General features: G+C 37.6%; 8 protein-coding genes across 8 annotated transcripts; 5 read left to right on the top strand and 3 right to left on the bottom strand.

Annotated features, from left to right (window-relative positions):
• The first annotated feature begins 10778 nt into the window (after positions 1-10778).
• Positions 10779-14077, top strand: LOC137734768 (caffeoylshikimate esterase). Its single transcript, XM_068474053.2, has 8 exons — positions 10779-11059; positions 11163-11198; positions 11289-11415; positions 11538-11684; positions 11877-12007; positions 13215-13352; positions 13456-13554; positions 13652-14077. The coding sequence occupies exons 1-8, from the start codon at positions 11057-11059 to the stop codon at positions 13928-13930; spliced, it is 960 nt and encodes a 319-aa protein (XP_068330154.1). The 5' UTR covers positions 10779-11056; the 3' UTR covers positions 13931-14077.
• A 1828-nt stretch (positions 14078-15905) lies between these two features.
• LOC137734162 (spliceosome-associated protein 130 A) lies at positions 15906-20801 on the bottom strand. Its single transcript, XM_068473472.2, has 3 exons — positions 17651-20801; positions 16652-17143; positions 15906-16542 (listed from the first exon to the last, which is right to left on the bottom strand). Exons 1-3 carry the CDS (start codon positions 20654-20656, stop codon positions 16405-16407), a joined length of 3636 nt encoding a protein of 1211 aa, XP_068329573.1. The 5' UTR covers positions 20657-20801; the 3' UTR covers positions 15906-16404.
• A 1845-nt stretch (positions 20802-22646) lies between these two features.
• On the top strand, positions 22647-23488 carry LOC137734423 (dirigent protein 9-like). The gene has a single exon (XM_068473697.2). It carries the CDS (start codon positions 22671-22673, stop codon positions 23361-23363), a length of 693 nt encoding a protein of 230 aa, XP_068329798.2. The 5' UTR covers positions 22647-22670; the 3' UTR covers positions 23364-23488.
• A 1064-nt stretch (positions 23489-24552) lies between these two features.
• LOC137733317 (dirigent protein 24-like) lies at positions 24553-25904 on the top strand. The gene has a single exon (XM_068472475.2). The coding sequence runs from the start codon at positions 24609-24611 to the stop codon at positions 25776-25778; it is 1170 nt and encodes a 389-aa protein (XP_068328576.1). The 5' UTR covers positions 24553-24608; the 3' UTR covers positions 25779-25904.
• Positions 25905-27046: 1142 nt separating this feature from the next.
• Positions 27047-28353, bottom strand: LOC137733425 (dirigent protein 10-like). The gene has a single exon (XM_088697794.1). The coding sequence runs from the start codon at positions 27942-27944 to the stop codon at positions 27171-27173; it is 774 nt and encodes a 257-aa protein (XP_088553920.1). The 5' UTR covers positions 27945-28353; the 3' UTR covers positions 27047-27170.
• A 260-nt stretch (positions 28354-28613) lies between these two features.
• LOC137735268 (uncharacterized) lies at positions 28614-32432 on the bottom strand. The gene is made up of 4 exons (XM_068474682.2): positions 31944-32432; positions 29874-31274; positions 29515-29701; positions 28614-29392 (listed from the first exon to the last, which is right to left on the bottom strand). Exons 2-4 carry the CDS (start codon positions 31197-31199, stop codon positions 28779-28781), a joined length of 2127 nt encoding a protein of 708 aa, XP_068330783.1. The 5' UTR covers positions 31200-31274; positions 31944-32432; the 3' UTR covers positions 28614-28778.
• A 10766-nt stretch (positions 32433-43198) lies between these two features.
• On the top strand, positions 43199-50758 carry LOC148695924 (uncharacterized). Its single transcript, XM_088696621.1, has one exon. It carries the CDS (start codon positions 43199-43201, stop codon positions 45344-45346), a length of 2148 nt encoding a protein of 715 aa, XP_088552747.1. The 3' UTR covers positions 45347-50758.
• On the top strand, positions 45365-46207 carry LOC148695925 (uncharacterized; the record flags this gene model as incomplete). Its single annotated transcript, XM_088697433.1, has 1 exon — positions 45365-46207. A coding segment is annotated over one exon (843 nt), but the record flags the coding sequence as incomplete, so codon positions are not given.
• Positions 50759-65025: the final 14267 nt, after the last annotated feature.

Genomic DNA, 65025 nt, shown 5'->3' on the forward strand with positions numbered 1-65025 from the left:
CCAATGGTTCTCGGAGATGGCTGGAAAATAGCCTGAAATGTGACTGGTCAGTAGGAAAACTGGAAAACTCGCCGGAAACTGGGAAGATTTAAACGTTCATAACTTCTTCATTACTCAACGAAATCAAGTGATTCAAAAACAAAAATCATACTTATCAACTAGACAAAGAGAATGGTACCTTTACCAATAGCTAATTCGCTATGATATGGCCAGAAAACAGCTCGAAAGTGGCTAACTTGAGACAAAAATAGTCACTTTCGAGTAATTTTCCGGACAAACCACGCCTATTTAGCCATCAAGAAAGGTACCATGCTCTTCGTCTCATTGATAAGTATGATTTTTATTTTTGAATCACTCAATTTCGTTGAGTATTGAAGAAGTTCTGAATGTTTAAAGTTTACCTAGTTTCCGGCAAGTTTTCCAGTTTTCCCGCGGACCAGTCACCTTTTACGCTATTTTTCGGCATCTCCGGCAACCATTGGGCTTTCAAAGAGGTATAATCTTGTTCTACACTTTCCTATCTTCATTTTGATATATTATGGGTCAAATTTGGTTAAGAAACGATTGAGTTACAAAGCTTTGAAAATTGCCCAAACTTTCGGCCAAGAGCTCCAAGACACCTAACGGAGTATTTAACAGAATGACCAAAATAATGGATGGTGGACAATCTCAAGGACCATTTCTATTGATTTTCAATCTCAGGGACCAAAGTGATGTGTTATGCAAATCTCGGGGACCATTTTGGCTAAAAAGCCTTTAGTAAATATTGAAGCCTAAAGAAAATGGGTAACTACGGTTCAGTAATTCTCCTCCTTACATCTAATTGAAAGATCTTTGGTTCGATTCATTGAAAGTTTGATACCCAAGTGAGACTGAAGACCATATCTTTGCGTCAAGAAAAGAGGAATGAGAAGATTACAACTCTGGCTTTGGCTGGAGAAGTAATTATCAATCACCATAATCAATAGAATAAGAAGTATTTGATATAAAATATTTTTTTGATATATTCAACCATAAAATAGGGGGATTAGGTTAGACCAAACAGTGAGTCTGTCACTAACTAGGTATTGAACTCGATAGAAATATAATACGTCTTCGTCATTCATATGAGTCGAACTCAATAACTTTAACTTACAAATAAAGAAAAATATGAATAAATTGTAGTACTACTTGGTAAAAAATATTTGATTTTTAAAATAATAAAACATTGTTATCATTTTAATATAAGCATTCGTGAAAAGGTGTTAATTTCTTCGCAACCATTTCAAAACGAAATTGGGAATGAAGGTAGAGGGAGAATTTCCTTCTTTTTTCCTTATATGTAAAAGAGAGAGAATTGGGACTAAGAACAAAAGGCTTCATCCAGAAACTCATTGACCATCATCAGTCATGGCATCCAACCATTATAAGCCCATCTTGATTACTTAATTGGTTTCAAGAAGGCAAAGTCGAGCGCAGTCCCATTTAATAGCATAAGATTTTGTTGTTGATGTTGTTGTATTGGATTCAAGGAGGCAAAGCCGAAAAGAAAAGAAACTACAAGATAATGATTCTAGACTGAGCCTTGCCCATTTTATCGTCTTGACTAACAAGCAGCACGCTAGTAGGAAAGGGTCATCCTAAACAGCGTAAGTAGCAAATTATGAAGTTTCTTTGTAGCTGGTTCAACATGCTATTATTTATAATTTATATCAATAATAGTGTTCGGGTAGGAAATCTCACTCAGAGGGGTCTCTGGCTCGAGCACACTGCTCCCCAAAGAGTTGGCACCTTGGTTGGTTGTCGTGCTCCTACTTGTTGAGATGCTGCAAGAGGAGGACAAAGTTAGTTCTGAAAGGTACCTTTGTGGGGCCTTAGGTGTAGGTCTTGAGGCTCACAATCAAAACTAACTAAGTGCTTAGGCGTGCCACTACCATCTTAGCATGACAGATGTAGAACAAGTGTGTTTAAGGAGATTACTTGCGCCCCAAGTTATTCTGACTTCTTGTTATCAAATGATTGTCCTAGATGGGTTTAGTCTACATTAAATTCTTTTCTATACCTTGGGATGAAGGACTTTTAGTTGGTTATCTTGTATGCTTAAAGGGTGGAGGTACATATCTGATTAAGTCATCAGTTTAATTCACATTTAGTCTTCTTATGACAGTAAAACCACTAAGTGAATCAGATCTGAGAATTGATGGAACTTTGGTTCATCAAAAGACTGGAAATGACTTGAATATAATTGGGGAATGCATCATAATACCAGATCTATTACCTTAAAGACAAAACAAAGAGAGTCGGGCAAGATTTCACCTTGTCGGGCAATGTTTAAATGTCTTGTGGTCTATTCTCTTTGTAGTTACAGAAGGTTGAGTACTAAAGCAAGATGAGTGGTGAACAAGTTTACATAAGAGAATCGATACTACAACATTTAGAAAACGTAGCAAAGCTTTTACACTAGACAAAAGATGTCTTTCTAAGGGGAGTCTAAGGCTGAAAAGGTACAGAATCTGGACAAAACACAGCTTTCTGGGTATTTGCTTGACTAAGAGGCAAATTGTATGTTTGTTTGTTTGATTGGTTGAGTGTCCTTTTCTCTGGGGCATCTTCCTCCTTTTATAGACGAATTAACCCGACTGTACAATTTCTGCTCTTGCCCGAAAGCAACTGAAGGGTAGTGAGTCATCAACATTTTTACATGTTCTACCATTTAGAAAGTACTTTTGGGTCGAGAGTAGGTAGATTTCCATCGGTTGTCACTTCTCTTTTAAGCACCTAACCTTTGCATTAAATGGGAAGCCGTCATATTGTCTCGAGATGGGTATCTGGGCTTGACTCTAGGCCTCGGGCAAAATCTCCTTTATTGAGCTCTTTTAGGCTTTCTTCCCTTGAAGTCCAAAGTTAAATATTAACCCAAACAAATAGCAGCAAAGTTCATGCAATGTTAACTCTAGAAAGTTGACGTAGTGAGAAAGTCATGCAATTTGAAACCCTATATATGGCCCATCATATATCAATCAAATTATAACTTGGTACTACAACTGTAGTTGGTGCATGGACATCGCTCGTTCGACAACAATATAAACCAAACTCATAACCTCTCCTAAAAAGTTGACGTAGTGAGAAAGTCATGCAATTTGAAACCCTATATATGGCCCATCCTATATCAATTGAATTATAACTTGGTACTGCAACTGTAGCTAGTGCATGGGCATCGATCGTTCAACAACGATATAAACCAAACCCATAACCTCTCCTAGAAACTTGACGTAGTGAGAAAGTCATGTGATGAGCGGATTTTATATTATATATTTAACCCTATTCTTAGTATATTTTGGAAGAATTTTGATACTTTGAATTGTATTTCTAATATAGGACTTTCGACTTCCTCTAGAACAAAACATAATCAAATGGATGAATTTTGGAGTAATTCCAGTTGGAGGACGTTCGCGAGTCACTTGGCTTGATCGTATCAAAATATCAGATTTTTCCACCAAGTAGTTATTTTCTGGCGATAAAATAAAGGAGCAGTGTGCAGTGCTAGAATAGTGACGTTTTGGGCTTGACTTGCGTTTTTGGAGCCCAATATGATCTCAGATGGTTTCGTGGTCTTGTAGAGATGTGTTCAGAATATCCTGATCTTTAAAACAAGCTATCTCGGACCTGATTTGGAGGAGATTTGAGGCTAAAACGTGAATGGACAGTTTCTGTGCAGTTTATCCTAACTTAATTAGGACTTTATGTTTTAATATATTTTATTATTAGTTAGCTTCCTAGTGGAAATAAGAGACTTGGTTCCTAGGGTTTGTGCGGCTGGCTTTGAGGAAGATATTTAAGGTTTTAGTCAACCCTAGTTTGGGACTGTGCTTTCTTTTATGAAATTTTGGAGACAGAGTGATTGCTAGGGTTCATGAAGATTTTCTACTTTAAGGTGTTTTCATTCCTTTTATTCTTAATAATATTTTCTATGATTTCAATTATGACTATGCGTAACTAATTCATTTTGCTAGGGTTAGGCCATGAACCTTAGCATGAATATGTAATTTTATTAATTTGCTTATGAATGGATGCATGCTTGCTTTGAATTATTAATCACTGCGATTAAAACTATCTATATATTTTAATGATTGATCACCATTAGGGTATTTAGACAAGTAATTTGATGCAATTTATGTTGGAACATCACCCTGAAATTGAGGAGGGCTTCTTGTGATTAGTAATTGTAAGTTCACTTAAGGCAAACATCACGCTCTTAAGGGTTGCATGATTTTTCAAAGGGTTTTCACGAAGCTTGATGAGTCTTGCATGTTTATATTTGATCTGAACATCACAGACGGATTGCATGTTAGATATACATTTTCGCTTGAACATCACAAGGAAAATATGCATTAGGAAAACCTAACCTTCAAAGCATGGATATGGAAATTCATAAGTAATTGATAGAATTGCATAGGATTGTGATGATGACGGCTAAACCCTAGTCTTTCCCTAAATTGATTTTAATTAAAAAACGTTTTTCTGTTTGCTGCCTTTATTTTCTAACTTCTAGGTTTCTTTAATTGTTAATTCAATATTTTCAAACTCCAAAATCTGAAATCTTTGATAAAAATCTGTTTTAATAGTTAATGAAGAGTTGATTTAATTACGAATTAGTCAAACAATCTTTGCATGAGCAATTATACTACAATGACTTTGTATTCTTGCAAGTATTTTCAATGATTTTAACCCTATTTGCGCAGGTACAAAAAATCCTATCATCATGCAATTTGAAACCCTATATATGGCCCATCCTATATCAATCGAATTATAACTTGGTACTGCAGTTGTAGCTGGTGCTTAGACATCTCTCATTTGACAACGATATAAACCAAACCCTAACCTCTCTGAAGCATAAGGATAGTGATATCATGGATAATAAAGCATGACACATGACACATGACACATGCATTGACTGATACAATCATGCTTCCCCCCAACTAGTTGCAATATAAGCAATGTATATGAAAGTGATGATATCTGCCAAAAGTCAAGTAGTGGAAAGGAAATCTGATTCATTTCACCAAAGGTACTTTAATTTGATCAAATCTCTACCATCAACATGTTAAAGATCTATCTTGATTGCAAATCTCTTAACGAATCTTTCAAAATGATTAATCACCTTTTAATTAAAGAATTAGGGTAATTACTGTTGTCATTAGATAATATTATCTCATCAATGTCTTTATTTAAAAATTCGTAAATGCGCATAGTTTCTTCGTGATCGTTGTTGAATTTCAGTACTGATGTTGTGGTGTGATTCTCGTGAGCTAAACATTTCCTCATTTATTTGTCACTACCACTAATCAATTACTACAACACTTAACAATATATAAAAACATAAGAAAAAAGTTCACCGAGGAAGCTAGTGTGATAAGCATTTTGGAAAATCTCCTATAGTGAATGGCAAGAGCTAACAATAATATGTAAGAAATTTGACAAAAAAGAACTTATCGCTCCAGCAGTTAAAAACATTTATTTCTTCTCTGTCCCAAATCATAACATTGCCTGCTCTGTGCCTGCATCTCTATATGATCCTTCTTATGAAGGGACTCCTATAAGGGAAAATAGATGGAAAATTTTGAAATAGGTCTAATTTTATAGGTCACTTTTTGAAATAGATCTAATTTTTAGTTATTTTGGACCCATATCAAAAAACTCCAAAATAGATTTATGTTCTGACATAATCATTAAGCTATGGAGATCGAGATCACCTCAGTCCAAATTGCCGACCCTTCAAAATGTTAATCAAATTAATAGATGGCCATTACTACTTGAATTCATTGGAAGATGACGCTAATTATATAATTAAATAGGGTGCCACTATCTGACTATATCATCATCGTCCACCGATCGATTGCAAGATTTGACTAAGTAACAGCTAACAACAACAAGAAGATTTTTCCTTTTCATGTCTCCATTGTAGGGTTTTGGAGTAAAAAGTCAAGAAATCTTTGTACATTCGAGCTAGGGTTTGCAAACAGTTCGATAATATACATAACCAACGAATGAGAACTATAGCTAAGGGCCTCCCCTATGTATAACCAGCGAAAAAGAACAAGTAATATAGCTAGATGCCTCCCCCTGTGCAGGCCCCAAGGCCATCTGCATACTGCATATATGCGACTTTTTTTGGCTTACGTTGATGGAAACAAAGCTTAAATCTATCAGCCAACTACAACTTGTTGGTGTTAATGTGGAAAATATGAAAGGCAATTTTGAAGTATGACTTGAGTCGTTTCTTTAAATTGTTATTTATCTTCACTCAAATGAGTTTGCTAAAAAATTCTTGGTAAATAAATTACAGGATACAATAAAGTTTAAAATTTGTAAATAGCAAAATTCGAAGTATTCTCTTAAAAATAATTAGAAAGAAATTGTATGATTGAGATGTAGATAAAGACAATAAGAAACTGTTCTGTGAACAATTTCTAACTGTTAATAATCTGGCAGACATCATCGGTTATGTATTTTATGTCATGACACCCATTCATATCAATTCGAAGTGTCCCCATTCATATCAATTCGAAGTGTCCAAATGGTCACGTCTGTTTACAAAACCACCGGTGCCTTTAATTTGGCACTGTTTCAATTTGACTGAACCGTTGCCAGTACTACAAAACCTAATATTTAAAAGTGCATGGCTCTTCTTTTTCTTTTTTTTGGCGAAAGTGCGTGGCTCTTAGACAAAGTTACGTCTGCATCATTTCAACTAAAAGACGTGCACTTTGAGTGTTGTACTATTTCAATCAATAGACATAGTAGTTGGGCTAAGAACCAAATCTTACACACCACTATTCCACTATATAATTATACGTTGTATATGTTAACTACATTGCAAAAGATGAAGAATTGGTATAGAGGAAGAAGAAGATGATACAGAGAAACAAACAGGAGAGAATGTATTGATTGTTTTGAGAAAATGTATACAACTGAACTTGAAAAAATGATATCTATACAATTCCTTATATAGTTATATATTCCAATTACAATAATACCCTTCTAACTATATTAACAAACTCAATCGCTAGAATAATGTTATGTGGCATTTCTGTTATATCAGTTATTAGTATATATTTATGAAATCTCCATCACAACTGTGTAATTAGAAACAGCCTATCAAATTTTAGTACTAACATTTTTTCAGAACTTTTCCTTTTACGTTTTTACACTGAAAACATGCATGATAATTTTTTTTTTTAAATGTCAATAATAATATGTCAAATTTCTGCTTCTTTTCTTTATATATTTTCATATAAATTGATCATTTTTTTTTGGGTCATTTATTTGGTGGGAATGGAATAAATGTCCAAATCATGTAGATAAAATGCACCCTCACTACAAACCGCTTTGACATTTTCTTCTCTTCAAGATCTTTTCTAGTATTTTTTTTACTGAAAACATATAAATAATTGGCATAGTACAATTGATAATTGAAAGAGGGTTGAACCCGGAAATTCGAAACTTCTTGTGTAAGAGAATATATGTTGATGACTATTAACCAACTAAATTACAAGCTCTTTAAGATACTATTTTATTGGCAGAGGAAAAAAAAAAAAAACTCTTACTAGAAGGGTTAAAGCCTCAAATTAAGGTGCATGGTTGCATTTGCATATAGATTACATATTTCACGTCGGCCCAAAAATTAAAATAAATAAATGAAACTTAAAATAGGAAATGCTCATGCAACTCATGATCCATGTGTATAGTCAAAACCCCAAAGGCCGCTGTCCACAATATGAATCATACCCCCAAATAATAGATTTTTTTTTTCTTTTTTCCTCAAATATTCTGGAAATTAGTCATCTCCACATGTGGTTCAATATTGTAGTAGATAGAATGTTGAATTTCTATTCATGCATCTCCGTTTTGAAACTCTCTTCAATCCTAAATTATTATAATAATTACGAACCATGATGCTCCCCTTAACAATAATAAATTAGAATAAAAAAAAAAAAACTCTCCATCTCCATGCCAACATTTGTAATAAAAAAAATATAGAATCATAACCACTTGCCCAATGGATTGGAGTTTGGAGACTTATCTGCCCACTCACCTTTCCTTCTTATCTGGTTTTCCTTAATGCACATTTTAAACAAATTCAAATTACTCACTGAATGAGCTTAATTACTACTCTTAATACAGCAAGCCCTACATTTCCAATACGCACTTTATTGACTTCCATTACCCTTGACCAAAGAAATCAAATAAATCTAGAAGACGTGATCAAGATCATATATGTGTGTGTGTGTGTGTAAGAAGGAAAACGTGATCAAGTTAGGTTGCAATGTACAAAACTGATCTCTCCATGTCATCAATTTTGGTTCAAATCAATAGTTGCGTATACAAACACAATAGTGTCCCTCTCGGTTAGTTATAGTGTCCCTTTCAGTTAGTTATTTTTTGGCAGATCACAATTTAATGTCTCTCCACACAATCATAGATGACAGCATATAAATTAAGGAAAAATAATAAAAATGGTTTGAAAATTTTGAATTTTAACGATAAAGAACAAAATAAAAAGTAAAATGAATAGTACCATGATTGACTTTTTAGTATAAAAATGTGATTTTTCGTTAAAATAAACAGTACCGAAAGTTTTTCGTTAAAATTTCTTAAAAATTATCTACCGTATGGAAAATTATCATTCAAAGAGTGCATTGCCCCTTGAGTGAAGATGATAACGGCTTTACAACTTTAGTTTATCATATGACTTTAATATTATATGAAAGACTAACAACCCTAAATAAACTACCCCTCAGTCTGTTGGTATGAACTACAATGGTAGAGTGATCAAATTTGGAAACTAAATTTAGAAATTAAATGATGTGTCACCAATAAGAATAAATACGTTTATCGACGTGTAAGTAATAAACCAATTATCAACTTCCATGTATTTTAGTTTTCAAAACTTTGTCCACAAATTTAATCTCTCTACATTATTCCTAATTTATTAGATGCCCTTAATATTATATTACCAATTGGCTTGAGTTTCAAAGATGCATATCCTAGGTTTAAGCAAAGCAATTAAAAGTCTTTTTCCAATTGGGTTGGAACTTGGATCTATATGCTATATTAAACATCTGTGCCTTTTTAAAAATTTGATTAAAGGACTTTGACAAATAGTCACCTCTATTTTTTAAATTAAAATAATTTTTGAATTTATCATTTTATCTGCATAATGCATTTTTCCTTATTTAGTGGAGTTATTATTAATTAAACTATATTTTCTCTTCTTCCAAATATATTTTTTCGATCATTTTTTTTTTGTTATGCAAACATTTAATATTATTTCTTTTTTCCAAATGGTTTTTTTCTTTTTCAAATAGTTGGTGATCAATATAAAAGCTCCGTGTAATTTTTTCAATTTTTTTGTGAAATTATATATATTTTTTTTTTTGCTGTTTTTTTTTTTAAGTATAGTTGTTGACAAATTATTATTAGGTACAATACATTACGTATATAATATATGTGGGTACGTTTGAATTTACAAAAATCATTAATTGGTACGTTTATTTGTAATTTTGGTACGTTTGATTTGATACATATTGTTAATATTGGTACATTATTTTTATTTTGGTACGTTTTATTTTGTACACATTGTGTATTGGTACTTTTATATTATTCTCAATCCTTTTCTTTTAACGTACTAAAAGAAAAAAATTATTTTGGTATGTTTGATTTTGGGGGATTTAAAAATATTTTAAACTATTTTGGAAAGAAAATATCTTAAATCATAGATAATTATTGCTAAATTGTAGCATTATTGTGAAAATAATTTTGAATCTAACCAATTTTTTTTTTTTTGACAATTATCTATAATGGAGGAGAGTGTAATCAAAAGGCTAGATTATAGGAAATTTGTTACAACACAATGTCCATATAGCACCAAAATTGTGACAAAAAAAAGTTTAATCAAATCACTAAAATACATGGATGTTTGATCTAGAAAATTCAAAACTGAGGCGCCTATATCAAAAGATCCCATATTAAAATAACAGCTTTACAACTGTAGTGTGTATTAAGTTGAATCAATTAATTTAAAATAAAAAATTATTTGGATACATAAACTTGAAACACTTATTGACATACTATTGGATGTGAATTTCAACTATATTAGTGACTAATTTTGTGCATCTAAATAGCAACAAGCATCTGTACCTATATTACTAGTCAGTTTTGCGTCTCTAGATAGCAACAAGCGTTTATAGCTGTATTAGTAGTCAATTTTGTGTGTATAACTAGCAACAAGCGTTTATTAGTTTGCTAATGATATTTCGGTTATGTATTTATGAATAATGCTTGTGTCTCCTCACGGGGTACTTACTTATCCTCCACTTAAATTAATGAACTTTTACCGTTCAAACATCATAATCGAAATCGTTCATTCTTTTTATTTTCATCTAAGATCATATCTGCAAAAAAACATTCAATTTGGAGATCGTTTAGTCATCCATACGTGTGAAACCAATCAACAGTTTTGAAAACAAGTAACATCCTCATGGTGAACCATTTATTTGTTTTATGCATATGAATGATGGCTAAAAGATCTCTAAATTGAATAATTTTTTGCATATATGATCTTTAAATGATGATAAAGAGAATGAACGATTATGATTATGATGTTCAGATGGTAAATGTTCGTCAATCATAAGTAAATGGACAAGTAAGTTTCCATACAAAAACACAAGCATTATCTTTTATTTATTTTTTTGTTTGAGCTATAACAGTCACGACCTACATCCATTATTCTTCTTCTATTTTCCACTTCATAATTTTTATCTCAACCTTATCAAAAGTCCAAATATACGTAGGATTCCAAGTTGACCATATATCACTCCAAAGCAGGCCTATTTATACACATGTATACATTGGTTTCTACTTTTATACAACCTCAAGTCCCTAATACTGTCCACTCTAAATTCTAATTTGTTAAATTCCATCTGATTTTTGCGTATTTTTCTCTCACTGATCATACTATTAGCAGTCTTCCAGAAAAACCTCAGATTCTTCCAATATTTGAAGCACTCTACACATCATGGTTCGTTTCTCTCTCTCTCTCTCTCCCCCTCTCCCTCTCCCATTCTCTCTCATCGTTCATCTCTTTGTGTATTGGTTTTCTTATAATTGTTGGATTTCTGCAGGCCTCTGACATATTGGATGGTGTCAAATATGAAGAGGTCAGACCTAGTTCTCTATTGGGTTTTGATCTTATTTTAGAAAATACTTTTCTGTGTGTTTAGTTCTAATTAATTTTTATATATTTGCAGGAGTACATCTTAAATTCTAGAGGCATGAAGCTTTTCACATGCAGATGGCTCCCGAATAACACCAAACCCAAAGCATTAATTTTCATCTGCCATGGATACGGCATGGAATGCAGCATCACCATGAATAGTCGGTGTCAAACTTTTTTCCCCATCAAATTATAACTCTAAAAATACACAAAAGAAAACATATGTATATTATATATGTACTCCTGAAAATTAACAGGTTTCAAAATTGTCCACTTTGATCAGGCACCGCAATCAGGCTAGCCAAAGCAGGCTTTGCCATATATGGAATAGACTATGACGGTCATGGAAAATCAGCAGGCCTACAAGGTTACGTGAAGAGTTTTGATGATGTGGTGGATGACTGTACCAACCACTTCACAAACATATGTGGTTAGATTTTTTGCAATCTTGTCTCTCTAATTCAGAGTTCTTCTCTGCACATGACCTTTATTTATTTAAATCATAGATTGTTTGCCAATAAAATTAGTACATAACATGTTAACTAACATTATGTACAGAGAATTTCAACTCCTTTTTGTGCCCTTTTTTTGTCATTGGTTTTAATTTGTGATGAAAATTCAGAGAGCAAAGAGAACAAGGGAAAGATGAGGTATCTAATGGGAGAGTCAATGGGAGGAACTGTGGCTCTGCTGGTGCACAGGAAAAAGCCCGAGTTTTGGGATGGTGCGGTTTTGGTTGCGCCCATGTGTAAGGTATTTGCTTCTAATTTGTTTCCGCGTTCTTTATGGACTTCTCTCATTGGAGTTTTTTCAGCACCGGTTTCTGGTAGGTTTATTTCTTTTTATAATCTTTATTTTGTTCCTATGCAAAAATTGAATTTGGACACCAACAAAATGATTACACCTTTTCTTAAATTTTTATTATTTTAAAATTAATTTGTTGACCAAATCTCTGTGGTTTGAAGCCCTTTGAATCAGTCCAGGAAAATAGTGTTTAACCTTACCAATCTAGATAAGCCTTCTTCTTTATCGGGTGCTATTTTAGCATATGACATTTCTGTTCAACATTTTTTTTTTAATTACAAAACACAATTTTAACTGAGCTTACATCCAACTTTCTTAGCATTATTTCTTAGTTAGTGTTTGATATGTATGGTTTTTTAATCCTCGACGGATTTTCTCATTGTAACGTATTCTCTTATTAAAGTAAAATATTTTAGATGAAAACTATTTTGTTTTTTGTTGCAAGAAAGGCAAAGCGAAAAATTAGTAGGAGCCTTTCCGACCTTATTATTCTGAATAATTAAACATATTAGTAGTGTTGTAAAAGTTGTGGGAATGAATGCTTACATATTTTAACCAAAAATGAAAAGTGGGGAAAACTTAAAAATAGTAGCATTGTTGTTGTATGATATTTTTCAAAATGCACTCATTTCATTTTTCATGATTATTCACGGTTATAACTCTATACAAGGAGCATTATGTGTATGATCACAACACACACAAAAGAAAAGAGTGAATACAGTAACACCAATATCCCTTTTCTTCCTCTCTTTTTGTGTTATAGTTACGAAAATAAACAATGTGATATATTGCATCTGTTTCACTCCTATCATTAACAAGTATTATCTCTCTTACTTTTGTCTATTTATAATAAGTAGTAGCACCTCCACCTCATCCCAAATTTTCGAATCCACACACCTTTCCAAACTACTTTTGTTTTTTCCTTTGAAATCATTTAGAAATTAAACCCTTTCCTTGAAATGGAGAAATATGTATTATTCTATTTTATCTCCGTCCATACGGAAAATGTGTGGCGGTCTTTCACTTTCAAAATCTCATTATTTTAAAACTAATAATTAATATAATTTAGTTAGTGGACTTTACATTCAACTCCAAATCATGAAAGTTAAACTGAGACGTTTTCTGGTTTTCTCTTATAAAACCATTTTATTTACAGATTGCAGATGAGCTGAGGCCATCCCCATTAGTGATCACTGCTTTGACAAAGCTCTGCAAGTTCATTCCGACCTGGAAAATAATCCCAACAAATGATATTATTGATGTCGCTTTCAAAATGCCCGAAATAAGAAAACAGGTACTTGTATATTATAATTTTTTATATATAATATATTTTTTCAAATATATATCAACCAAATTAAAAATGCAGGCCATTGCTAATAATTCTAACCTAATCACAGGTTAGAGAAAACCCGTACTGCTATAAAGGCCGGCCTCGTCTCCAAACCGGCTACGAACTTTTGAGGGTCAGTTCGGATCTTGAACAGAGACTCGACGAGGTACAGCACCAAAGTGTAATTTCTTTGGCATTACTGATATACATGACCTTACGTTACGTATAATAATTTGTTTTTTGTTCTTGTCTACTTTGATTAGGTCACGTTGCCGTTCATAGTTCTCCATGGCGAAGACGATAAGGTTACCGATAAATCCGTCAGCAAACAGCTCCATGAGGTAGCCTCCAGCCATGACAAGACGTTGAAGATGTACCCGGATATGTGGCATGGACTGCTCTATGGAGAAACACCTGAAAACATTGAGGTTGTTTTTTCTGATATAATCAGTTGGTTGGATGAGAGGAGTTATTTTGGAAATGCAAGGCTGGAAGGAGAGTTAAAACGTGAAAACGACGATTTACCCCAAGTAAAAAAGTAAATCAACGAGACAGATGCAAGGGAGGAGATGGCTGGATATTATTAGTTAATTGTCTGTTTTTTTTGTAAAATTCAAATACGCTTCAGTTGTAATATTCATTATACAGAAGAAACAAAAGTTATGACAAAAGTAGCTTCAAGCCTTCAACTCCGTACGCATATAAGTTTAATTGCAGAGAACATAAATGGTAACCATTTGGTGAGTTACAAACGTTTACTAAATAGGTGGTACCTTCTTCTTTTTTTTTTTTTTTTTTTTTTTTTTTTGAAGTTTTAACAAAACACTTAATGTACTGTTCATTTTAACGAAAAATAACATTTTTACTCTAAAAAGTCACTCCTGGTACTATTCACTTACAACACATTTATATTAAAACTCAAAGTTTTCAAACCCTTTTCATTAATTTTTTTTTTTTTTTTTTTTTTTTGGACAAAGAACAAGCAAATTCATTGAATGAGAAAGGCTCAGTACAAATACAACAAACTAGCCCAATAAAGTGGAGATAGCCAAAGCCCATTCAACCAAAAAGCAGACATAACAAAAACCCAGAGCCGCAACTAGCAAATGTTGATCGCCACCGATGTCATCACCTTGCCAACGACCACAGAAGTAATCACCCGAAGAAAACCAACTCCGCGTTGAATTCAACTAAGGAATCGCACCACAAAACAACCAGCAACAAAGAAAACCCCCAACCAAAATTCGCCACCAAAACAAGCCCCTGCAAGTGGAACCAAAACCAAAACAAAAGGGAAGGGGATGGGGCTAAAGGGGCATCTAAAACACCCTCTCTTTGGGCAAAACTACAGCTCGCTTGGCCCCGAATTTATGGCATGCCGGTTGGGTGCAGAGACGTGAACTGAGGGCTGAGCTATGCTGACCAAACCAAGTACGTTGCTCTTGGCTTTGAACAGAGGTTGTGGGAGGGATGGCAAGTGGGAAGGAGGAAATGATCAAGATGGAAGATGATGAATGTTTGCGGGGTGGGGGTTGAAGGCTGGGAATTGGGTTTGTCAAGATATAAAAGATGGTAATAAACACTGAAATACAGCGAAGAATGTCGAAATTAGTGAAGAACGCTAGGAAAACTACGAAAGTGCACAGGCATAATTAAAATAAAAGAAAAAGAGAAGAGGGGAAAGGGGTTGCCAGCCAACCCCAACCCAAGGAAGGAGTCGGCAACGCTGAAGACTAGTTGGTGACTTACTCTGTGCAAGAGAGAAAAGGGAGATAGGGGCTAGGTTTTTGTTTTTTAATAGGTGATGCTATTCACTCTTTTTTACATATTATACATCTCTATTAATTTTCGGCATTCAGATCAAATGAATTGAAATAGATCAATTGACAGTAATTAACAGATGATGTATAGAAGGTAAAAATGACTGTAAAATATAAGTATGAGAATCATTTCACTTTTTTTCTGTGTTTACTAACACATCACATAGAATAAAAAAAAGGTGTACATTTTATCTTGAAATTCATAATTAAACACCTAAAAATAAACAATCAAGTCACAATTGATTCGATTCCCCTTGCTCCTTGCTCTTATATCTAAGTTCTTTGATTCTTTCGTTTCCATTTACGGTAAGTAAACACATTTCACTTTCTATTTCTACGTTTTTTTTTAAACCTCAACAGTACCATAAAATTTTAGGGGTGTGTTATCCAGACATTTTTTTTTGCTTCTTACACACCTCTTGTTAATTTATGTTCGTTGATCTTCTTCAATTCATCCGATCTGATAGTCGAAAACTAAAAAGGTGTGGAAAAAGTAAAAAAAGATGTGTGGATATCACACCTCAAATTTTATTGATATGAAAATAAAAAGTAATGAAATTATCTCAACACCCATGATTTAGTAAACCCAAGGGATGACTCTTGAATTCTAATTCCATGCAAGTAAACATGACTTTTCAGCGATGCAAATAGACTAGATGAATTCCAACACCATAAACATATGGAGCAAACAGAAAAAGAAAAAAAAAATACAACCATACATAATTCAGTGCAAGATTTCATAGAGGGTTACAAAGAAAAATACATATCTTGCTAACATTGTTCAACAGAGGATGAACCACAAAAAGGGGGAAACATTAATCTATAATTACTAATTACAACAACAGGTAACGCGGTCTAAAAGGTGCAAAGATGCATGCTGCTTCTTCCGATACACTTCGATTTAGTCTCAAGTCTCAACCATCTGCGTCTCAATTTTATCGAAACAGAAACATTCGCTCACTCCAGCAATGTCAGGAAAAGAAAATCGCAAGCATGCTTGCCCTGTTAGTGTAACTACAGTCATCATCGATCCCAGCAAAATGACACTGCGATAAACTACAGATGAACAAAATTCTAAGTTGTATCGTGTATTCATCCACTTCCAACCTTTTGACCAACACAGTGATGTTATGAGATGAATGCATGCTAAAACCAAATGGTGTGGTAAAACCAGGAAGGAACTTTTGAGCTTGTTCTTAAATGATCTTGTTTCGAATTTCCTCGAGTTTCTTCAGTATCTCTCCAGGAGTTCTATCCAACTCATCCGCAATTTTTCTCTGCAGATCCATGGGCAATGTTGGGAACTGCTCACACAGATCTCCATCAATCACATCCTGAAAAATTAGTAACAGAAATTTTAAGCTTTGTAACCTGGTCGTATTAAAAAACAAAGAACAATAAAATAGAAAGAAAAAATAAACCTATATTTTACAGTTGAATTACCTTGACTGGGAAATATGCTGATCTATAAGCCATGTGATCTCTACCACACAAAGGTGGATGCTCCTGCCTCATATACATCTCCAAGTGAGAAAAGAAGTCAACGTCATCACGGGAGGTGAACGCAAGTAATGAACCCAAGCTACCCATCACTGTTCCATAGATGATGCACTCCCCACCACCTGGAATTAGAGATGCCTTCTGCAAGCAGCTGACGACATCACCAACATGATACTGCACTATCTCCTCTACTTTGTTGGGAGCGCCATTCAACCTTCCCTGCTCCCATTTTATCCTCCCACCCGTTGGATCTTCTTCTATCTCATCTGAAACATCCTGTGGTAACCGCACAAAATAGACATTCCCAAACTTGTCCGCACCTGCCATGGTGTCAAAATCTATATGGAAGGATGCTGTAAGCCATCTTGGTACACAATCATCAGCAAAGATGTACAACTGATTCTCATCCCGCCTATACTTGCAGTAGTGGAATGACTGCCAAAGAAATTAACACCATAGGAAATATAGTTAGTCCCCTTATAGTGAACAAAGAACGGCAAGCAAGAAGAACAAGAACATGTACTTCAAACAGAAATCCACCACACAAAAAAGCACCTCACATCCAGTATGCAGAAAGCTGATATTGGGATATAACTACAGAATAAATACTACGCAATGGATGCATTACATATTACAGTAACTACGAACCCAATATACATCAGGACACTATATATGACATGTCATTGCAATTTGTACGAGGAGATATTCTAGTCTAAATTTCAACTATTTGACCCTTCCAGAAGAATGCCTTAACCAAAAAATAAAAAACCAAGCATGTATCTACTTATTTGGCCTATATAATCCAAGGTCAAAAAACTTGGTATTTTAAATGAACAACAGGATATCAGTGTACCAAAGAAAAACAATGTAAGCGTGGGAAGATACCACAGAACAGGAGCCAGGAGGCCCAATCAAATAACAAATAGATGAACGAAGACATACCTCTTGAATGTCACCTACATAAATCCGATCGCGATAGGTCTGGATTGATACAATTGTGCTGGGAAACAGCTTATTCTCACACTTCCTGAGCAACCTTTTCTTCCCCAAATCATAGAGTCTGAGCACTGGTCCAATCCCAGCTAGTAACCTTCCTTGAAACTGGCACAAGGCAAGAGGAACACCATCCACTTGTGTCTTGTGCAAAAGTTCAAGGGACTTGCCATCATCTATAAATCTATATATGTGAATATAGCCTGCTGTTACACTCTTTTTTGGCCAAAACTGCAGTCCTTTCGCTGTGCCAACAGCTAAAAGTGTACCATACTCCTTGTCATGGAAATTCACTGTACAAATACTGAATGCAGCTTCGCTATCCTGAAGCTCCAGCAGACATGTTGTGGTTGCTGTCTTGGGGTCAAGAACTCTAATGCAAGACACCCACTTGTCAGACTCTGCCTTAGGATACCCATAGTGCTCATCAGATAAGGGATCCTCCTCATCGCCACCATTTTCCATCTGCTCTACATTACCATTTCCATTTTCACCTAAACCCACAGCCTCAAAACACTCCTTTTTTGCAGCTTCACGCTCTTCTGCTGTGAATGCTCCTTGATCACTTTCAATAATTACCAAAAGCTTTCGTTTGAGTTGAACAATAAACTTTCTAGGGGTATACCTCAGTGGAATCACAGTTTCATTAAATGTTTCTCCCAATCTTTCAATAGTAAATACCCTCAAAGCATTTCCAGCAACAGAAACTACACCTTCCGAACATTGATCGGATGAAAATGAGGCAGCATATTCAAGGGTCTCATACGATAGTGGTGTTAAGAGAAAATGTCCTTGATGGATATAACCAAGCCAGGGCCGACTTGACAAGCAAAGCATAGCATGCTTGCCTCTCACACTAATAGAAAATAGCTTTGGTGCTCTTAGTCCCAAGAATCGAGAACGGGAATCAGAGAGCTGACCTGTGACCATATCCACCACAGTTCTGAATAAAATCCCGGAGCGTAAGCCAGCATTAAGGAAAAGGTTAGCAGGATGATCAGCACCATCCTCCCCACCAATTGAGGCCTGAACCTCAAGAAAGAGGAGAGATTCTGGAACTCCAGAAAGACTTTGCACACTAAGAATTTGCATACAGTCATCAGGATCCAATGACAAAATACGAATGACGCTGTCATATGAACCAACTGCAAGGAAACGAGATCTCTGTCTCCCTTCAGGTACCGGGGAAATGTCTAGACAAGCTACATCTCCAGACATTTCATGCTTCTCCACCTCCATTAACTGACCCGTCATATCAACCTCAAAATATATAAGTTCTCCTCCGCTCAGTGCAATAACTACTTGAAGTCTATTAGAGCCAACCTTTACAATCGTCCTCTTTCCAGGAGTTCTCCATTCATTAATACGTCCATCTTCCCTAATATGCCTAATTCCATTTGGGTGCACTTGCATTAGAGAATCATCACCTATCAAAGAAACTGCAAGTGATGGGGTAGTGTCAAGAAACCCACTGTCACTAACTTCTTCAACTGTCTCACCAATTGAAAGCACAAGAGTAGCATTTGCAAATGACACCACAATGTATGCATCAAATTCATCGGACACATTCTTCTTCACAGTCCAGACCGCACTCGGTACACCAGGAAGCTCTGACACAGCCATCTCACTGATAGCTAAACCAGGTCTTAATATCCTGAGGGATGAACGAGGACCCCGCCCACAAAGTGTAAATATTTGAGGTGTTTCTTCCTCAAATAGATTATTGACCTTCATATCCATTATCGGCATCAAGCTCTCAACTTGATCAATCCTAACAAGGTTCTTAAGTTTTCTGGGCTGGAAAAACAAAGGCTGGAAACCTTCTTCCGTTTCCATCAATGTAGCTGATGAAGACTCCACGTCAGGCTCTTCTCCTATTGCCTGGAACTGGTACAAAGAGTGATTCCCAAACTCTGACGCAGCAAACAAAAACCCAGATTTTAACACACACATTGAAGTTGTAACTGGAATTGTATCAAAATACTTGATTTTTAATTCTGAGACCTTATCGTTATCATGATCCAGAGTAACCTTAAATATATCTCCATACTCTGTCTGCAAAAGAAAAAAGAACATTGACTTCTGCTTGTGCATAGCTGCTGAAACTATAAGAACCCCACGCTCTGCAGGCAAATCCACACGCCTAGGAATCACAGCCCTGAGATCCGGTTTATCCTGGTTCTTATAAATCACAAAATTTTCCGCACAGACCAATACACCGCTTGGACCATCCCCACCTCCAGGAACCGTGACCAGCATATTTGCACCATTATCAACCTGATCCGACCACTTCCTCGATACGTGATTGAGCCCAAGATCAAGCTCATAGAAAGTCAAATGCTTCTGCGCCTCGTTCGCCGCCTGCCCAGTAGAGTCCTGATCAGCTTCCGCATAATCCAACTCAATGGCAGCAAACATGGGATTATCAAACCCACAATCAACCCCACAAATCGAATACACAATTGTATGCGACTTGTGCGCCTCCAAGGGCGACGAAATTGTCAACCTAGCAGAAGTATCCCTATTCAAAACGTAAACAAGCTTCTGCTTCTCACATGCCCCAACCATAACAGCCCTACCCTTAGGATCAATAGCCAAATACTGACCCGGAACTATCCTCCGACAACCCGATTTCCCGAAAGTCTCCTGGTGAATCTTATCAAACACATTCTTCTCCTTATTATACTCAAGAATCACAATCCGACCCGAATCGGACCCGACAACAATATAGTCCTTCTGAGACCCAGTGAGCCTAAACTGAGCTAACGACCTAATTGCGCCGAAAATTTCAACAGAGAGGAGAGTCTGGATCTTACCATTTTCGTCGGGGCGGAGAAGGTCGAGAACTTTGCCGCGGGCGACTACGATCTCCTGGGCCTTGCCGCCGGAGAAGTTGCCGTTGATGGCGCAGACTATGCCGGTGGCGCGCTGGAGAGTGAGGCTGTAGAGGTACATGGCATGGAAATTTGGAGCTGCCGGAAAAAGCTAGGGTTTTGGGAGGACGGTGAAGTGGGGAGTGTTGGGACCTCGCGAGGTTTAGGCCCGTTTAGGGTTTTGAATACTCAAGTAAGAGAGAGGCTGAAACTTCGTTAGAAATCGGGGATGTGGTTATAATTAAATAAACCTAATTGCACCTATAGTCCCCTTATTTATTGATATTTTCACTTTCATCAAAGTTATTTTTGTGTTTCAATTTAGTCCTTGTAGTTTCATTTGGTTAGCAACTTTAGCCCAATCTATTAATGTAATTAGAGCGATTGCAACTCTCTTTTTTGGCTTTTTAGCTAAAATGGTCATTGAGATTTACATAACTTTTCATTTTGATTTCTGAGATTTGAAATCAATAGAGTTGGTCCCTGAGTTTGTACACAATCAATCATTTTGGTCCTTGGATAAAAAATTATGTTAAATAAGGATCAAAATGACAAAATTAACCTCAATGGCTAAAATGATTGATTGTGGACAAACTTAGGAACCAATTATTTTGATTTCAAATCTCAATGACCAAAATGAGGAGTTATGCAAATCTCATTGACTATTTTAGTTAAAAATCCCTCTTTTTTTAGAAGTAAAATTGAGGACAAATTGTGCACTCTTTCATCATGAGTAACAAGTAATAACTAACATTTTGCTACAAGATACTCGAAATGAACATATTTTACTTACAAATCACCAAATTTTGTACTCTCGTCGAAGATAACATGTAATAGTTTATTTCGATCCAGTGTCATTTCCTACAAGATACTCGCAATAAACATATTTTACTTACAAATTACCATATTGATGCTATGTAGGCCACTAATTTTCTCGGAGTATAGTTCTCTCCCATTCAAATACCCTTATCTTCAATCCCCTCCTTTTTCACTTTCCTCATTTTCTCTTTATAAAAAAAGTCAACACTAAATGTTGACGTGACTTAATCGTAATCGTTCAAATAGGAGGGGATTGGAAGAGGAGAATTTGGAGAGGAGATAATCCTACTCCAATTTCTCACTACACCTAGGACGCGTTTACCAATCCTTAATCAAATTGAGAGGAATTGAATTGATGAGGAATTGGATTGAAGAGGAATTGAAATGAGGTGGAATCATAATCAGATTCCTGTTGAAGTTATTTACTAAAGCTGCCTGGAATCGGAGTAGGAATGATGCTAAGTCTATATAAATTGTTTACTAATTCACTTCAATCAAAATGAAAACTAGGTTGATTACTATATTGCCCTTACATAAATAAAATATTTTCATACTAATTAATTTAATTAAATTCTTAATTAAATTTATATAATAAAATTCATCTATATAAAAATATATAAATAGGTTTTATTTATTTATTAAAAGATGGCATAATGAGTGTCAAATAAAGGGCAATGTTGGTATAATAAGAAACAAGTGAGGGCATAATTGGTAAAAGAAATCCATTCCGAATTCCTCAAGTGTCAAGGAACCTCCTTCATGTAGGGAGTCCAATTCCTTCAAAATTAGGAGTCGGATTCCTTAATGCGTGTGGACCTCATATGTATTTTGATTCTCCAAGATTACGTAAATAAAGATGTATACCGTAATTGGAATCCAATTTCGTAAATTGATCCGATTACAGGTACGTAAACATGCCACTAGAGGTGATTACAAACTCGTTACAAATGATAATTGCACTTAAAAGTTTAGTAAGCGCAAAAGGATGGATTGCTCTGGCAATAAGAGCTTTTCTCTTTAATCAACTGTATTTCGGTTCAATTCCTCCTTTTAGTATAGATTAGTTCATAATTGCTTAAAGAAGGTTAAAGTAAGAGCTTGTCTTAATTGTCTGAATATATTAAGATCCACAACTAACCATTACCAATGCAACCACCCCATGTAACCAAATCCACTCATCACCTCTTCCTCGTATGCATGACAAATAAACTACAAACGAAGTAGCTACACACATAATATGTAGAATGAAAATGGCCAAGCACCTTTCCTTCCTAGCCATGTCCTTATTAATCCTCCTACTCACCACCGCCACGATCCACCCGTCCACCGCCGCTCGAAGCCTCGGCAGTTCAACCCCAACACACCCTCACAACCACCACAAAATCACATTCCTAATGAGAAATGTTCTCAATGTAACCCACCCCTCATCATCCATGTCCAAACCTTCAACCACTAAAGTGACTAGCCAGCTTCCCTTCTCAAAACCAATAGGCCTGCTTCCTCCCAACGGAGGAGTCCCCCTCCCTGAAACAATCCCCGCCACACAAACCCTAGATTTATCCGGTGTCGGACTATTTTTTCCTGCAAGGGCTACACTCCAAGAACTGGAACTTGGGATTGTAACCCTGATTGACGAGGACATCTTTGAAAGCTCAGGGTATTCTGGTCCACAAATCATTGGAAAAGCACAAGGGATTTTTGTTGCAAGTTCTGAAGATGGGAGCAGTCACATGATGGCTATGGCTGCACATTTCGCCAATAGCAGATTTAAGGACGGGTTAAGATTTTTTGGGGTGCACCGGACGGACGTGGATGAGCGGGACGGGTCTCATGTTGCTGTCATTGGTGGGATTGGGAAGTATGAGGGTGCAAATGGCTATGCAACTGTTAGTGCAGTAAATAATGCAGGGTCTAATTCTATTTGGGAAGAAGAAAACAAGCTTCTTAGGCTCAATATTTACCTCAGCTAGTAGCTCGAAACCTTGTTATGTCGAAACGTCAAAATTATGTGTTTTAGGGCCACTATCTCGTTGCCGCATATGCCTCCAAAATCTTAAGGCCGGCCTGGCTTATTATGTATAAGATCCTGCTTGAGGGGCAGTTAATTTTCATTTTTCTTTTTTAAAAAGAACTATATAATTGTAGATTTCTGATTTATTACGATTTTATATTCCAAATTACGAAGAGGATGATAATATACAACTATTTTTCCAATGAATAATTTATAAACTTCATTTTGGTGGATGAAAAAGGTGGAGCAGATTGAAACACAAATCTGGAATAATAGCTAGAAACCATCATTACTGAACTTATTTTTAAGTTCAATTATGTCGAAACGTCACACGAAAACATGCTACCGATGGATTTCTGCAGTTTTCTGTTCAAGTATGATCAACCTGAGGACTAAATCTAATGACCCCAGTTTTCCAATTTTCGAACAGCTTTGTAGAAATCGAAAGAACAGAGAACTGGGTTAATATAACTCCACTTCACAGAACTTGACCAATTGTTGTACCCTAATGAACTTGATGCGGTCCTTGTCCCCAAAGGAATCATCAAATTTTACCACATCTATCACATTTCATTTTAATTTCTCCTCTTCAAACTGGGAATAATGGTGAGTTATTTGACCCCAATTAATTGAAATAGAAGAGGATCAAGTATGTCCGACCCCTTACTCGAAAGTATGTTTTTTCATTTGAAGTATATCTTCTTTTATTTATTACTCATCCGTCATAAAAAAGATATATCTCCGATTGTAGGGCAGATTCTCTTCACGACACAGATACATTGTAACATAAAATTATACACATGTACATTGTGACATGAAATTATACGTTAAGTGGTTACAGTAGTTATTTAGTAATTGGGTGTGATGTGGTTATACTTACTCAAAATTGCCTCAGGTTAAATCTCCTAAAGGTTAAATCAAAATTCCAGGCTGAGATGGGCAGCACCTAATATGCACATATACCAGCACCATCTTAACTACTAAAAAATGGCACCAATTCCATTTGATGAAGGGAGTTGGTTTTTCAACCAAAAACATCCTGCTAAGAAAAAAGGGTGCACCAACTCCATCTCTTCCTACAACTCCAATACAAACTATAAATAACAACACAAATCTTTTCATTTCTCAGACACAAGTCACAACTTACTTAAGTCAAAGATTCAATACAAAACCCTTCATTTCTTCACAATCTCACAACCCAAAAATGGCAGAGTCCCTCAAATCGCTCAAGGCCACACTCTACATCTTGCTCCTAGCCATCACCCTTGGATTTGCCGGCTCAGCTAGGATCATCGACGAGGTGCAACCCGAAGCATCCAATCCTCTTCCGACAACTGTCCCTACCACGAACCCTCTGCCAAGTGGCCATATCCCTATCATCACCCCCGCCACCCCAACTGCCGATGACAATGTCGACGACGCTGACGCACCAATCCCTGAGACTGACGCCCCGCCAGAAGCTGACGTGGTGCCTCCTGTAGTCCCTCCTGTCACAACCGTCCCACAAGCTAACTCACCACTACCAGAGACACACGACGAACCTGCCATAGTGCCAACACCGGTTGCTAATGTGGCACCCGTAGCAACACCTGCCGTTCCAGTCACCACACCCGTGGCAGGTCCTGTCACCACATCGCTAACCGGGCCCACCGCGGCCGCCAGAACGGAAACCCCGCATTTGTCCTTTTTCATGCACGACATCCTAGGAGGATCCCACCCATCAGTCAGAGTGGTGACCGGCCTCATCGCCAACACAGTCCTCAACCCCGCATTCTCCAAACCCAACAACAACATCTTCCCCGTCAGCGGTGGAACCCCCCTAACCAACAACAACATCAATGGCTTCCTCAACAACAACAACAACATCCCCAACATCGCCGGCCTCAGTGGCCTGACCAACTCCCAATCCAGCACGGTCATCCAGAACAGCGGCAACAACAACATCGTCAACGGCGGCAGCAACCAGCCCTTCGTCACTGCCGGCCAGCTCCCCAACGGAGCCACCCTCCAGAAGCTCATGTTCGGCTCGGTGACCGTGATCGACGACGACCTGACCGAAGGACACGAGCTTGGGTCTGCCGTGCTCGGCAAGGCACAGGGTTTTTACATGGCTAGCTCGCTGGACGGGAACAGCCACACCATGGCTTTTACTGTGTTGCTGCACGCAGGTGAACATGATGTGGAGGACACCATTAGCCTCTTTGGGGTCCACCGTACAGCGTCTCCGGTGTCCCACATTGCTGTGATTGGTGGGACTGGGAAGTACGAGAATGCGAACGGGTACGCCGCCATAGAGAGCCTGCACCAGGTGGACCAGCACACGACTGATGGGGTGGATACCATTATGCAGATCAGCGTTTACCTTTCTGAATAGAAAGTGTTGGTATGTTTTTATTTCCCAGTTAGGGTTGTGAGATGCTTCACAATTTCAATGTGCATTTGATGTATTTTCTATGTGTGTCTTTTAATTGAATGAAAAATGAAAACTTTGTTATTAAAATGTTTGATCAGACTCGTTTCTTGTTCTTTTATTTGAGCGATATTCTACTTTAATTTAATCTAAACTAATGAGAAAGCATATCCGCTCTAGCCAAAACGACTACCCCAGATACAGATTTGTTTTTTGTTCAACCAAAGAAAATAATCAACTATTAAGGCAGAGTATCTATGATTCTATATCATCACTTTTTCTCTGCTTTGCAAACTTCTAAGGTTGAATCAATAGACACCATTATTTTCTCAGTTGATTGATTCAAGTTCATATCGTAATATATTCGTAGCCCATTCCTTCAACTTGTAGGAGACTCATGTTTTTGACAGATTTCGTAGAATCCAATGTCTAATCGATTAGTTAACATGTCGGTTACCCTTTTCTGAAACGCGGGGAGAAAAAAAATCAATGGCTTATCAGATTATCTATCGAGCAATCAAACAGGTTCAAGATATACCATAGTCCATATTACTACTTGCTAGACCTTTTATGCAGACTTGAGGGCAGTGAAAACTTGTCAATATGTAACATTTGTTCCTTACCAATATTTGCACCAGTTGAATTAAAAGTGAAATGCCAAAATTGTGCTGGTTTAGAAAGTAAAGTTTTATGCAATGACGACTTACGATTGCCTTAAATGGATCAGCTTTTCTGCATTTTTCAACAAGATAGCGAACGGAAGCAGACTTGTCCATAGAAATTACATACATCACTCAACCCAATCAGGTGCCTAACAGTATCTATGTAAGACGAGTTGTTTCTCAATTCTTAGATGGTAGTTATAACTTGTTTGATGGGAGAAATTGATCGGCAATGAATTACAGATCAGGTGCTCCAAGCCAGGAAAAACCCTACAAAGATAACAAATAATTGGAGATTATAGACCGTGCTAATCAGTTCTCCGTTTTCATAACAATATGCACCATTGTAGTAACGTTTGTAGGAGATGCCCTGTATGCTTTTACTCTCCTAGAACAATTACTCAGATTGTATACGCGTATTGCTCATATGGACTGATTTTGCACTCCACGTGAACTGATTTTCCATTCGAAAAGAAGTTAGGATATAAACTTGCAATCGTGTGTTAGGTTCAGAAATTTCAATTTGCGCACTGTTACTGAAAATAAATTGTAACCATTTCATTTCTCTAAAATAACGAGCAATAGAATACAAACAAATCTTTCTTCAAAAAGCCTGCATCAGCAAACTTGATCGCTCTTTCTGCAGACCTTGCAAACAAACTTGAAACACAAATGCTCTCAATCACACGTACAATCAGTAAGTGACATAAACAGTGAACTCCAACAGCGTCTCCGCCCCATGAGTTTGCTGATTGGAAGCCGGGAAGGTCTTAACCAACGCAAAACCTTTAGCATTGACATACTTTCCGGTGCCACCCATAATGGCCAAGTGAGACTCTGACACAGCTGTACGGTGAACCCCAAAGAAGCTAAGAGTGTCAGTGTAACTCCCACTTTGGAACATAGCAGTGAAAGCCATAGTCTGACTAGTACCGTCCCCAGAGCTCACTACATAAAAACCTTGTGCCTTGCCAACCAAGCCAGAGCTAAGCTCATGCCCTTCAGTCAACTCGTCATCAAATACACTCATTGTTCCGAACATGAGATTTTGGAGCGCGGAGGAGCCTGGCAGGAGCTGCCCACCATTTATCGGAAAGTTTCCAAACCCACCACCATTTCTGTTGCTGTTTTGTCCGACGTTTGGTGTTGTTCCACTAAGCCCTGTGAGAAATGGGATGTTATTGTTGTTTATGAGACCGCCGTTGTTGTTGTTCTGGGGTACTCCGTTGTTGAATGGTAGAATTGCCCCGCTGGGCTTGGCAAATGGGAATTGACCGTTGACTGCAGGGTTGTTGACTATCCCTGTGATGGCTCGGGCAGTGGGGTTTGATCCTCCGAGGATGTCGTGCACAAAGAAGATCAAGGCAGGGTGGTCGGCAGCATTTGCAATTGTTGCAGTACTAGTAGCTGCTGCAGGTGTAGCTAGTGCAGCATTTGTGACAGGTGTATCAAACATGTCGGACACCATTGGGGGAACTACCGGAACTTGTGGCTCGTCCTCGAGAATTCGCGCTGAAGCAGCAGAGAAAATGGTGAGAGTAAGAAATAGGAGGTCGGCAGTGGCCTTGGCAGAGAGAGAGAGAAAATTTTGTGAGCTTCCATGTTATTTGAGAGGGGAATAAAATATGGGAGTCGAAATTGTTTTTCTTTCGGGTCTCGATTCAAGGATTGAAGGGATGTTTGTGTCTGTGTGGATGTGGTATATGTATAGATTGAGCTTCTGAAAGGAGTTGTTCAAATGGAGTTAGTGCTAATCTTTCCTAATAAGTGTTTTGGTTAGGCTGCTAAAGTAAAGTTTGACTCCAAAAGAGGAAGGATTTGGATAAGGCCACAGAGGTTTAGGTCACCTAACAAAAGATCCTAGCCTTCACAAGGCTCGGATTATCGTTTGATATTTCCAGGAAATCGGCTTCTAATGTCGATTCTTAAAGGAGGATGAACAAGTACTCCTCGGACTTTCATGAAGTCGTCTATAATTATATACAGAGCTATCAGTATGATCATCAAATTCTTCCACACAAAATCACAATGTACTACGATTTTGTTTGTGTCCTTACGCTTCCTTCCTGGTTTTCGTTTAACGATTCCACGATTCCATCCCTCTAAAAACAAATGTAATTAGAGGGAAAACATCAAATTCCAACACATCTGAATTTCATTTATCATGTATAAAAATTGAGTCTATACATATATCATTTGCAAACCCTATCACTTGATCAAAACTGTGGCCACATCTACATAAAAGTACCTTTGTCTAACCAGTTCACAAAATTACTCTACCAAGACAACAATCACTAGTTTCTTACAAACTCTCCAAGCTAACAAACTCTGCTACGAGCTTATCGAACAAAAATCTCTCAATTTCTCTACCAATACCATCAATATCATCTCCTAAATCTAACTCAATCTCCCTTCCTAGCACCTTTTCGGTGGAGTCCCTTCCTGTTTCCTTCTCTTGGCTAACAAGCAACATCCACAGATCTTCCTCTATCATCTCCTCACTTGTCGTGGATCTAATCCTTCTAGACACGGGCTTTGTCCACATGGGAACACCCAGACAAGGCTCGAAAATCTCCATCAGCCCTGCATTTATACGGTCAAACAAAAGCCTCCTGTCCGACCTTTTCCATGAAGCCTGATTGCCAAACTTCTTCTCCAGGGTCTCAAATACAGAAATGCTTACTGGCCATTCTGGAGGGCACCAGGTACCTAAGTCCATTACCGAGCTCCTAACATAAAAACCTATCTCCGATAACACATTAACAAGGTAGGAATAGTCTCTGCTTTCTTCAACTCTTAACAATCTCATTGAATCTTCATTTTCTCTGCAACTGCTTGCAGATCCTTCATTAGTATCACAACCATCATCACTTGAAACAATCATTCCATATCCTTCCGAGTATGCGTCAGAGTAGTCTGATTTCAAAAATGCAAGTTGCATACACAAATTTAGCATGAATAAATTGAAAAAGAAATAATCAAAAGCGTGAACAAAAAATAAAATTGGGTTACTATCTTCAAAATTATAGTCAACTCACCAGTGATATCAACACTCATACTTTGCAGGAATTCTGGTGTAGGCGATCGCTCTCCACTATATAGTGGTTCCAGAACTGAAACTGGACTAGGCTGATAAGCGTCCTCCAAGCTCGTCATGGAGTCTGACTCTGTGGTGGAGCAGTGCAAAAGAAATGGACTTTCTTTGTAGCATTCGGTGGATGTTTCCTGCAGTTCCACAACAATTTAGAAAAGTGTCACAGGGTGACATTGCAATAGTAAATCTTGAAATAACATGAATAACCAAACAACAATTAATAAGCGTTTTCACAGTAAACTGATATAAAAATAAACAAACCATATACAGAAAGACTATCTGTCTTCTAAAGAAAGAAAAAACCTGCTGAACTGAAGTATCTGTTCCATGACTGGAAGAATCGTCATTTTTGTCTACAAAGATGCAGGTTCTGCGTCCAGATTGCCGCTTCTTGAAATTCCAGGGAGTCTTTCCCACGGTTTGAACACCTTTTAATCCTAGGCTAGGATAAGATTGGAGTTTCTTACAGTTGGATCTCAACTTTACAGGGCCGAAGCCATCATTCTGGTTGAATTTGTACTCCCTTGATTTGTACTGCCCCAAATTAATAGACCCTTTTGGCTTGAAACTCCATTCATTGCAAAGAGCTGCATATTTATCTTGCTGTGTTCTAAACTTACTGAGGTCTAGGTCTTTCAGGTCAACCCGTACGAGCTTTCTTTTTGGTTGAAGATGCCTAAAAAGCTTGTGATCCAATGTTCTTGAGCCTGTTTCATGGGCAGACATGGCAAGCGAATTCCCGAGGGTAGCGCCTTTACAAGCCATTCCTGATTCTTCCAGCTTATTAGTCATCTTCCGTCGTTTTGAGAGTTGCTTTTTGGCTTCCTGGGATCCATATGACCCATCTGAATAAGACAAGGAAAACCTTATCGATTCAGTTTTCATTGCAACTGAGTCGCCACCTCTGGATCCTAACTGTGAGACCTTTGTATCAATGTTGGCTTTGTTGCAACTTGTATTTTCAGTTAGCTTCCCCAATATTTCCCTCAAAACTGTAGACCTTAAGCTTACTGGTTCCATGTCAAATGCCAAGTTCTTTCTTTCTTTTACTTCAACATGTATTTTCCCGCTACTATGACTAGAAAACCCCGCGCACTTTCGATCACTGGAATGAGAAACATCAAGGGAACTCAAAGAAGGGAAACATCTCGCAGAATTCTCGTCCTTTCCATGCTTCGGTTTCAAAACAACAATTCTACTACCGGGAATGCATCCTTCTTTGTTTGACCCCAATTGCGATCTTGAAAAATCATCTAAATTTATGAGTCCAACTTCTCCAAGGGATTCTCTGACAATTCCATTCTCAATTGTTTCAAGTAAAGTGGCATTTTGTAGCTTGCAGGGGAAACTTGTTGAAGGGGAAACATTTCCACTGCCAGAAGTACATGTTGAAGGGGAAACTTGCGGATTATGCAGATGCTCGCCGATCAAAAAACTTCCCCCATAATCCGTCACTTCAGGTACTCTCAACCTGAATGAATGGCGAGACTCTCTGGCACCAATGGAAGCAACTCTGCGTAGGTAATTCTCAGACAGCACTCTTCTTTGTTTTTGGACAGGCACCTGAGGTGGCGAGTTATCAAGACCCATCAGTTTTGCTATAACACTTGGTGTAGGTGTAGCTTCCATTCCTGCAAAGTGTTCTTGATATAATCTATACAGGCACTGTGTACACTTTACTTTCTACAAAATGCAGGAATGTACCTGCAGAAAATGGGAGAATGCTCTTCGTCAACAAGCGAAAAGAATACAACGCGAAAATCCAAAGAACAACAAACAGATAAGGATTCAGTGAACCCGAATGAGCATCCGAATGATCATAAATTTTTTTTGTTCCTAGAAACCTAGTAGATACAGAACACTGAAGTTTGAAGTAGAAACCAAGTTATTACCACAACTTCTTTTGTTAAGCAATCAATGAAACAACAACAAACGAAACAAGAATTTAAGTAAATTAAACACAAATTAATATTACCGGAAAAAAAACAATTTCAGACCTTTAAACCACAAAAAACCCACACTGCCATCATATGATATGATCATCCTAACTACTCCAAGAACATCAACTTCATTGAAACAAAATCATTGCAAAACCGGTCGTAGTTAAGTTGGTTATAGCAATATGCTTCCTCTTTATGTACTCAGTTCGAATCTCCCTCCCGCAAATTTAGATTAGATTAAAATATCGCTCGAAAAAAAAAAAAAAAAAAAAAAAAAAAAAAAAAAAAAAAAACCCATCATTAACAAAAGCACAAGCAAGCAAGAATCAAAAGCCAATAGAATTATGAATTGCTCTATGAACTAAAGAACAAAGAAAACAAAGAAAATTAAAATTCGTGAATTAATAAAAGGCTCAAAGAGTCAAAGGGTTACCTTTCTAATATTGGTCAGGCCACCATAGTTTAATTCCTCCACCAAAACCAACAATCTTGACACAACTCTCCCTTCATTTTTAGATTACAATTTAATAAATTAACAATCTCATCAATCACACACTGGCTTTTATATAAATCAACCCAAGAAAATGACTCAAGAGTTATACCCGCAAATCTCAACAAAATATATATATTTAAGTCAAAAATCGAAAAATAAAACAGTTTTTGCTTATTTGGGCACTGAAGTGGATAAGAAATCAAATCTGAAAAATGGGTTTTGGGTTTAATTCCTGGGTTCTGAAGAAAAAATTGGATCCGATGAGAAAAAAATGAAGAAATGATTGGGAAGGTGAGAAGCAAAAAATAAAGAAAACAGAGAGACAATACAAAGGTGGCGTTGCTTGGCGTTTTGGTGCGGGTCGTTTTATTGTATTTGTTCCGTCGTTTTTGGAAATATACCCCGAATTATTTAATTGTCTTTGCTTGCGTAACTCCCGCCAGAAAGATATGGTTATTTAATGGGGGATTTGATTGGAGCTTTCCGATTTTTGATTAGTACAGGCATGGAAGGGGATTTGGGAGTGGAAAATGAACTTTGCCGAATCCTTTTTCTAGGATCATGAGAATTCTGTAATCGTGATCATTCATCATATATCGTCCAATTAGTCTTCATTATGTACTATTTATATATAATTTTAAATTTTAAATTTATAATAATTTCTGACTTTACGATATACGATAAACGATCACGATCACGGGATCTCTAGATCCTCAGGAAAAAGATTCGGTTGGGAGTGGAAATAGAGGAATGTTGGGGTGTGTGCATTTGGAATGTCCGATTCAATGTGCATTGGGAGATCATGATTTGACTTTTTGACTTTTACTAGGTCTTGGATGTTTCCTGGGTTTTTGGAGCCTGAGAAAAGTGGGTTGGGTTTATGAGGTTTATAGTTTGGGCCTGCTTGCTGGATTGTAGAACAAGATTTTTGTCCACATAATCTTTGCTCCCATCAGACTGTTTGCAAGTCGACTGTTGATCCAAAATGGCAAGAGAGACTTGCATGTAAATGGAACGTAAAAATGACGGCGTTTCAAGCTATCACACGTCAATATATGTTACAGTTTGCTCATATAGCAACGTGTGGTGTGACTGATTTGGATTATTATTAATTTTACGTCTTCGTTGCATGTACTTCAACGTTGCATACTACGTTATATATACTTCAAAATGTACAATTTTTTTTTTTTAAAGTGGGACAACTGGTGGCAAATCACGGTTATCCACCCCTTTCTGGGGCCGGAAAAACTCACAGAGGCATTTCAGCCTCCTCCTGGCCCCAAGTCTAGCTTCCACATCAGCAGCAGGTTTCGAACCTGAAACCTCTAGTTTTTAGTTTCAAGAAAGCTTCGTAATCCGATCATTTACCATTGGACCACCATCTCATACAATTGGCTACCTACATTATATAACCTCATAACGTACAATTTTAGGTCAACTTCATGATAAAGTGAGGTTAAACTTTGCTTAGATCAAATCAGATGTTTATTTAAGGGTGGATATACGTTTCAAATTGCGATATGTCTCGTACAAGTTTTGAATCTCTACTAATTTTGATTTCCTCGAGCCATCTTTTAGGTGTATTGCGGCTTGGTAGTTGTATCGTCATATCGGATTATCAAGGGTTTTTTTCTATTAAAAATATCTTGTAAATAGTCGAAATCTTGTTGTAAGTATAAAGTATCGAAACTAAAAACCCGACTATGTTCAAGGGAATGAAACATTGTTCATATATGTGTAACAAGAAATTGGAATTATTTCACATACAAAGAAAGAGAAAAATGAAGTGGAAATAGAATCTTAAATCAATGATTTTGGCATAGATGTCCAAGTTTTCACTTTATTGATGTCAAAAGTTGAATCAATTAGAGATGAAGTGAACATCCATAGGTGTGCTCGAGCAATATAAAAAATAAAGAAGTAAACACAACATACACCTAGTATACCCAAAATTAAGCTACACATATTACCGAAATATAAAATTTACTCCACTCAACAAATTTTTCTTTTTTTCTTAAAAAAAAAATTAAAAAAAAAAAAAAAAAGGACTAGCTAATGATGAAGCACAACAATCTATCTTTTCGAAAATCGGAAAGACTCATATAGATATTTTGGCATTTCTTAGAAAACATCATGTGGTTCAACAGCATTAAAAATCGAATTCAAGATGAGCCGTGAAGAACACGAACATAAAATTTATATCAACCACTAAACAACCCTGTAGTAATTCTCAACAATTCAATTGTATCATTTGCACTAACTTAGTTGTCAGGTGAGTGGTGAGCCCAAACACTTTTTTTTCATAAAAAAATAAAAAAAGGGCAAAATGTGAGAGATAGTGGACGGCCATATCATTGATAACCATCACCTCTCATGGAAAAAAGTTGGTTTCTTTATCAAAAGTAGAGAACACCACAAAAACCAAGTCACGTTTTCCATTTCCATGATGATATGCCTGCCCCTTGATCTTGTTTGGAAATGCAAAGGAATATGTCCTATTGAAAATAGAGAGTTTTAACAAAAAATTCACGGTACTATTTATTTTAACAAAAAAATCATATTTTTACACTAAAAAGTTAATCGTAGTACTATTCACTTTATTCTTTATTTTGTCCTTATCATTAAAACTCAAAGTTTTCAAATCATTTTCATTAGTTTTCCTTTGAAACTATTGACAACTAAGTGACTCCAATGGCTTTTGCTCTCAACAATATTTGTTGTGCTTTTGCTTTTCTTTTGATATATATTCTCACATAAAGCAAATACTTAAGAGGCTTAAGATTAGGACAACATGCTTCAATGTGTGCATGTCAGATCCATCCTTATTTCAACTTTTTTCTTTTGCTATTTTATGTTTACATCTTAAATTTCTTTCTCGTTGAAGAAACTATTCTAAGGGTTTTAAGATACCATGTGATTTGTGTAGAGCAAATTTGTTTGTTTAACTATGTGATTGTGTGAAATAACATTTTTACTATGATTAGTGTGTAGAATACTTCAAAATGTTGACGTAAGATTGGAGAATCATATCAACCGTCCAACCACGTGAACATCCGATTAAAACAAAATAATCGTTGATCTTTCCGCAAGTGACTGACAACGTCAGCAACGTAGTCCCACAACTAACTTTGGCTCATTTTTTGGGCTAAATTTAGCCAAAATTAAGTTTTAACCAAAAACCCTTTTTTTTAGCCAAATAAGTTTTAGGTGAGTTTAAAACTTAACTTTTGAGTTTTAACCCAACCATTGGAGTTGGTCCAAGGGTTTTTTTTTTTTTTTTTTTTTTTTGTCAAATGATAGATTTGTTAGATTAGATGTTAGGTTAGGGAGCTGACAGAACTCATGTCATGGTGCAAGGGTAACACTCATTTTCATCAATGTGGTAGATAGCCACTTACGAGTTGGTCCAAGTAGGGATGGGCAAACGAGTATAGGAACCGCGGGTCGAGGCAGGTAATCACGGTTCGGGGCGGGTACAGGCCGGTTCCTAATATTTTAGAGAACAAACGGGGCGGGCCGAGTCCAAATACTTTGAAAAACGGGTACCCAGACCGACCCGTTTCTAATTATAATGAACGGCCGAGATTGAATGATAACCTATCACCCAAGGACTCGTGGACGCAGCCCGGATCGGCCCGTTTGTAACGGGTCGGATTCAGTCTGATTCCTGTAATGAAATATGATGTACCCAGCCTGTTTCTTTTAAACTCCGGTCCGGTCCGGTTTCTTCAAAATTAGGTCCGGCCCATGCCCAGCCCTAGGTCCAAGGGTTTTAAGAGACTATGATTTGTGTGGGGAAAATTTGTTTGTCTAACTATTTGCTTGTGCGAAATAATTTTTTTACTTGATTAGTGTTAGAATCTTCGAAATATTGACATGAGATTGGAGAAACAGACCAACAAACTAAATTCCGACATGAATAATGGTATTTGAATTTTCAGTATTAAATTTAGGCCGAAAATAGCTGTGCGAAGGAAATAAAACGATGAAGCGATTCCAAGTTGCAGCTTTTGACAATAAAGATTATTTTTGCCATTTTATTATCATTTAGTAGGTTAAAGATTGATTTTGAGTTTTAAAGGGTTTTTCTTGGGAATTTGGTAATTTTTCGCTTTATTTTTCTTTGGCAGTTATTGAGACTATTTAAACAATTTTTAGATTGTGTTCGAATCATCTTATCATATTATTTAATAAAATTTTGAGATTTTAAAAACATTTGAACTTCTAAAAGTGGCCGTTCGTGATACTCGAATTATAAGTTACATTGTGGCAAGTATACCGCAAAATCTTTGTACCATTTGCCTTAATTCCAAATGCAATCATGCTACACATGCTGTGTATTTGTATTTACTTAATTGATCTTTGTTGGTCATGCAAGTAAGATGCATTAACAACATTGGCCAAAATACAATGAAGTCGGCCGCCGTCAGATACGCGGTTGCACCCAACCGCCGATTATCTGGTGGTAACCATATAAACGGCAGTTGAAATGAGGGTCACGTTGGTTGTAATATGTATATAGCCAACATTCATACCATGTTCATAGTGATTTGTAATGTCGAAAAAGAGTAATCATTTTCTATATTACTAGCCTTCATGCACACGCTCACGTGCATGCAGAAGATATTTTTTGAATCAAGGCATGTTACGGGCGACTTACACGTTTTAAATGTATTTATATGCATAAATTGACAAAAGGAAAGTCAAATATTTGAAGTAAATGAATAATCTTAAATCATGCTAGAAGAAACTCCTCATAAACCAATTCAAGTAGTTGAATTCACATAATAAAATCGGTCTCTATAAAATTTAAATTAAAAATAGAGAAAATAATATTTAATAAATAGTTGATTGAATCACATTATTACTAACTCACTGTGAGGCTAAACTCAGCCCCTTCCCCTTAGTGTAGATAATATTGTTTGTTAAAAAAAAAACAATCATTTGACAACTAATTTAATCACATTATTATCGGCATGCGAATGACCTTTTTTATAACCGGCATTACACGCCTCTTAAGATGTTTTGAACGTGTTTAAAAATAGAGAAAATAATATTTAATAAAAAAAACTGTTTGAATCACATTATTACTAAGCCCACCCTCTCTCCCTTAGTGTAGATAATATCGTTTGTTAAAAAAAAAAAATCATTTGACAACTAATTTAATTACATTATTATCCACGTGTAAATGACTTTTTTTTTATAACCGGCATTATACGCCTCTTAAGATGTTTTGAACGTGTTTAAAAATAGAGTTGAATCACATTATTGTTAGTCTACTATGAGGTACTAATTAAAAAAAACCACAAAAAATTAATTATTACAAAAATATTGTTAAAATGATGAAAATGCCCCTGTCTTATTTGATGTATTATTTTGGAATGCCCTTGAAGTTTTTTGTCTTGGGGACATTTTTGTCCAATTATTTTTGTTCAAGCTTGGTGACACCAAAATCACTATTCACCTTTTCCATTGGCTTTATGTTTGATAGTTTGATGCATTATTTTGGGATGCTTTTGAAGTTTTTTGTATTGGGGATATTTTTGTCCAAATATTTTTGTTGAAGCTTGGTGACATCAAAATCACTATTTACCTTTTCTATTGGCTTTATATATAGATAAATAAATATTAATTTCGAATTCCGGTATGCACAAATGTGAATAGAATGTAAAGAATTGAACAGGTGAATCGATCGGTACTTTGATAACTATTCTATTTAAGGATAATCGCTAAAAATATAGCGATTGATTTCGCAAAAAGTCGCTATCTTCATACTGATCCCTCCCGTTTCAATTTTTTTTATATTTTATTTTGTTAATGTTTCTTTTATTTCTCTTACCATAACAACAAACTATCATATTCGTGTTTTTCAAAATATATTTTTTTTTGTGCAAAATATATTATAATTCATTTTTACAAATTTGTAATCAATGATATAAGACCTAAATTGAAAAAGAAAAAAAAAGAAAATGATACGATCGGTACTTCGATAACTATTCTACTCAAGGATAATCGCTAAAAATATAGCGACTGAAATAGAAAAGAGTCGCTATTCTCATACCGATCCCCCACTTTTCAATTTTTTATTTTATTTTATTTTGTTAATGTTTCTTTTATTTCTCTTACCATAACAACAAAATATCATATTCGTGTTTTTCAAAATATATTTTTTTTGTGCAAAATATATTATAATTCATTTTTAAAAATTTGTAATCAATGATTTAAGACCTGTAAACACGAAAAGTTCCTGAAACAAGAAACAAGAATACCGTGTACAAAATATCTTTTTGTGTTTAATGATTTTGGGGTTACAATCTCTTTGTAATTTGATCCTCTGATTCTATCTTCGTAGGGTGTAGGTTTGTGGATGAGTTGTTGATCCAAAGGGCCGTCGGGGCTTGATCTAGGGATGAACAGTTGATGAACGGATCTTCGAGGGCTTTTGAGCTTGATCTTGAATACTGGGTGTATGGATTTCTTCAAGGGGGCCGTCGGAGCTTGATCTTGAGGGTTGATGGATGAGCGGATCTTCAAGGGCTTTTGGGCCTAATCTTGAAGATTGAGTGTATGGATTTCTTCAAGAGGCCGTCGGGGCTTGATCTTGAGGGTTGATGGATGAGCGGATCTTCAAGGGCTTTTGGGCCTAATCTTGAAGACTGATTGGATGTGTGGATTTGTTGAGGTTGTTGATCCAAAGGGCCGTTGGGGCTTGATCTTAGGACGAACGGATGATGAACACTTTCTTCAAGGGGCCATCGGGGCTTGATCTTGAGTCGGCGGAAGTTCTTCAAGGGCCGTTGGGGCTTGACCTTGAAGGAGGGTTTGACGAAGAACGAAAAGTGTTTTCTTGATCCTTCGGGATTTGCTTGAGAGCTTTAGAGTTTCAAGGCTTCAAGGTTTTGGTGTGATGTAAATTCCCTTCTTTCTTTCTTTCTTCCTTTCTTTCTTTCTTTCTTCCTTTCTTTCTCTCTTTCTTCCTTTCTTTCTCCCCTCTAAATGAATGCCTTGGCTTCCTATTTATAGAATTTCAAAACTTGATTTTTGGATTTAAATAATCAGATGAAATAAATCATTTCTGCCAAGTAATGACACGTGTCCTATTTGATGACTTTTCCAATTTATTTCGATTTTTCATTGAGTCACACGCTACATGTAAAATTTATGTGACACGTGAGTGTTGAAATTTTAATTATTGGTCAACATTCATTTCACCGAAATTTCGATGTCCACAAATGCCCCCACTTCAAGGCGCGTCGTAGACATGTGCTTGTCACGTGTAGAAGATGCGTTTTGAAGTCCCTTAATGTAGATGTCAACCCAAGGGCCGTCGAGGCTTGATCTTGAATTGAGCTGGAAATTTCTTCAAGGGCCATCGAGGCTTGATCTTGAGTTCGACTGGAAGATTTTCTGGTTTCCTCCAATCGTTGATTTTCCACAAGCTTAATCTTGAACTGGGCTGGAAGATTCTTTTGGTCTCCTCCGAAGGTCTGAACTTACTCCTTTTATCTGGAGTTGAATTTGATTCAAGGGTGGTGAACACTTGATTTTGAATCGGACTTGTGATTTCTTCAAGGGCCATTGAGGCTTGATCTTGAACTGGGCTGGAGGATTCTTCTGGTCTCCTCCGCTCGTTGATTTTCCTTTGTGCTACTCTTGAACTGGGCAGCAGGATTCTTTTGGTCTCCCCCCGAAGGTCTACGAGCGGTTTCAGGATATGGCAGGCAAGTACGAAGTGGAGGTGCTGACCTGTTTCTTTGTTCAATCTTTCCAATTCGTATTGAATACGAATCGGAAAGATTGAAGTTTCCTTGTCCCTTCTCTGGCAGTGTATCAACCGTTGAAGATGACTACTCGAGAGCAATACTAGGTAAGCAATCAGGAATAGATTCCAGGTAGTCGGTTCCAGATCGGAAGACTGACTCCAAGTGCCGGCTGATTGCTTCTTTCACTTTGCCATGCGAGTAAGAACAAGGACAAAGGAAAAGACAGGGAAAAAGCATGATATGAGATACCTTTGCTTTCGAAGAAGCAGCGAATGAATCAACACATATATTTGTTGTGCTTGTCTCCACATGCTTCGATGTATCATTTTCACTTGCCTTACTTGCTCCCCTTTGCAGAAGTGGTATTTCCTTATGCAGGTTTAGCATCTTCTCTTGTAGTATTTGTCCTTCGATGCAGGAGTTGAATGCAACCTTTGCATTTAAATGGTGCTTCACTTCTTGGTGGCAACTGGTTTGAGTGGAGGTTCCGACATATTGCTTTCTCTGTCCTTGTCTTGGCAGGTGAGAACAAGGGCAAAGGAAAAGATAGGGAAAAAGCATGATATGAGATACCTTTGCTTTCGCCCTTGATGATATGAGATACCTTTGCTTTTGAAGAAGCGGTGAATGAATCAGCACATGCTTCAATCTATCGTTTCCTCCTGGGTCATCTGTACTCCAGGCATCTGGTATCTTCAAAGGTTGAATAGGTTTTCTCAAAGGAAGAAGAAGAATTGTGTATTTCGAGAGGCTTTGCTGGGAGTGCGCCCTCAGAGGTGAGGAAGAGTTGGGCATTTTCTTCAGGTCTGCCTTGCCATAAAAGACGAAGGTCGACACATATAGGGATTTCTTAATAGCAAGTGGTGGTACCGTTCTTTTACCCTTGTCGACAAACGTCTCTTCGATATCTGAACGACGCCTCTTCGATTTCTGAACGACGCCTCTTCGATTTCTGAACGAGCGCCACTTTTGACAAAGTTGCACGCGTTTTCTGAAAAGCAGAGAAAGCGTCGCCGAACTTTGCGCTTGTCGGCTAAAGACGTGTAGTTGCGATGATGGCCTCCACGTGTTCTCGACTTTGTCAGATATCTTTTGACAAAGTTGAACGCATTTTCTGAAAAGCCACGAACGCGTTGCCGAACTTCACGCAGGAAAATCCGGATTTTTGAATCGGTGGTCGTGTCGCTTGGCTTTTTACAGAGGTATCGATCACTCCAACATACACACTCTGAAAATTGCCCATTCTTGAAAATCGTCTCCGGCCTTTTGAGAATTATCTTCATCCACCCATTCTCTCTGAACACCTTTGAAAAAAATGACTAACTCATCGAACCTTTGCTTAGATTTGAGTCTCAGCAGCGATCCGGTTGCACCCGGTCAAGGTAATGTATGGCGCCCTTCTTTTTTATCTTCTAACGGTCCTCTTACAGGTGAAGACTCCGTGATGCAGGACACCACAACAGCTACAATAGTAGCTAGGAACCTCCTCACTCCAAAAGATAGTAGGCTGCTGTCAGGACGGTCCGATGAGTTGGCCGTTCAAGAGTCCCTCGCTCTCAGCGTTCAGTGTGCAGGCTCTGTGTCCAACATGGGCCAACGCCTACTTGCTCGCTCCCGTCAGGTTGAATCGTTGATGGCAGAGGTGGAAAGTCTCAAGCAAGAGATCAAGCAGCTGAAGTATGAGAATAGAAGTTTGCACGTGCTTGCAAACAACTATTCGACGGGCATGAAGAGGAAGCTTGATGAGCTACAAGAGTCTGAAGGTCAGATTCAAAGTGACCGTCAAAGGTTTTCGTCTTTCCTCCAGAGGCACATTTTTCCTGGGTCTTCCAGTGTTTGGCCAAGTATTGAGGCCTCGAATGCTCTATCTTCGATGCCTCCCGCTCCGATGCCTTCCGCTCCGAGAGTTTTGCCAAATAATGGGGCTTCACGTGAACATCCTTTGTGAAAGCTCCAATCTTGTATTTTTTTTTTTTTTTTTTTTTTTCATGCTTGTAATTTCTTGAAGATTAATGGACATGTTTTATTTTATTCAGTGTATTGTGCTAAATACAAATAAAACATATACATCACTAAGTTTTTTTTTTTTCCTCCTTCGGTGGTGCTGATCCACCAAAGTTTTTTTTTTTTTTTTTTTTTTTTTTTTTTCTCCTTCGGTGGTGCTGATCCACCAAAGTTTTTTTTTTTTTTTTTTTTTTTTTTTTTTTTTTTTCTTCGGTGGTGCTGATCCACCAAAGTTTTTTTTTTTTTTTTTTTTTCTTCGGTGGTGCTGATCCACCAATGTTTTTTTTTTTTTTTTTTTTTTTTTTTTTTTTTTTTTTTATGTTGGAAAGTGGCCAACTTGGCTATGCTTTCAGCTAGACAACAATTGCAAATGCTTTTGGCTATAAAAAAATTATAAAGGAAGAAAAGGAGAAACATTTTCCTTGTTTTAGGGAGGAAAAACAGGAAAGTGTTTTTGTTTTTTTCTTCCACATCCGTTGGTTTAAATAGCCTTTGAAGCAAAGGAAAAAAAAGTGAAGATAGCTCATTTCGGTTTTGGAGAAAATAGAGAAGAAGAGAGAGCTCAATACTCTGCTGAGAAAAAAAAAAAAACTGCAAATAGAGAAGAGAAGCTGCTGCTTCATTTGGTTAGTAATCATCTACCAAAGTAGTTGTTGTTTGTAATAGCTTTGAGCTATATGTATAGAGAAGAAATTATTCATTATATTTCTTCCTCTATTTGTTTCTTTGGTGTGTGAGAGCTTTTGGGTGTATTGGGTTATTTGGGCTGTGAGATTACCAACACTTTGTAAACTCCCATTTGGTTGATAGTGGATTATTGGGTGAGCTCCTACTGCTCCAAGGACGTACTCCAGTTACACTGACTGTGGAGGAACCTCGTTAAAATTTTTTTTGTCTTTTATATTTTGTTCTTGCATTTTTTTTTTTTTTTTTTTTTTTTTTGTGTTTTTTTTTTTTTTGTTTTTTTATTATATATATATATATATATTTTTTTTTTTTATTAATTTTTTTATATGGTGATCTGCAAGGCTGAGGCTGCCAAATCGACGAAGAACCCAGGAACGCGTAAATTGGTGGTGTAGAAAGAGTGGTGTTGTGCAAAGATTGCAAAGGGATTTTTGCTGTGTAATGCCTTTTGGTCACAGTCTTCCCTTGGTAGTGACGTTGCCGTGCCTCTTGCTGCTGCTTGGAGCTTGTTGCAGTGTGTCACTTTTACCGTGTGGGGTTATGCAAAAGACTGCAGCGAGTTTATGCTGTGTAGTGCCTTTTGATCATAATTTTCCTCGGTGGTGACGTTGTTGTGCCTCTTGTTGCTGCTTGCTGCACCGTCATCGCTGCACACCATTGCACTGTCTGTTGTCCTGCTGTTCAAGTTTTGTGGCTGTTTTTTTTTTTTTTTTTTTTTTTTTTTTTTTTTTTTTTGCGGTCATGGTATTTTTCAAATGTTTTAAGAGCAACACCATTACCATTCTTGCGAAGGAAAATGATTCGCAAGATAGGGGAACAACTCTGAAGATTTACGCCCCACTGACTGGCCTTAAGGCGCTTGCTCTTCCTACAAAAGACAACTCCATGCATATTAAGTCGTGGTCTTCTGAAGTATCTTGGAAGGTGGCAAACTTTGTTCGATCAAATACGAAGAGGGAGGCGTGCTCACCGGGGATTCTTATCTTGAACCCTTCACACCATGCTCATGACAGTCATCCGGCTTCGTTTAAGCTTCTCGGAGATCACATCCGCAGCGGAGCTATGGCTTGGAATGATGCCTTGTCGACTACCGGAGAAGCTGTTTTTGATGAGTCTTATTGGGAGTGGCTTGAAGATGTCTTGGGCCGATCTAAACATGTGCTTACTAGCATGGGCCTTTACCATGCCGTGTACGCATCTTTGTTTAGTTATGATCTCCATCATTCTGTCCTTCATGCGTTCTTCGAGCATTGGTGTTCAGCGACTAACACGCTTCATACAGCTCAAGGAGAGATGTCAATTTCACTTTGGGATCTCCACAAGATAGGGGGATTGCCAATCCAAGGTAAGTTTTATGACGAGGTCGTTCCTAGTGCGGAGGAACTTTCTCTCTGCAATAACCGAGGATTGCCTGCGAGTTGTCGCTGTTTATTTTGGGCATATCACAAGCTTTTCCAAGATGCTCGAAGTAAATCAGGCGTGAAGATTTCTTCATGGATCCGCTTCTGGTATTGGGAGGACACAAGGTACAAGAAGTCCTCGAAGAGAAGAAGTTGCAACAAAACCACTAAGCCAAAGGGAGACTCATATCCATCTGGTGCCATTGGTTCAGCTAGGCGCCGTTCCCCTGCCGAGTTGAGAGCGTTTGAGGACCTTGGCATAGCATCAGAGCATGTGGAAGAATCTTACCTAGCTGCTTTCTTAGCTTGTTGGCTTTGTAAGTTTGTTTTTCCAATCGGCGACGTCAACTTTGTTCGTCCTGGGGTTTTCAAAGTTGCTAGCAAGATGGCTGCAGGTGAATCTTTCAGTCTTGCTATCCCGGTTTTGGCCAATATTTATAATGGCTTGAGTGTTGTTTCGAACTCAGCAAACACTGAAGATCGTGCCGCGGTTCTTCCCTACCATTATGTGTATGGTTGGTTGGGTGAGTACTTCGGTACTCATTTTTTTTCTTCAACTCTAAACAAGTCAGGGCCTTTGATGACGAAGCATTCTGGCGTGCTTTCTTCGAAGAGCCTCGATGATTCCCAGGCGCAAGCACTGTTTAGAAGCTGCGAAGGCTTGAAGATGGACTATCTGGCGAGAGTTGGCTCGGTGCGGCGAGGCATCATGGACGATTCGCATCTTCGCTTCTCAGACTTATCTTACCTTGTAAGTCTTCGCTCAGGGTATGTTTCTTTGCGGCAAGAAGATCGATGCATTGTTCAGCCGTATAGTCCCCACCGTTTCAGCAGGCAATTTGGTTTTGTCCAACATGTGCCAGGCAAGCTGAAGGAAAAAAACCAATTAGACTCCTTGCAAGCCGTGTATATGCATTGGGAGTCTTGTACCCGTGCATGTACAAATGCTTCTATCACCCTGCCGGCAAAAGACGAGTTCAAGAGTAGTCCAGTAACCCGTGCTTACATAAGTTGGTGGTCAAAGGTATATTATGAGAATTCGGGGATGGCAAGTGGTACCAATTCTTCTCATTCACACCTCAATGTATTGAAGGAGGGGTGTTCTGTGGTTCCTACACAACTGATATCTTTTGATTGCGCGAGTGCTGCTACTTTGCAAGATAGACCAGTGGTTTTAGTCCCTCAATGCCCACGCTTGTCTTCTCAACATCTGGATGTATCTGAAGAGGCCGGTGATGAAGTTGATTCGCACGAAGATGGACTTGTTTTGCGGCAGGGTCAACAAGTTTTAAACAAGCGACGTCTTGAAGGCGCTCAGGCTGATAGCGATGTCAATTTTCGTCATAAGAAGAAAGAAGTGTTTAGGCTCCCTCAACTCGATGGTAGTGTGTCGTTTGAGAAAGACGTATGCATCTTCTTCTCTCTTATGACTTCTTCTGCTTTCATTGTTCTAGCTTTTGTTTCTAACAGCTTTCTTTGTTTTCTTTAGGTTGGGCCTTCTTGTTCTTTTGACTTGGCGACCACAGGTATTTATTCTTATACGGAGATGCTATTTGGAGGCGACCTACCCACAGGCGAAGAGATTGGGGATCCACCTGGTACAGAGCTTATCCCAAGTTCGTCAAGTTTCCCAAGTTTGCCGTGTGTAGGTGGAGGCATGCAAGATCCCGTCATGCATTCTACACCTTTGCCAGCTAGCTCTGAGATCTCTCTGAGAGGGCCAAACCTTAGTGGTACTGAGCAGCTTATTCATCGCATCAATCTTCGTGCGGCAATGGATATCAAGAGCCATATTGAGGGGAGGATTTTGAAATGCCCGTCGGAGGACCTTGCGTTGCTTAAAGAGGACTTGTCGAAACTTATTTCTGCAATTGACAATCTTAACATTGATTCTTCATCCTTGAAGATCAAGATCGCCGAAATTATGGCCGCCTCAACTGAGTATTCTTCCTTGCGTGTTATTTCCTCGAAGAAGTTGAGTCCAGATGTTAGAGCTCACCAACTTGCTGCAATAGACTTGTCACTAACCCAAGCCCGGTCTTCTCAGCAAGCTGCTTCGGGAGATTATCAATCTACAGAGACTTCTTTAGCTTCTGTCCGGGTACATCTAGATACGTTGATGCAAGAACAAGAACAGCTTGGCATCGAGGCATCAAAACTTGAAAGTGTTCTCGGGGAGCAGGGAGCTACACTTTCTCAATGCCAAGAGGAGATTTCACGCCTAGAACAAGAGAAAGACATGGCTATGGAGTTGCCCATCCTGTCTCTCACTGAGGTAGAGACTTTGAAGGCTTTGGAAGGCTTGCTTGAAGACCGCCTCCTTAGTTTTAGGGACATAGTTTTCAAGTAGTGTCTTCCGCCCTTTTTCTTTTGTAATCAGACTTTTTCCTTCAAAGAAATAAAATGTTTGCATTCTTGAATTTGCTCTTTATTCTTCAAAGCGTTTTTTTTTTTTTTTTTTTTTTTTTTTTTTTTGAGATGTGACTGTACTTGAAGTTTTGAAGTTTCAAGTTGCCTACGTACCCTTGGTTGAGGAGGGATCAAGTCATGACGTAGTTCAAATGAGTGATGGTTTTTTATGATGATTTTGCCGTACACAGTTTATGCTCTTGCGGGCCAGGAGCGTGGCGCGTTTGCTTTAGGGGTAGTAGCGCTTCAAAAATCTGCCGTTGATGGGGCCGATATTCAACCCGTCTTCTGCCGTGATTAAGTAGGCGCCATTGGTGTAAATCTCTTGTATTACGTAGGGTCCATCCCATTTTGATGTGAACTTGCTTTTTGTCTTATGGGTTGTAATGATAGGCCTACGCAATGCCAGCACGAGATCTCCGGCTTGGAAAGACCTTGGGCGGACTTTCTTGTTGAATGCCTTGGCTAACCGTGCTTGGTAGCATTCCAAGTGTTGTTGAGCTTCGAGCCTTCTCTCATCCAGCGCTTCCAACTCCTGAAGGCGCAACTTTGCATTTTCTTCATCAGTCAAGCCTTCTTGTATAGCCATCCTTAGTGAGGGGATTTGACTTTCAAGCGGTAGAACAGCTTCTACGCCATATACGAGAGAATAAGGTGTAGCTTGGGTAGGAGTCCTATGTGTAGTCCTATATGCCCAAAGTGCTTCACTTATTCTTTCATGCCAGTCTCTCTTTGTTCGGCCGATTACCTTTTTCAGGAGGTTGCACAGCGTCTTGTTGAATGCTTCTGCGAGGCCGTTGGCCGGAGCATGATACATGGAAGACTTGTGCTGCTTGAACTTGTATTTGTCGCAAAGCTCGTCCACGAGTCGGTTGGAAAACTGCTTTCCATTGTCCGTGATAATGTAGCGAGGCACCCCATATCGGTGGATGATATGCTCCTTGATGAAACGAACAACAGTTTCCTTTTTTACTTCCCTTAAAGGTATGGCTTCAGCCCACTTGGAGAAGTAATCTGTTGCAGCTAGGATGTAAGCTTCCCCTGCAGATGACTTTGGCGTAATTGGTCCCACAACGTCCAATCCCCATGCGTCGAACGGCCATGAAGCAACTGTAGGGTGTAATGGTTCAGGCGGTTGATGTATGAAGTTGGCGTGGAATTGGCAGGCTTGGCACCTTTTGGCGTGTTCCAGGCAGTCCTTCACCATGCTCGGCCAGTAGTAACCCATTCTTTTAAGCTGGAAATGTAGCTTTGGTCCAGATTGATGTGCCCCACACATACCTGAATGTGCTTCTTCCATGGCTTGATTAACTTCTTCCTCACCTAGGCATCTCAGGAGCAGTCCTTCAAAAGAGCGTCGGTAAAGTGTTCCTTTGTAGTAAAGGAAGCGAGGTGCTCGTCGACGTATTTCGGAACGGTGTCTAAGATCATCTGGAAGCTTTCCGTGCTCTAAGTAGTCGATCAGCGGCTGTCTCCACTCTTCAGCATCGACTGGAAGTACTGAGATGACATTTGTATCATCTAGTAACATTTCATTAACGAGAGGAATCACCCATCTTTGGCAAACTGGCACGTCTGCAACTTCATCTTTTCCTAGTGTCATACTTGAGGCTAGATTGGCGAGAGCGTCTGCCATTTGATTTTCCTTTCTTGGCACATGTTCTAGTGTCACAGCTTCGAACCTTTGTAGCAGTTGGGTCGCTAACCGGAAGTATGGGACGAGATCATCTTTCCTCACCTCATATTCAGTTAAGAGTTGATTGATTATGAGCTTGGAATCGCCATATACCTCAAGAGCTGTGATTTCCATGTTGATCGCCATTTGGAGCCCGATGATCAATGCTTGGTACTCAGCAACATTGTTGGAGCATAGCTCATTCAATTGGAAGGAGTAAGGTAGTATGTGCCTTTGTGGTGACATGAATACTACTCCTGCCCCTGCTCCGTCTGCTCGTGCGGATCCGTCGAAGAACATCGTCCATGTCGGGAAGATGTCGATGTAGAACACCTCCTCGTCAGGCAAGTCATCTGAGATTTTCCAATCAGCCGGGATTGGATGATCGGCAAGGAAGTCTGCTAGCGCTTGTCCCTTGACGGCTTTAGCTGGGACGTAGATGATCTCATATTGATTAAGAAGCAAAGCCCATTTAGCGAGTCGCCCTGTCAAGACTGGCTTAGTCATAACGTATTTGACAGGGTCGGCTTTAGCAACCAAGTGGATGGTGTAAGCATGCATGTAATGTCTGAGTTTCTGAATGGCAAACACCAAAGCGAGGCACATCTTTTCTATTGGGGAATAGTTCAACTCAGCGCCGGTGAGAGTTCGACTGAGGTAGTATAGTGCTCCTTCTCTTTGGGATTCATTCTCTTGCGCCAAGAGTGCTCCGATTGAACTTTCCTGAGCAGCAATATACAATATGAGTGGTTTCCCGGGCACAGGTGCCCTCAGGACAGGTGGACTTGACAAATATTTCTTTATGCTTTCAAAAGCATTATGGCATGCTTTGTCCCATACGAATGGAACATCTTTCTTCATAAGGCGACTAAACGGTTGACAACGCCCTGCGAGGTTAGAGATGAAGCGTCTGATGAAGGCTAGCCGTCCTTGTAGACTTTTCAGCTCGTGCAGGTTTCTTGGCTCGGGCATGCTTTGAATGGCCTTGATCTTTGATTGGTCTACTTCAATACCACGGTGCTTGACGATGAAGCCGAGGAATTTTCCAGAGGTGACGCCAAACGCACACTTTAACGGGTTCATCTTGAGGTTGTATTTTCGCAGCCTTTCGAACACTATTCGCAGATCCTTCAAGTGTTCTGATCTTTTCTTCGTCTTAACCACCACATCATCTACGTAACATTCTACATTTTTGTGTAGCATGTCATTGAAGATTTTCTGCATTGCGCGTTGATACGTAGCTCCAGCGTTCTTTAGACCAAAGGGCATTACCTTGTAGCAGTAGATACCTTTTGGAGTACGAAAGGCTGTTAGTTCCTCGTCTTCGAGGGCCATGCGAATTTGATTGTACCCAGAAGAGCCATCCATGAATGATAATGCCTCATGTCCAGTGGTTGCATCCACCATGATTTCAATAATTGGCAAGGGGAAGTCATCCTTTGGGCAAGCATCGTTGAGGTCCCGGAAGTCTACGCAAACACGTATTTGTCCTGATTTTTTAAGGACAATGACGATGTTGGAGATCCACTTGGGGTATTGCACTTCTCGAATAAAGCCTGCTTCGATTAGCTTGTCGATCTCGACCTCGATTTGTGGGATAAGCTCAGATCGATAGCGTCTTTGAGTTTGCTTTATCGGCCGTGTTCCAGGCCTGACCGCAAGATGATGAACAGCGATGATAGGGTCCAGGCCGGGCATTTCTTTGTAGGTCCAGGCAAAGACGTCTTTGTACTCTAACAACAACTGATAATACTCCTCTATCTCATATGTACTTAATAATGCACTTACGAAGATAGGTTTTGGTTCCTTGCTTGTACCTAAGTTGAGTTCCTTGAGATCATCGATTGTGGCTTGCCCCCCATCTTCGAGCTGTGGTGGTGCAGCAGTGACATCTTCCTCGGGGATTTGGTCTTCTTTACCTTCTTGAACCGTGACGTGGAAAACATCTTGGATCTCCTCTTCGGTGCTGCCTTCTCGAGCTTGTCGGCATAAGGATTGTCTGGTGTTCTGGGAGAGGCGTTCCTCGCAATCTTCATAGGAAGGAGCCTTGACCGGGTAATTGAAGAAGTCTTCTGGGAAGAGGTCGCACATTGTGATGGGGATGGACGATCTTTGTGTCGAAATTTCATTATCTCCAACACTTTCACATTGTTCTGGAGGTTGACAGGAGCTGTTTTGCCCCCTTTTCGACTGATAAACTTGTGGACAAGATGGTTGCTGCTTGTCCAATTTCTTCGAAGCGATCTTCGAAATGCATTCCTCACAATCTTCATAACAAGGAGCCTTGATCGAGAAATTGAAGACGTCTTCGAGGAAGAAAAGATCCCGCATGAACGATCTTTGTGTTGTAATTTCATCATCCTCAACATTTTCATGTAGCTTTGAAGGTTGACGGTAGCTGCTTTGCCCCCTTTCCGATTGGTGAACTTGTGGACAAGACATATGTTTCTCGTGCAGCTTCTTCGGAGTGACATGAATCCATCCTTCATCTTCGCTTGACTTGACTGACATGGTTTTGGAGCATGCCCCCAGCGGTTGAGGTGAAGACTTTGAGTCGAAAGAGCCAGAAGTGACATCTTTCTTAGGGATTTCATCTTCAGTGCCGTTCTCTTGGGTTTGTTGGCATGAAGATTTGCCAGTGTGGACGATGATGCGCCTCCTTACCTTCAATGGTCCTTTTGTGTCAACCTCTAGGATTGCTTGGCGCTTCATCCTTGAAGGAATCAAGCTTCGAACGTCGTCTTTTCCTCCTAACCCATCGAGCTTTTCTCCCTTTGGTGTTGTCTTCCTCTTTCCAAAAGGCTTCTCATTATCTTCAAATCTTTCTGAAGCTGATCGTTGCAGAGGAGAGATAACTGTGTTGCTTTGTTTCTTAAGCTTTAACAACCTTTCAAAAACAGAGCTTTGGGATGTCGGCGCTTTAAGCCTCTTGAAGACAGAGGTTCGGTCTTGACCACCAATGCGATTAAACACTGAAGTTCTGGAGCTTGACTGGCTCATCCTATCGAAGACCGACGTCCGATGGGAGGGTTTAGGCTCTTCTTGGTCTTGTTCAATGCTCATGCTGACATATTGAGTGCTAGTGTTTTTCGCTTGGCTTGAAATCATCACAGGTGCATTTGGTGTGAAACCAAGTCCGGCTTTGTTGTTGTCAACTCCGTAACCATGCTCCTTCAACTTCTTTTGAGTTTTGGTGAGGTTACGTTCTTCGTCATTGACAGTGTTTGAAACCTTCTTTCCAGCCACCGCAGAAGAAGCGAAGTCGTACCCGGCCTTTGACATGAGTTTGTAGGCGTTAGGGTCGAAACCTTCCTCGGTCCTCTTGGTTGGAAGAAAGCTTGATTCCACCTTCTTTGGTAGAGCTTTTATGAAGCCTTGTGGTAGTCTTGCGACCTTAGCACCCCTGAGCTGTGTCAAAGGCAAAACTGCATTTGTCTTGAGCAAGTTCACATTATCCGTGTGCCACTGTGTATCGGCTTTTCTAGTTTCGAATGGAGATTGACCATTCTTTCTTCTTGACATTGGGATATACCGGAATATGGGTGCGTTCGGTCCTTCTGACGGCATCCTACTCCCTTTGGTTGTTGCAGGTTTAGCAAACTCGTCATCATCTTTGCTTGAAGATGGCCCGGCCTGCTCTTTTTGTTTTTTAGGCATGGCTTGCCACTCCTGCTTTTTAGGTGCTGCTCTGCCCGTGGATTTGATCTCTTCCGGAAGGGCTTCGGGTACCGTCTCTTCATCCATGTAGAACTTGGCATCTGCAAAGTGTGATTCGGCTTCGGTGAATGGCTTGGTATCACCTTGGATCACCTTCACTCCTTCTCGGTAAAATTTTAGGCATTGGTGAAGGGTGGACGGCACTACCCCATTTGCGTGGATCCAAGGTCTTCCTAAGAGCAAGCTATAGGAAGTTCTTGCATCAATCACGTGGAATATCGTGCTTGATTTGAGCTCTCCCATGGTCATCTCTACTCGGATCATACCTATCGCCCTTTGTCCTCCTTGGTTAAAACCCTGGATCAGCAGACGGCTCAGGGATAGTTCATTCACCTTGATGCCGATTATGGTCATTGTTGATTTTGGCATGATGTTTATGGCTGACCCACCATCCACAAGCATGCGGTTGACTTTGTATTCCTTTATGTACCCGGAGACGAAGAGAGGACGGTTGTGAGGCTTTGATCCCAACAGTAGGTCTTCGTCAGTGAAGTTAATTACGTCATGGGTGGCACAACATGTGGCACATTCATGTGGCTGAAGCTTCGAGCCTTCGTCGTTACTTTCTTGCACTTCGTGGTCGTCGGGACCTGCCAAGACTGCTGCTAGTGCTCTTCGCATCTTTTTTGGCAATGGTAGCGCTTCCTCGATGCTAAAGTGTGTTGGCAGACCTTCTCCAGGTGTAAGGGTCTTTTCTACCTCAGTGGCAATAGCTTTGCCTTTTGAGGGCTCTTCTATTTCTACTTCAACCATGTGACAGGCCACGGTAGTGCACTGTTGGAAAAAGTCATTCGGGAAGTACTCACGCAAGGAAACGGGAATGCGTGGCTCCTGCTCCATAGGTTCCCTAGCATATGTTGTTTTATTATGCTTTATGTTTCTTTTAGGCTTCGCATTGTTGCGGCCGTGGTGATTTCTTCTTTGTTCCACCTTTGGCTGTATGACTTGTGGTCTTGGTTTCCTTGTCTTTTTGTAGGTTACCAATATCCATCCTTCTTCATCATCAGCATGTGTATCTTGGTCGCTTCTCTCCAGTGATGGTTGTGTAGGAGGTGCCGTGCAACTTAAGCATTCACGGGAACGGTCAGGTGTCATTTGGAGAGGCACAGGATTAAACGATCCAAACGCAATTGTAGTGGTATGCGTTGCGGCCGTGTCCTCAAGGTCGAGCTCAATTTGCCCTTGTTGTGCTAGCTTCATGATGAGTTCTTTGAGAACGAAGCACTTGCCAACAGGATGGCTCACAATACGATGATACTTGCAGTACCTAGGATCGTTTGTGCGATTCATTTCTTCAGGACGCTTGCATTCGGGTAGCTCAATCACCTTTTTTTCCAGCAAGTCATCTAACATGGCAGCCATGTCAGAGTCAGGAAAAGGGTACGTTTTCTGTTCCAACTCTCTCAAGGTGCTCTTGTATCTGTCTTGGGTGCGAGAAGGCTCACTTGTCTTTATCTCCTTCGCTTTCTTCTTGGAGGAGATCTTGATGGGCGCTGAGGAGGTCTTGATGGGCGCTGAAGAGGTCTTGATGGGGGTAGCGTTGACGGTGAAAGCTTCCTTAGCGGGCTTCTTCCCGGTCTTGTCTACATTTGGGGCGAATACTTTCTCCTTATTGAAGTTAGTAATTGGCTCCTTTTTCCCATGATTAGCGATACTCAGCTCCATGTCGTGGGAACGAGTTGCTAGCTCTTCGAATGTTCTTGGTTTTATGCCTTGGAGGATGTAATGTAACCCCCAGTGCATGCCTTGAACGCACATCTCAATGGCAGAGGTTTCAGAAAGCCGATCTTTGCAATCCAGACTTAAGGAGCGCCATCTATTTATGTAGTTGACGACAGGTTCATCTCTCCACTGTTTCGTACTGGTCAGCTCTAGCATGCTTACAGTACGACGAGTGCTGTAGAAACGGTTGAGGAATTCCCTTTCTAGCTGGTCCCAACTGTTGATAGACTCAGGTTCGAGGTCAGTGTACCAGTCAAAAGCGTTACTTTTCAGCGAACGCACGAACTGTTTGACGAGGTAGTCTCCCTCTGTCCCAGCATTGTTGCAAGTTTCAATGAAATGGGCGACATGTTGCTTCGGGTTGCCTTTTCCATCGAACTGCATGAATTTTGGGGGCTGATAACCTCTTGGCATCTTCAAAGCATCAATCTTCTTGGAGTAAGGCTTTGAGTACAGTACGGAGTCATGCGAGCTTCCTTCGTACTGTGTCTTGACAGTGCTTGCGATCATCTCCTGTAGCTGCTGGATAGAGAGAGATCCCATGAATGCCGTTTCTTGGTCTAGCTTTGGCTTCTCTTCAACTTTCTCCACTGGTGGCTCCTCTTCTTCGTCGTCTTCTTTCTTTAATAGGCCAATATTTGGGTCGACTTTCACGTCCGGCAGCGCATCTAGTTGGTTGACAAGTGCGGCAATCTGCAAGTCCTTCTCCTCCACAGTCCGTGTGAGCTTTGCGATTGCTTCATTCATCTGAGCTAGCTGCTCCTCGATTGAAGTTGCTCCAGTGGTCATAACTTGCATGGTTGTACTGCCGCTTGAATCAGCGTCGGAGAGTAGGGACTCTGAGTATTTCCTCGGGCTTTCCCCCCTTGATGCCTTTAGCGAGGCTAGGGTGATCACAGGCTCGTACCTCAGGTGCTCTTGTTCCTTTGACAGAGTCAATGCAGGGGCGGAAGCCGCGGCAAAAAGAGCTCTTGCCTTACTTCGGGTTACGATGCCCGAAATATCACCACTTGCGGCGATGATGTTCTTGTTCTTTGCTTTGATTGCAGGAACAGCTTGATCCTTTCTTGATGCCATTTGCGTTTTTCGATGATTGGAGGATAGAGATGAGAGGTAGAGATTGTCCCACTGGGCGTGCCAAATTTGTAAACACGAAAAGTTCCTGAAACAAGAAACAAGAATACCGTGTACAAAATATCTTTTTGTGTTTAATGATTTTGGGGTTACAATCTCTTTGTAATTTGATCCTCTGATTCTATCTTCGTAGGGTGTAGGTTTGTGGATGAGTTGTTGATCCAAAGGGCCGTCGGGGCTTGATCTAGGGATGAACAGTTGATGAACGGATCTTCGAGGGCTTTTGAGCTTGATCTTGAATACTGGGTGTATGGATTTCTTCAAGGGGGCCGTCGGAGCTTGATCTTGAGGGTTGATGGATGAGCGGATCTTCAAGGGCTTTTGGGCCTAATCTTGAAGATTGAGTGTATGGATTTCTTCAAGAGGCCGTCGGGGCTTGATCTTGAGGGTTGATGGATGAGCGGATCTTCAAGGGCTTTTGGGCCTAATCTTGAAGACTGATTGGATGTGTGGATTTGTTGAGGTTGTTGATCCAAAGGGCCGTTGGGGCTTGATCTTAGGACGAACGGATGATGAACACTTTCTTCAAGGGGCCATCGGGGCTTGATCTTGAGTCGGCGGAAGTTCTTCAAGGGCCGTTGGGGCTTGACCTTGAAGGAGGGTTTGACGAAGAACGAAAAGTGTTTTCTTGATCCTTCGGGATTTGCTTGAGAGCTTTAGAGTTTCAAGGCTTCAAGGTTTTGGTGTGATGTAAATTCCCTTCTTTCTTTCTTTCTTCCTTTCTTTCTTTCTTTCTTCCTTTCTTTCTCTCTTTCTTCCTTTCTTTCTCCCCTCTAAATGAATGCCTTGGCTTCCTATTTATAGAATTTCAAAACTTGATTTTTGGATTTAAATAATCAGATGAAATAAATCATTTCTGCCAAGTAATGACACGTGTCCTATTTGATGACTTTTCCAATTTATTTCGATTTTTCATTGAGTCACACGCTACATGTAAAATTTATGTGACACGTGAGTGTTGAAATTTTAATTATTGGTCAACATTCATTTCACCGAAATTTCGATGTCCACAAGACCTAAATTGAAAAAGAAAAAAAAAAGAAAATGATACGATCGGTACTTTGATAACTATTCTACTCAAGGATAATCGCTAAAAATATAGCGACTGACTTCGAAAAAAGTCGCTATCTTCATACCGATCCCTCCCGTTTCAAATTTTTTTTTTTATTTTGTTAATGTTTCTTTTATTTCTCTTACCATAACAACAAACTATCATATTCGTGTTTTTCAAAATATATTTTTTTTGTGCAAAATAAATTATAATTCATTTTTAAAAATTTGTAATCAATGATTTAAGACCTAAATTGAAAAAGAAAAAAAAAGAAAAAAAAATGATACGATGGGTACTTTGATAACTATTCTACTCAAGGATAATCGCTACAAATATAGCGACTGATTTCGCAGAAAGTCGCTATCTTCGTACCGATCCCTCCCGTTTCAATTTTTTTTATATTTTATTTTGTTAATGTTTCTTTTATTTCTCTTACCATAACAACAAACTATCATATTTGTGTTTTTCAAAATATATTTTTTTTGTGCAAAATATATTATAATTCATTTTTACAAATTTGTAATCAATGATTTAAGACCTAAATTGAAAAAGAAAAAAAAAAAGAAAATGATACGATCGGTACTTTGATAACTATTCTACTTAAGTATAATCGCTAAAAATATAGCGACTGATTTCGCAAAAAGTGGCTATCTTCATACCGATCCCTCCCGTTTCAATTTTTTTTATATTTTATTTTGTTAATGTTTCTTTTATTTCTCTTACCATAACAACAAACTATCATATTCGTGTTTTTCAAAATATATTTTTTTTTGTGCAAAATATATTATAATTCATTTTTACAAATTTGTAATCAATGATATAAGACCTAAATTGAAAAAGAAAAAAAAAGAAAATGATACGATCGGTACTTCGATAACTATTCTACTCAAGGATAATCGCTAAAAATATAGCGACTGAAATAGAAAAGAGTCGCTATTCTCATACCGATCCCCCACTTTTCAATTTTTTATTTTATTTTATTTTGTTAATGTTTCTTTTATTTCTCTTACCATAACAACAAAATATCATATTCGTGTTTTTCAAAATATATTTTTTTTGTGCAAAATATATTATAATTCATTTTTAAAAATTTGTAATCAATGATTTAAGACCTAAATTGAAAAAGAAAAAAAAAAGAAAATGATACGATCGGTACTTTGATAACTATTCTACTCAAGGATAATCGCTAAAAATATAGCGACTGACTTCGAAAAAAGTCGCTATCTTCATACCGATCCCTCCCGTTTCAAATTTTTTTTTTTTATTTTGTTAATGTTTCTTTTATTTCTCTTACCATAACAACAAACTATCATATTCGTGTTTTTCAAAATATATTTTTTTTGTGCAAAATAAATTATAATTCATTTTTAAAAATTTGTAATCAATGATTTAAGACCTAAATTGAAAAAGAAAAAAAAAGAAAAAAAAATGATACGATGGGTACTTTGATAACTATTCTACTCAAGGATAATCGCTACAAATATAGCGACTGATTTCGCAGAAAGTCGCTATCTTCGTACCGATCCCTCCCGTTTCAATTTTTTTTATATTTTATTTTGTTAATGTTTCTTTTATTTCTCTTACCATAACAACAAACTATCATATTTGTGTTTTTCAAAATATATTTTTTTTGTGCAAAATATATTATAATTCATTTTTACAAATTTGTAATCAATGATTTAAGACCTAAATTGAAAAAGAAAAAAAAAAGAAAATGATACGATCGGTACTTTGATAACTATTCTACTTAAGTATAATCGCTAAAAATATAGCGACTGATTTCGCAAAAAGTGGCTATCTTCATACCGATCCCTCCCGTTTCAATTTTTTTTATATTTTATTTTGTTAATGTTTCTTTTATTTCTCTTACCATAACAACAAACTATCATATTCGTGTTTTTCAAAATATATTTTTTTTTGTGCAAAATATATTATAATTCATTTTTACAAATTTGTAATCAATGATATAAGACCTAAATTGAAAAAGAAAAAAAAAGAAAATGATACGATCGGTACTTCGATAACTATTCTACTCAAGGATAATCGCTAAAAATATAGCGACTGAAATAGAAAAGAGTCGCTATTCTCATACCGATCCCCCACTTTTCAATTTTTTATTTTATTTTATTTTGTTAATGTTTCTTTTATTTCTCTTACCATAACAACAAAATATCATATTCGTGTTTTTCAAAATATATTTTTTTTGTGCAAAATATATTATAATTCATTTTTAAAAATTTGTAATCAATGATTTAAGACCTAAATTGAAAAAGAAAAAAAAAAGAAAATGATACGATCGGTACTTTGATAACTATTCTACTCAAGGATAATCGCTAAAAATATAGCGACTGACTTCGAAAAAAGTCGCTATCTTCATACCGATCCCTCCCGTTTCAAATTTTTTTTTTTTATTTTGTTAATGTTTCTTTTATTTCTCTTACCATAACAACAAACTATCATATTCGTGTTTTTCAAAATATATTTTTTTTGTGCAAAATAAATTATAATTCATTTTTAAAAATTTGTAATCAATGATTTAAGACCTAAATTGAAAAAGAAAAAAAAAGAAAAAAAAATGATACGATGGGTACTTTGATAACTATTCTACTCAAGGATAATCGCTACAAATATAGCGACTGATTTCGCAGAAAGTCGCTATCTTCGTACCGATCCCTCCCGTTTCAATTTTTTTTATATTTTATTTTGTTAATGTTTCTTTTATTTCTCTTACCATAACAACAAACTATCATATTTGTGTTTTTCAAAATATATTTTTTTTGTGCAAAATATATTATAATTCATTTTTACAAATTTGTAATCAATGATTTAAGACCTAAATTGAAAAAGAAAAAAAAAAGAAAATGATACGATCGGTACTTTGATAACTATTCTACTTAAGTATAATCGCTAAAAATATAGCGACTGATTTCGCAAAAAGTGGCTATCTTCATACCGATCCCTCCCGTTTCAATTTTTTTTATATTTTATTTTGTTAATGTTTCTTTTATTTCTCTTACCATAACAACAAACTATCATATTCGTGTTTTTCAAAATATATTTTTTTTTGTGCAAAATATATTATAATTCATTTTTACAAATTTGTAATCAATGATATAAGACCTAAATTGAAAAAGAAAAAAAAAGAAAATGATACGATCGGTACTTCGATAACTATTCTACTCAAGGATAATCGCTAAAAATATAGCGACTGAAATAGAAAAGAGTCGCTATTCTCATACCGATCCCCCACTTTTCAATTTTTTATTTTATTTTATTTTGTTAATGTTTCTTTTATTTCTCTTACCATAACAACAAAATATCATATTCGTGTTTTTCAAAATATATTTTTTTTGTGCAAAATATATTATAATTCATTTTTAAAAATTTGTAATCAATGATTTAAGACCTAAATTGAAAAAGAAAAAAAAAAGAAAATGATACGATCGGTACTTTGATAACTATTCTACTCAAGGATAATCGCTAAAAATATAGCGACTGACTTCGAAAAAAGTCGCTATCTTCATACCGATCCCTCCCGTTTCAAATTTTTTTTTTTTATTTTGTTAATGTTTCTTTTATTTCTCTTACCATAACAACAAACTATCATATTCGTGTTTTTCAAAATATATTTTTTTTGTGCAAAATATATTATAATTCATTTTTAAAAATTTGTAATCAATGATTTAAGACCTAAATTGAAAAAGAAAAAAAAAGAAAAAAAAATGATACGATGGGTACTTTGATAACTATTCTACTCAAGGATAATCGCTACAAATATAGCGACTGATTTCGCAGAAAGTCGCTATCTTCGTACCGATCCCTCCCGTTTCAATTTTTTTTATATTTTATTTTGTTAATGTTTCTTTTATTTCTCTTACCATAACAACAAACTATCATATTTGTGTTTTTCAAAATATATTTTTTTTGTGCAAAATATATTATAATTCATTTTTACAAATTTGTAATCAATGATTTAAGACCTAAATTGAAAAAGAAAAAAAAAAGAAAATGATACGATCGGTACTTTGATAACTATTCTACTTAAGTATAATCGCTAAAAATATAGCGACTGATTTCGCAAAAAGTGGCTATCTTCATACCGATCCCTCCCGTTTCAATTTTTTTTATATTTTATTTTGTTAATGTTTCTTTTATTTCTCTTACCATAACAACAAACTATCATATTCGTGTTTTTCAAAATATATTTTTTTTTGTGCAAAATATATTATAATTCATTTTTACAAATTTGTAATCAATGATATAAGACCTAAATTGAAAAAGAAAAAAAAAGAAAATGATACGATCGGTACTTCGATAACTATTCTACTCAAGGATAATCGCTAAAAATATAGCGACTGAAATAGAAAAGAGTCGCTATTCTCATACCGATCCCCCACTTTTCAATTTTTTATTTTATTTTATTTTGTTAATGTTTCTTTTATTTCTCTTACCATAACAACAAAATATCATATTCGTGTTTTTCAAAATATATTTTTTTTGTGCAAAATATATTATAATTCATTTTTAAAAATTTGTAATCAATGATTTAAGACCTAAATTGAAAAAGAAAAAAAAAAGAAAATGATACGATCGGTACTTTGATAACTATTCTACTCAAGGATAATCGCTAAAAATATAGCGACTGACTTCGAAAAAAGTCGCTATCTTCATACCGATCCCTCCCGTTTCAAATTTTTTTTTTTTATTTTGTTAATGTTTCTTTTATTTCTCTTACCATAACAACAAACTATCATATTCGTGTTTTTCAAAATATATTTTTTTTGTGCAAAATATATTATAATTCATTTTTAAAAATTTGTAATCAATGATTTAAGACCTAAATTGAAAAAGAAAAAAAAAGAAAAAAAAATGATACGATGGGTACTTTGATAACTATTCTACTCAAGGATAATCGCTACAAATATAGCGACTGATTTCGCAGAAAGTCGCTATCTTCGTACCGATCCCTCCCGTTTCAATTTTTTTTATATTTTATTTTGTTAATGTTTCTTTTATTTCTCTTACCATAACAACAAACTATCATATTTGTGTTTTTCAAAATATATTTTTTTTGTGCAAAATATATTATAATTCATTTTTACAAATTTGTAATCAATGATTTAAGACCTAAATTGAAAAAGAAAAAAAAAAGAAAATGATACGATCGGTACTTTGATAACTATTCTACTTAAGTATAATCGCTAAAAATATAGCGACTGATTTCGCAAAAAGTGGCTATCTTCATACCGATCCCTCCCGTTTCAATTTTTTTTATATTTTATTTTGTTAATGTTTCTTTTATTTCTCTTACCATAACAACAAACTATCATATTCGTGTTTTTCAAAATATATTTTTTTTTGTGCAAAATATATTATAATTCATTTTTACAAATTTGTAATCAATGATATAAGACCTAAATTGAAAAAGAAAAAAAAAGAAAATGATACGATCGGTACTTCGATAACTATTCTACTCAAGGATAATCGCTAAAAATATAGCGACTGAAATAGAAAAGAGTCGCTATTCTCATACCGATCCCCCACTTTTCAATTTTTTATTTTATTTTATTTTGTTAATGTTTCTTTTATTTCTCTTACCATAACAACAAAATATCATATTCGTGTTTTTCAAAATATATTTTTTTTGTGCAAAATATATTATAATTCATTTTTAAAAATTTGTAATCAATGATTTAAGACCTAAATTGAAAAAGAAAAAAAAAAGAAAATGATACGATCGGTACTTTGATAACTATTCTACTCAAGGATAATCGCTAAAAATATAGCGACTGACTTCGAAAAAAGTCGCTATCTTCATACCGATCCCTCCCGTTTCAAATTTTTTTTTTTTATTTTGTTAATGTTTCTTTTATTTCTCTTACCATAACAACAAACTATCATATTCGTGTTTTTCAAAATATATTTTTTTTGTGCAAAATATATTATAATTCATTTTTAAAAATTTGTAATCAATGATTTAAGACCTAAATTGAAAAAGAAAAAAAAAGAAAAAAAAATGATACGATGGGTACTTTGATAACTATTCTACTCAAGGATAATCGCTACAAATATAGCGACTGATTTCGCAGAAAGTCGCTATCTTCGTACCGATCCCTCCCGTTTCAATTTTTTTTATATTTTATTTTGTTAATGTTTCTTTTATTTCTCTTACCATAACAACAAACTATCATATTTGTGTTTTTCAAAATATATTTTTTTTGTGCAAAATATATTATAATTCATTTTTACAAATTTGTAATCAATGATTTAAGACCTAAATTGAAAAAGAAAAAAAAAAGAAAATGATACGATCGGTACTTTGATAACTATTCTACTTAAGTATAATCGCTAAAAATATAGCGACTGATTTCGCAAAAAGTGGCTATCTTCATACCGATCCCTCCCGTTTCAATTTTTTTTATATTTTATTTTGTTAATGTTTCTTTTATTTCTCTTACCATAACAACAAACTATCATATTCGTGTTTTTCAAAATATATTTTTTTTTGTGCAAAATATATTATAATTCATTTTTACAAATTTGTAATCAATGATATAAGACCTAAATTGAAAAAGAAAAAAAAAGAAAATGATACGATCGGTACTTCGATAACTATTCTACTCAAGGATAATCGCTAAAAATATAGCGACTGAAATAGAAAAGAGTCGCTATTCTCATACCGATCCCCCACTTTTCAATTTTTTATTTTATTTTATTTTGTTAATGTTTCTTTTATTTCTCTTACCATAACAACAAAATATCATATTCGTGTTTTTCAAAATATATTTTTTTTGTGCAAAATATATTATAATTCATTTTTAAAAATTTGTAATCAATGATTTAAGACCTAAATTGAAAAAGAAAAAAAAAAGAAAATGATACGATCGGTACTTTGATAACTATTCTACTCATGGATAATCGCTAAAAATATAGCGACTGACTTCGAAAAAAGTCGCTATCTTCATACCGATCCCTCCCGTTTCAAATTTTTTTTTTTTATTTTGTTAATGTTTCTTTTATTTCTCTTACCATAACAACAAACTATCATATTCGTGTTTTTCAAAATATATTTTTTTTGTGCAAAATATATTATAATTCATTTTTAAAAATTTGTAATCAATGATTTAAGACCTAAATTGAAAAAGAAAAAAAAAAAGAAAATGATACGATCGCCGTGAATTTGCTCCACTATTTGTGGTTTAGTGCCTGACACATAAGTCATAACGACCTAAATGGACAAATCAAATGTCGTTGCCAAGATAAAGTGTAGTTTTCTGAATGGAACAACTTGTGGTTTTTCCCCCACAATTCATCTTTCTGAAAGTCATAGAAATATTTTAATCTTTCTGACACACCCCGACCGAGATCGGAGCGTGCTGGCCGTCACACGAAGGTGACGTAGCCATGTGCACGTGCGGAAGCTAACAAGGTAGTAGTATGAAAGTACGAATAATTAAAAACTAGCATACAAGGTACTAATACAAGCGCTAGTAAGTGGTATACAAAATCAGAGCAGGTCTAAAGCAGTCCAAACAAAAACGACAACAGCAGTACGCCCGAAGGCGACCCTACAATAGGGAGTATCTGTCAGAACGCCGGAGAGCCCTCAAAGGAAACCACCGCAACGGCTAAGCAACTAGAACCTGGAGGGGCGCAAAACAAAAGCATGAGTGGGCAAAAACAAATCTTTTCTAAAAACCATTTAGCAAAATACATTCTAACCCCTCGCCGTAAAACCTGTATACTTCCCAGAAAATAACATATGTACGTATGTATAGATATGCCCAACATGCTCAAGATATGCCATGTCAAATCCTCGTAATGAAGTGTATGTGCTCAGGTATGAATCATATCAATAACATAACATCTGGCAGTCGGAGTCACCTAACGTGACCTGTACGGCTGCATATAGAGCTCAATCTCAAACTCAACAACTGAACCTGCCCACGAGTCGGAACCACTCTAGGTGGTCTGTACGACAGGCCTGGGTGTAATACATATATACGCTCTAGTGCTACGATCACGTGAAGGCTGTGTGAATAATCGCGGGTCACCTACGAGTCGGAACCACCTAATGTGGTCTGTACGACAGGCCTATGCACCTAACTTGGATCCAAGCTGAGCGTGTGGTGCGGGAGGTGAACATCACGTGAAGGACTGTGCCCTACTCTGGGCGGGAGCACTAACACCGGGGGTGCAGGTTATGAGCTCTCTAAGTCTCTCAAACTACTGCTGAAAGTAAATATGATTACCACTTACCTGGCACTTACCTGTGCTTCCACAGCACCCAATATGCATATATATATGTATGCCACTACTAATGCATGTGATGGTGCATAAACGATAATAATAACATGCATGGCATAAGGTAAATAACCCTTTTTAATTCAATTTCTGGGAATATAAATGTATATAGGTATATACGGAAAACAAAAGCCCACTCACTGGTATGTAGAAGGGTCGTAGCCCCCCTGCCTCGCGTGTGCACGCTCGTCCTCGGGGTACGTGTCACCTAAATGCGAAACAACTATAAAAACGTTAACTTTAAAGCACATAACCAACTTCTCGTAATAACTTCTCATACATTGCTCAAAATGGACAAATGAATATACCAACGAGCTCTACACAACCTCAGGATCACAACCATATTTTTAGAATAATTTTTCTCCGCCGCACGCGCCCCCACGCGCCGGCCAAGGCACGGACCTACGCGCCCCCCACGCGCGGCCACGTGCCCTGCACACTGACGGTGTCAACAGATGCCGTCAGGAATATTCCGTTAAACCTAACTGACGCCGTTACTTCCGTTAGGAATATTCCGTTAAACTTAACGAAATATTCCCCTTTCTTCTCCGATCTACTCTCGCCGGACTCCGGTCGCCGGAAAAACTGGGAAAAGTTTAAACTCACTATTCTCCTTCGTTTCTCAACCATTTTCTATGATTCTTGGACCAAAAGAAAGCCCTAAACTAGTAGAATCACGTTGGACCACTTTTAAAGGCTAAAAATTACGCGATCTTACCTGTGCAAACAACCAAAACCGGCCAACTTCGAGCAGGACGATCCCGACGTCCAAATTCGTCCAACGAAGCACTCCGAGGCTCCTTGGGACACCACCAAGCTACCTACGAGCTTAGAAATCCCAAAAACTCAATGTATAAATTTTGTATGAACAGTACAAAAATCGAAGCTTGTGAATTCGACGTGAAAACGTTGAGGTTCCTACCTGAAAATGATATATTCGTGCTCCCCTCGACCTCACGATCACGACTGCACCCTTGGTTTCCTCGATCTGCTACGGTATAATGGTCCTTGGTGTGTGTCCGTACGTTTACAGTGGAAGTGGGAGCTCGGGGGAGAGAGAGAGAGGCACGGGAGAGAGAGACAGAGGGAAAGGGAAGGACAGAGAGTGTGCAGGTGTGTGTGTGCGGCCCAACACATGCCACAACACACAAAACAA

The sequence above is a fragment of the Pyrus communis genome, chromosome 7 (genome assembly GCF_041283825.1).
Source record: "Pyrus communis isolate YQ-2024b chromosome 7, ASM4128382v1, whole genome shotgun sequence".
Lineage (NCBI taxonomy): Eukaryota > Viridiplantae > Streptophyta > Magnoliopsida > Rosales > Rosaceae > Pyrus > Pyrus communis.

Excerpts from the sequence above, each read along its gene's own strand:
- LOC148695924 (XM_088696621.1), top strand. The coding sequence starts at position 43,199 with ATGGTATTTTTCAAATGTTTTAAGAGCAACACCATTACCATTCTTGCG.
- LOC137734768 (XM_068474053.2), top strand. Across the intron at positions 11,199-11,288 it reads ATGGTGTCAAATATGAAGAG|GAGTACATCTTAAATTCTAG; the intron begins GTCAGACCTAGT and ends ATATATTTGCAG. Across the intron at positions 11,416-11,537 it reads ATGCAGCATCACCATGAATA|GCACCGCAATCAGGCTAGCC; the intron begins GTCGGTGTCAAA and ends CACTTTGATCAG.
- LOC137733317 (XM_068472475.2), top strand. The coding sequence starts at position 24,609 with ATGGCAGAGTCCCTCAAATCGCTCAAGGCCACACTCTACATCTTGCTC.
- LOC137734162 (XM_068473472.2), bottom strand. The coding sequence starts at position 20,656 with ATGTACCTCTACAGCCTCACTCTCCAGCGCGCCACCGGCATAGTCTGC. Across the intron at positions 17,144-17,650 it reads ATGTAGGTGACATTCAAGAG|TCATTCCACTACTGCAAGTA; the intron begins GTATGTCTTCGT and ends TTTCTTTGGCAG. Across the intron at positions 16,543-16,651 it reads CAGCATATTTCCCAGTCAAG|GATGTGATTGATGGAGATCT; the intron begins GTAATTCAACTG and ends CTAATTTTTCAG.
- LOC137733425 (XM_088697794.1), bottom strand. The coding sequence starts at position 27,944 with ATGGTGTCCGACATGTTTGATACACCTGTCACAAATGCTGCACTAGCT.
- LOC137734423 (XM_068473697.2), top strand. The coding sequence starts at position 22,671 with ATGTCCTTATTAATCCTCCTACTCACCACCGCCACGATCCACCCGTCC.
- LOC137735268 (XM_068474682.2), bottom strand. The coding sequence starts at position 31,199 with ATGGAAGCTACACCTACACCAAGTGTTATAGCAAAACTGATGGGTCTT. Across the intron at positions 29,702-29,873 it reads CAGATACTTCAGTTCAGCAG|GAAACATCCACCGAATGCTA; the intron begins GTTTTTTCTTTC and ends GTGGAACTGCAG. Across the intron at positions 29,393-29,514 it reads TATGAGTGTTGATATCACTG|ACTACTCTGACGCATACTCG; the intron begins GTGAGTTGACTA and ends TTTTGAAATCAG.